This window comes from Lygodium microphyllum, chromosome 21 (genome assembly GCF_053477565.2).
Source record: "Lygodium microphyllum isolate KBCC chromosome 21, Lygodium_microphyllum_v1.1.10, whole genome shotgun sequence".
NCBI classification, from domain to species: Eukaryota; Viridiplantae; Streptophyta; class Polypodiopsida; order Schizaeales; family Lygodiaceae; genus Lygodium; species Lygodium microphyllum.
This window is the reverse complement of record NC_141155.1, coordinates 86,503,187-86,575,275: the sequence shown is the minus strand read 5'-3', so window position 1 is coordinate 86,575,275 and position 72,089 is coordinate 86,503,187. Positions and strand designations below refer to the sequence as shown.

General features: G+C 39.4%; 1 protein-coding gene across 2 annotated transcripts; it reads right to left on the bottom strand.

The window, feature by feature from the left end:
* Nucleotides 1–38,006: 38,006 nt before the first annotated feature.
* LOC148018243 (thioredoxin-like protein CITRX, chloroplastic) lies at nt 38,007–67,137 on the bottom strand. Of its 2 annotated transcripts, none has more exons than XM_087662259.1 (4): nt 66,822–67,137; nt 66,513–66,635; nt 38,481–38,573; nt 38,007–38,388 (listed from the first exon to the last, which is right to left on the bottom strand). In XM_087662259.1, exons 1-4 carry the CDS (start codon nt 67,068–67,070, stop codon nt 38,272–38,274), a joined length of 582 nt encoding a protein of 193 aa, XP_087518385.1. In that variant the 5' UTR covers nt 67,071–67,137; the 3' UTR covers nt 38,007–38,271. The 2 variants fall into 2 exon arrangements, with proteins under 2 accessions (XP_087518385.1, XP_087518386.1); XM_087662260.1 differs by having other exon boundaries at nt 38,481–38,561.
* Between the last annotated feature and the right edge of the window lie 4,952 nt (nt 67,138–72,089).

Genomic DNA, 72,089 nt, shown 5'->3' with positions numbered 1-72,089 from the left:
TTCATTTTTCTCAGGTGCATGCTCATTCTGATGATACCTCTATACGTCTTGCAGCTCACTTTTGCTGGTACCTTGCTTTTATGCATTAGCAGTCTAATCTGATGATAAACACTCGCAAGTAGATTCCCCGTTTGATCATCAATCCGAATGTGGATGTGACTACTACTCAGATGGATATTCTGTATTACTTCACACAAGATTTCCCTACCAGATTTCTTATTTTGATGGAAAGGATGTGTTGTATACAGTTCCTCCAGAATGTGCCTTTGCATTTTGTAGATGAGAGTAAAACTCTGGAGTGTCTCAAGTCTAGCATGCACTTTAAGAAGAAGTGTTTGCATCCTGCTTAGCAATGGAGTTATTTTTGGATGTATCAGTTCTTTTTCTTTAATGGAAATCTTTTTCTGTGCTCTCCATTTTTTGGGGGCATGTGCCATTCAGATTACCTAGTGTTGTGTTTCTGTGAGTTGTATATGTAGTATATATATATTGTTTATCTTTGTTGGATGGAGTTGAAGTTGAAGGTGGATTGATGAAGAAGATGTTGGACTACAAGCTAGCAAAAGATGATGTTGATTCAAAGAAAACTCTTATATCCTTTATGACTTTGTGATTACTAATAATTTCTTTTTAAAAAATAGAGATAATATCCAAAAGGGTGTTTTCCTTTCGTTGTAGTATTTTCTAGAGATACAAGTGATAAGTTGGGATCATGGTTTGGAGTGATTGTTGAAGATACTAAAGAAGATTAAATTGATCTCTTTACTAAACTTATATTCTTCTTTTCCTTAGGTCACGAGGACGCTTCCTTTCTAAGTGTGGGGATATGTTGAGAGTGAAAAAAGACTGAATTTTTGATTGATTTTTGTTGTTTTTGAGGTCTGAATGGTTGATTTTTTATGGATTTAAAGTGATGTATGCTTGTTAATGGAAGTGTTTGAGAGTGTTTTGGATGATATTGATTATGTTTTGGAAGCTCATGATGATTCTATGTAGAAATATGAGGCTCTGTGATGTTTTGATAGGTTCTGTTGAGGTTCTAATTGGTTCTGATACCTTCTGTTTAGCTTCTATTTTGTTCTGATTTTCTTCTGTATGAAGCATAGATTGATGATTGATGAAGGTTGAGATCTCTTGAAAGTTTATTGAATAGTTTTTGATAGTTTGGAATGGTTTCAGTATGAGTCAGGAGGATCTGTTGTTCTCTGATGGCCTTCTGTAAACCCTTTGAAACCTTCTGTAGAGCCTCTGTCTCTGTTTTGTCTCTGCTCTGTTCCTGTTCCTATTTTGTTCTGTAGATCTTTTGTAAGTGTTTTGTAGAATGTATGTGTGACTTTGGGAAAGTTTTCTAGCTTTTGGAAAGGATGAATCTAGGTTTAAAAGAGCTAAAACAAATGTAAGAAGCAGCTGCTAGAAGATTAAAGAGAAGACTAGAGTGACAGAGACAGGAGCAAGATATGAAGGTTTACCGTAGTGGCTCTGGTGCCTCTCCGACACAAACATACCTTTAGGGAGGTGTATCCACGACCTAAGAAGGATTATTGAGAGTCATTATTGAGTAGTGTAGTGAGGAGATGATGTATTATTGAAAAACACACACAGAGAGAGAGAGAGAGAGAGAGAGAGAGAGAGCTAGAGATAGTCAATTCTATGAAAACAGTGTATCTTTATATGAGAGATTGGGAGAGAAAACTATGAAGACATTGAAGATGAATACTATGTGCTTGATTTCCATTCAAAAATGGTGTATTCTTTTATGTTCCTTGTTCTATTGATGGATTCTTTGAAGATGTTGAATATTATAGTTGATTCTATCAAATTCGTGGGAGATATCTCTATGATGCTGCGTGAAGAATTGTTATTTTCTTTGTTTTGGTAACCAAAAGAATGAAATAAAAGCTTGTTGATATTACAAGATAGATTTTCTTGCAGTAGAATCCCCTTTTCCTTGGTGTTCCTCTTTGGGCTCCACTTGGATGGCCTTTTGCAACACCTTACCCTACGAGAGGAACAACCCTACATTTATGGCGTACCCTCGCAAGGTAGGAGTGGATTTTAACGCTACCCTCCATGGACGCTATGACTTCCCCATTATCTATAATCCTAACTGTGCCTCTTTTGAACAAGCTCTCACCTTCACCTTTGAAAGCCTAGACATTTCCATGACCCACTTCCTCGCCGACTTTTCCTCTTGCTCTGATCTAGCCTTCATAACCACTTGTAACTATTTTAGGTTTTTTTAACTCTTACTTAAGCAGGACCCTACCCCACAAGAACATGGCCTCCCATCCCTCTTTTTTGATCCTAATGCCATCGATAGTTGTGCCATGACATGCTTGATGATGAGAGCTAGCCTTCTACCTTCTTTTTGCCTAGCTCTTCTTGAAGATATGAACAATAGCCAGTTCACCCAATGTAACCACCCCTTCCTTTCCACCACTTCACTCAATGTTCACATGAATCTCAAGGGATACATGTAGAGCTGGTAGTTTTTTAGCAAATCTATCCAACCCCCTTCTCCACCTCACTCAGATAATGAAAGTTAGGAACTGGCTGTCATCCTGGCTTAGTAAAAAAAAAAAATTAAAAGAGAGAAAAAGAAAAAGAAAATAAAATAAAAATAAAAGAAAGAAAGAAAGGCAAGAAAATACATCACAAAAAGAAAAAGACATGGAAAGAAAGACTTATATAAAGACACAACCACGACCACACAGGACACGATCATTGCACCTAGGGGTCCTCAAGTTAGGTGTGTCCAGTGGCTTCGATCGATCGGCTCCACATACATTGCACCTCCCTACCACACAAACAAGATCCTCAAGTGTGGGACATCACCTAGGCCTGCCTATGGTTAAACCCATCTCCCCGTTCCACCAACACGAGCACAATGCACCACATAGTAAGATAGACACTCCCCTTAGGTAGACAGCACCACACCTTCTCCTTTTAGGAACTACAAAATGCGGCAAACCACCAACTTTGGAGGCCCCATCATCCACTTGACATCTGATTGGCTTCTCCATCAACCATCATTGCCAAAGCTTCCAAAGCATCTGAGTCCACATGTGACCCTACCATCACCTAACCAATAACTTGCCAACCGCCTACCCTTTCCCAACAAACAACTAGAAGTGCCATGGGACTAGCATCCATCTCGGAGGGGGGTAATGTTAACCTCAATTCGAGATGGTAGAAAAATGAAGAAAAAAGTGGAAAAATGATGGAAAAAAAGCAAAGGTGTAGAGGTGGCCCCTAAAGCTAAGCTAAGGCAAAAAGCGTAATTTTAAATGAAAGGCGCCTCAAAAAACTCTAAACGCTCTTGTAAAAGAGCGCCAGGCTCCGTCCTGCCATTTGTAAAAGAATAGACAGGTATAGGCTTAGGGCATGAAGCAAGAAGAGGGAATTAAAAAAAGGGACCTTGCCACAATGGCTGGTCATGTAAAAAGGGATGGGTGCCCATGGGATTTTAGGACTTGTATATGAAGTTCAAAAAGTAAATGGAATCTATTCTTTGGTGTGTGGCTAACAAGATTCCTCTCTTCTTCTCTTCACCTTGCTTGTGTGTGTGCTCTTGAGAGAGGGAGCATGAGAGTGTGAGGGAGTAAGTGTGTGGGAGTGAGGAATCAAGAGGGTGAAGCTCTTCACCATATTCTCTTCTCTCTTCTCTTCTCTTCTCTTTTCTTACGTGCGCAACTATGGTGGATGGAGCTTGGAGATGGAGGAGACTTGAGGATGCTTGAGCTAGCATTTAGGATCGTGGAGCTACCAATGTATGCGAGAGAGGAGGCAACTCATTTTGGCATCAAGGTAAGCTCACTACACCCCGAGAGGATCGACGGTGCATTGGCTAGGTGAGAGATAGCCATGAGAGCTCGCTTGAAACGCTTGAAACAATAAGCAGTTCGTGGGTCTTGGCGCTTGATCGTGAGCTCCCACTACAGGGCTTTTGTAGAATAAGCTCCGCTCTCATATAACATGAAAAACTCACTTTGTGTTTGTGTAGAGGCAATGAAATTTCACAGGGCTATAGATACGGCAAGCAATAATGAGGTTGTAAAATTTCATTAGGACAAAAGAAGCAAGGAAAGAAAAATAATAAATTTGAGTTCCGCCCAAGAAAGAGGGGGAAATTGAAAAGGGGAGATATGAAAAGTCAAACATTAAAAAATGAGAAAATGAAAATTTGAGTCACTAACTTTCAAGAAGTGACAACCTTGTATTCCCCACATTTTTCCTTATTTTATTGTTGAGGGAAGATTTGGACCAAGATATGGCTAAAAGATTCATGCTACATGAATCTAGAATCCCAGCTCTCGTATTGGTTAGGCCTATTTTTGTCTATTCACTCCTTAAGCGGAAAAAAAGAGAGTCCATATTTCTCCTAATGATATTTATTATGTTTATCACATGCAATGGTTCAACTTTGGAGTTTTTTGTTGTGAAGTTGGACAAATACCAAATTGTAAAGGGATGTAAATTGAAAAGAGTAGGGCCTTACGCTTATGAATTATACAATGGCCTATGCTAAAGATGAAACACTTTTTTCTCCATTTAGTGTGCAATTGGAAAATGAAATTTGGTGGCTAGTAGTAGCTAAGGTGCCTAAGGAGTCACATAACATTCTGTCATGGATTTTTCAGCAAACCCCTTATCTTGACATGTTTGCTAGGCAAACAAACGATGAGAAGATTTTTGTGGAAGGCATCGGAGAATTTAATGTCAACTAGCACTTAGATGGTGATCTCAAAACACTCAAGTGTATATTGAATTGTGACACTTAGGCAATGGTATCACTACTATGTCCATAGTACATGAAAACAAACAATTGTTCAAATTTCTTGGAACATGTCACATGGAATGATGGAGCACCAGCATGAAATTTAAAGGTTCCATCCAATAGGTCATGTTTGGATAAGAATTGAAAATCCATATTTTCTGTTGACATCAACAACATTCATTTCTGCACTTTACATTGCTGCATGTGTATATTTGACAAGCTCTTAAAGTTGCACATGAATTATGTGTACACAATGAAACCTCCGCCTAGGTGCCAAGTAGCTATGAAGAAAATTGAGGAGTACTAAACTCCATACATGTACATGGAGGCAAGGTTAAGATATGAAAGGACCAAAAGACATCAGGACTAACTCATGACATAGCCTGAAAGATATCTATGAGCGGGGCATAGGCTAAAAGATGCCTAAGTAACATGATCGGCAAGCCATCAAACGCTAAAGTGAGAGCTTTGGAAAGATCTATGTCAATGTAGTACAAACTTTGAAAGAAATCCCAACATTAGGAATACTCATTTGGCATTTCTTTGATATAAACTTGTGTCCATCATGTTGAACCTCTCAACAAATCCTTTAACATGATCAAAATTCCATCAAGTAGTTGATGATTTTACAAAATCTATTGTCAATGCATGGGGGGAAATGAACATCACCCATTACATGGTATTGGATTGACTTCCATCGTTGTACTTTATTTTGTGAGTATAATTTGGTATTATAAATCTAATGTTAATAGCCCATATTTTTGTAGCATATATTGTATGCCCACAAATAATACTATTTGGACAAGTATGGGTTCTTGGAAATGTGGAGTACACAAGGAATGGATAAGTTACATTATCGTGCTCATGGTGCCTATTCTAAGTATACTTACCATGGAGGAGGTCATCAAAAGACTAGCTACATTGTTGAAATGTTCAACTCGTTCTATAAATGCACATTTGGTCATTCAATCACATTAGAAAATGCAAGGATCACTACTCTAGAAAAATCTATTAGAAATGAAATACGATCTCACAATAGTGAAACATGGCAAACTAGTAATGCAAAGAATACACATGTTGTATGGCATAGTGAAGACAATGCAGTGGCTCCAGATGGGCTTGTCCCTGAATCCCATATATTACCATCCTTGGTGCCCCCCCTTGACCTCTCAACTAACTTCTCCTTTAATAGAGAAGACAAATTTCATTATTATACTTCACTCTTATTCACCTGTAGGCCTCTATACTTCCTTTCTCTATAGGAATGGCTCATGCAAAAAAGCAAATTGTGTGATGCCATCCACTTCCTTAGAAAAACCAAAAGCTACCACCATGGCACAGACAAGAATTTCCAAACTTCTCATGCAATGAAGGCTTATCCTCAGCCTCCTCTTGGCAGAGTCACGCATCAACCACACAGAAGATCATGCTCAAAAAGCACAAGGGGAAAAGACCACGGGAGGATGATGTCGATAACACCTCCACCGAGGATGAAAAAAATAAGTTGTCCTGCGAGAGTGGGGATGAGGAGCATGAAGATGAGAAACAATAAGATAAATAGGAGGCTTTGTGAGCAAGGAGACACACACTGATCAAGAGCAAGGAGATGAATACCCGTACCATGATCATGGCAAAGGTCTTATGGAGGGAACCCTCAATGGTGAAGGCCCCTCCCCTATGTAGGAATTTTCATGACTCCCTGCACCATAGCAGCAACCCTCTCAACAACAACTAGCCCTAATGGCTCCATTAAGGCCACCACCTCCCCAAGGATGCCAAAGAATACCTCTAGTAGTATGAGTGCTAGGGAAAATGGAGGAGGAGGAGGAACTATAACTTGAAGGCACTTAGAGAGATAAGGGAATATCAGAAGAGCATAGACTTTATAATTTACAAATCACCATTTGCCTAAACTATAAAGAAAAATTTATGGAGCTATAGAGATGACAAGTGGATGCAAGGTGTACTGCTAGAGGCCCTGGAAGAGGTAGCAGAGGCTTACTTGGTAAGCTTGTTTGAGTATGTGTACCTATGTGTGATACATGCAAAGTGTGTGACTCTCATGCACAAAGTTATGCAATTAGCTAAGAGGATTAGAGGGGAACGGGACTAAAGTTCTTGAAGTTATAATTTTTTATGATAAACCCAGCTTGTATTCCATGTTGAGAGCCATTTTTTTTACTTCAATGAAATGCAATTATTTTTTATTGTACATATTCTTTTGTATCTGTTAGTGAGTCTTTAATAATTTGTATTTTTACTTACACCGATCTAATGTACTTCACACTTGTCATACTACTCCCATGATAATCACTTTACAAAGTCGCATATGAATAAATATTTTATCTTTCATGATATGAGCACTAATTTCCACTCAAAAAGCATGAATTGCACTATTTGGGGGGTCTAGGGTGTGATGGGGAAAAAACCCCACCACGAAATTGAATTTACATATACCTCTACCATTTGGCCATTTCACACACTATTTGTGCAGCACCTTGGACCCCCCACCAACATCACTATTTGTGCTCTTTGAGTGCTATGTAATGAGTTGGGCAACAAATTTCTACCATATTGTATAGCTCAGCCTAAATTCGATGACTATGATATGGCAAAAAATGTTACATAATTTTAGACATATACATGATTGAATTGGAACAATAACATGATATCATGTTTTTGACACATCATATGAAAAGAAAAAATTATTAATATATAACTTGGTCTTATTATGAGTGGCTTATGAGCTAGACACTAGTATATACCATAGGAAGTACAAGGCAATAAGTTTTAATACATTAGGCACTCCAAAGAGGCAACTTTGTGATCACTTTAGCTGCTTGTTTGCGACGTCTCTTAGTTGCAAGAAATCGTCCCTTCACAAGCTACTTCTCCACAAGGATGATTTTTTTTGCATTTGCAGTGATGCTAGAGACACATAGCACCTTCAAAAGCACTTTTAGTATGGTAAGCTAGGCACGAGCGATAGGGGTGAAGTCAGCATGCACCACAACAATATGATGAGAGAGTGATGCACCCTATGTATTGAGCTAGGGTAGCATCTCTTCCAAAATCCCCTCAGCCCACCCTATCTACTAGTAGTAACAAACTCATTAATATCTAGCACAGCTTGGAACCATAAAGAAAATTCATTAGATAAATATACTAAACTGAGTAAAGACACACACACGTTATTAAATTTACCTCCTAGGCTTCATTAATGTTGACCTTGACCTCCTAAAACCTAAAACCCCTTTGTCTTTAGGACATAGGGGAAATATGGACTCAGAAAGGGCCCTTTAACTTAAGAATTAATGGCTCTCCTAATCACAAGAGATTTGAGGTGGACCAGTGGGAGATGTGCATATTTTATCCACTCCCTTTTTCCCCTTGGGCCCACCAAAAGTAGGCTTGTCCCCTATCTCCACTCCCCCCCCCCCCCAACTTGTACATATGATAACCTTGTCTCCCATCCTAGGTGAGCCCCATAGGGTGTCCAAAAGTGGGAGGAAACAATTTAAATTTTCTCTTCTCACCCAAAAGGCCCCTTTTCTCTCAAAAAACTCATTTCATGTTGTGTATAGTCTAGAAAAAGCTTGTCTGGTGTGTTTCTTTGAGAACAATTGCTTCTCTTGGCATTCTTTCTCTCCATTCCACTAATCCATCCATCAAACCTTTCCACCACCTGCTTCCTTCCACAACCATACCCATAACCACAAGGGAACCATTATTAGTTGGTACTCAAGAGCCACCATTTCTCTCTTTCTCGAGTCTGTCTATGTTCATATTACAAAGGATAAGCGTGGACAATAGATAGGAGCATCCTTCAAGAAAGACTCATGGGTGTACATGCAAACAAGAGCAACAAAGCTCTCTCCGAGTAAGATGTAGTGATTTATTAAAGAATCATTAGAAAGATAGATTGCTCATGTTTAAGGAGGTTCAAGAGGAAGATCTAGTTGCAATAGTATAACATATCTACACTTCAAAGGATTTGAAACTTGGCCACCCTAACTCGTATCATATCTTCCCATATAATTGTAAGTATCCATGGTAATACCATTTTTCTTGGTTTAGTTGCTTTGTAGTCATGAATTTCATCTACTTACATATATACTCTCTATTTTGGTGATGTTTTTTCATCAAATTTAATAGAGGAACAACCTTTGAGGACCCTAACCAGAACCAATGAAGCTTTGCACGTTGATGTAAACAAAATCTTGATGGTTGGGAAGTCTTCTCAGAGCCTTCTCTACTCACAAGTTTTCTTTAATGAGTATAAATATTTGGTGCCTACATCTCTGAATCCATATGATGTTCTTGAACTTCTTCTTTGCCCACCATTTGACTCAATTAAGTGGCCAATCCTTAATCAATGGTCCATACAGCTACTGGCAACAAAAATGTTGAATGCTATTCATAGCTCTATGAAGTTCTCTAAATCTTCCAAATCTGTGGGACTCTCATGGTTTGTGCCAATTCATGTTTTCATAGCTACTAATCCACATCATTTTTATTCTATGTACATTTGCAAAGGTATATGTGAAACATTCCCTGCATCTATTTTCAAGGAAGGTTGGAATCAAGTGGACAGTGTGCATAGAGATGATGTATACTCATGTCAAACACCTAGCAGTAGCATTACATTTTGGTATTTAATTTCACATTCTTCCTTGTTTATGCACTTCCATTGTCAAAACGATGGATGAAAAAAGTGGGGAACTGGATCCCTCTAGAGTCCAACAAAGGTGGTGGACCAACCTTTGACATTGAAATTTGTATGCCAAATGGGTTGGTGGAGAAAGCCTCGGTGAATGAATATTGGAGCTTATTCAATATCTATGAACATTTAACTTTGATGGCGAGTGTGGATATTGATTGTTTTAGCTTTCGAGTTGCACGTAGGAAGTTATGTTTGTTTGAATTTATCTATGATCTTCAATGTTTTGATGTGTGCAGCATAACAGTTTTAATTTTTTTGCTGGTGGGAAAGAGAATAGAAAAATCTTTCATGTTATCTACATCTTTGAATGGAATTGAGATCCATGTACAATTTGATGATGGGAATGAAAATGAAGAATGATTTATTATGCTTATTCATTACATTGGTTTTTCATTGATTGTAAATTTTTCTTTTTCTCTAGGTTTTAGTTTTTTAATGCTCAGTTTTACTATTTTATTTTTTCTAATTTTAAATAGTCTTATCTCCGACCCTATATATGAGTTTTTTGGGCTCTTATTCTCACTTTTCGTAACTTACTTTTTGCCCCCCTCTCACCCAAGCACTCTTACCTTGAATCCATTCCTATCCATTATGCAAGCATGGATGCCCAATTAAGTAACTTCATGGCCTTCTTGGAAAAGATGGAATTTAGAGGTCATGAAGATCTCTTTCAAAGTGTCAATCCTCCCATCTCTTACTGCAACATAGTGCTTTGGCATGGGTCCCAATCTCAAAGGACCTGCCAAATACATAAACACCCACTTTCACGAGTTTGTGGTATCATTGGAGGGATTCCGAGAGTATTGGATTCCCATTAATCTTTTAAAGTATATCAATGTAAATGCCTTTAAAAAGTGCATCGTTATACCTAACCCCTAACTTTTATAGAAAGATTACTAGCAAAGAGGCCAAGGCACTTGGGATTATGCCATTTGGTCAGCAATTCCTCTCCTAGACTTCCACATTCACCTTCTACTAATTGAACAAGATGGTCCCCTTGCTATGCCAAATCAACATGGGTAAAATTTGGTGGTTTTTTGAAAGATGCTAAGGACCCTAAGCCTGAGCCACTCACCAGAGTATAAGAAGCATTTTCCACAGTCGAAGAGCTTGCAATTGTAGTTTCCCCCTCAAGAACTCATATGCAAAGGGCACTAACAATGGTGGTGATGGAGAGGGAGCCTCTAGGGCATCTGCCCCTGTAAGAGTATCCCAAGTCCACACTACAATATCCACGAGGAGATGGATGAGAGTGAGTATGTGAACACAAAGGTGTCCCACATGGCCGAGGTTTTTGTCGACCTCACAAAGTTTTTCCTCCAAGATGTGGAGAAGATGTTTGGTTTGCAAGAGGATGAGGCACTCTCCATGATTGTGGTAGCATGTGACTTCTCTCTAGACACCATGCCATACTTGCTAACTCCTATATTGTCCCCCAAAATTGAAGAGATTGAGGATGAAATTGATACCCTTATGCCTATAATTGATACCACTGAGCAATCCACTATCAGCATTGAAGAGCTTGTGGCCACCCATGCTCAAGTGGATGCCATGAGATGCTTGACACCTACACCCGAGGTATCAGCCCCCCAACAATCGATGAAGCAAAATCTAGCTTGGACCCAATCTATGAGTGTCACATTTTCTGATCTGTTGCAAATACTAGTCATTAATGAGCTCATTAACAACCTCTAACACATGCCTCTATGCAAGTCTCAACAAGTTCTAACAGTTGCAAGAGCTCCAACTCTAATGCATACCCTTCAAATGTCGATTATGGCTTCCTTTTCTTACAAATCCACTTCATTCGTCTCCTCTTCAAGCTCTGACTTCCATGACTCCAATGCCAAGCTCACAGGCTCATGCTTTCATTGCTTCATGGCTCTGATACCATGTCAAAGTTTTAGAGGGAGAGAGAAAGACACTGACATTGAGAGAAACCCACACATAAAGAGTAGTGTACTCTCATGTTCTTCACCTTCATTATTTAGAACCTATAGACTAAAGTCTAGTCACACACTACATAATAGTCTAGGTCACTAATTGACTATGTCACTAATTATGGTTGAGTCTCTAACTCATTTATTACAACACACGTGGAAGATGATTATAGCTAAGACTATTTATCACTTGTACTTGCATCTCACTTATTATTATCAATTCATCCTCTTACTTTTTGTGTATCCAAGACTCTCTCTCTCTCTCTCTCTCTCTCTCTCTCTCTCTCTCTCTCTCTCTCTCCACCATGGGGTTCCATCCACCATAACATGTTGTGGTCACACACTTGAGCTCCATACCCAACAGGATCTTGCTCTTTCTACTTTTGACCCTATTTTACATCATGTTAATACTTGAATAGTTAATTTATTTTTATTTTTGATAAAAACATCCTTCTTGTCTTTCTTTCAACTAAATAACAAACAAGATAAATACAATTTTCTTTCTCACTCTCACGCATACACATACAGAGTTCATTTTTTAAAAGTCAAAATCCCCTCCCCCCTAATTGATAAATTATACTATTGGCCCTCCTCTCTTCACTTATTCAATTGATCAAATTGATGTTTATATAAATGAAATATGAAAATTTTGCATTGATGCTACCCTCAAGCCATCACATTAACTAAGTGTGAACTCAAGTTCTGTTTGTAAACTATTACCTTTAATTTTGCAATTGTAATCCATCCCATAATATTTATTCTCATAAATAATAAACAAACTGTTGAGATTCAAGCTCATAATCACCATCATCGACTCTATCTTTAAAGATGTTCACATCTAAACACACACTTTTATACACAATAATGTGTGTTCAGACATGAGAATGAATAATAACTAGTAGTTCCCCCCTTCAAGTCATGAGTGACTAAACTCATGACATGAAACATATGGAAAAAGGAAATTGGAGGGTCTTACCTCAAAGAGGAAGTGTTTAATCCCATATAACATATTCTAGAAAAGGAGATAGAAAAGTTAGAGAGATGCAAAATTAGGATGGTCATGACATGGTCTACCAAGAAGCTCAAGGACCCAAAGTAGAACATGGTTTAGAGGTAAATGCACATGAATCAGAGGCTGATCAAAAGTTAGTATGGCTCAAAGGCTTCACGCACAGGACTAGAGGATATATATGCTAGTGTAGCTTTTAATCTCAGCTTAGAGGTCATGCATAAAGTGGTTACAAAGCCCCATTGAAATATATTTTGGGGATAAGGAAAAGCATGTCACACATTGTGACGATTGGATTTCCCACATATGGCCTTGCTCTCTCTTCTTGCTTCATTTTGTGCACTTTCCACCTCTCAAGCAATATTAGAGTGGGCATTCATGGAGCTCTATCCATTCTTTTTCAACTCATAAAAGAGAGATTCAGCCAAAATCCTATAGCAACCATCTCTTCATCCGATCAAGGTGTGTAGCAACTTCCCTTCCTTTCCAACTTGTTTCCTATGATTTGGACCACCTCCTCTCAGTGGCAAGTGACCTCTAAGGATCAAGAGCTATAGGAGAAGAACCAAGAGCAACCCTTCCCTCTCCATTTTTAAGTGTAACTTTAGGGGCTATTTGCTATATCTCCTACCTTAGCCATTGGCTCTTGTTGCTAATTTATTGAGCCAAGTCTTAGTTGTGAGCTTGGCAATCTATTGTATGTATATGTAACAAGTGACGTATTTGGGCTTCCTAGATTCTATGAGCTTACTTTAACATTTCACATTTTCTTAAGTGGACGTACTTTGTCATTTTCTTGCAGACCTTGGTTCATTAGAGAAAATTGAAGTATCTTGTTTAACTGTCGGGACCTAAAATGGGCCCGACACTGGCTATAGGCACTAGCCGGGCCTCTCTAACGCTCACAAGACAACCCTACACGGCCTCACTAGTAGGAGCGTCTTAAGGGACACACTGCCCTAATCACTACTATAGATATTTCCCTTCCTTACTCCTCAAAGGGAGATCCCAAACATCTTGGTGTAGTGCACCAACGTGATACAAACATTAAGGAGTCACCCCTCTGGCTGAATGTCGTGGCCCCATTGTAACTCTCCTACACCTCAAAGATTGGCCCCAAGATGCGCTGCTCTAACATAAAGCACATAACAACACACTCCACTCATATATTTCAAACGTTCCAGGATATAAATGTCCTCACTTGATAATTTTCTGAAGATTCAAGTGTCTAGCCTACAACTTGGGTTTCCTCAAAACTCAGCGTAGGTCATGTGTTTGGCAATCAATTGCTATGCATCTAGGAGTTACCATGTGATATGTACAATGCAAATGTGGATGACACACCTCGTGCTCAAGAATTTTATGATTAGAAAATAGTAACATGAGGTGCAAAAATAATATTTTAATGATTTCCAAGCTACTCGTCGTAATTGCATTGTTGCTAGAGACTAGCACCGCTCGTGCTACTAGTCTCTCTTAAATTTAAACGATGATTGGCCTGTATGCTATGCATAATCAAATAAATTAGAATTTAGAACATTTTCAGCAACCACTCACTTTTACAATCCCTCTTTACTCCTACATTAAGGTTTTGCATTCGTTGGATAGGTGTAACGTCCATTTTTGTGTAGTTTTTCATGTAAAAATCGATAAAAACCATACTATAACATAGAAATAAGGCTTGAATAAGGCTTAACCCTCATGCTCCAGCCTTGTTATATGGTCACGAACATAAAATATATATTTTTCTAGGAGCAAAAACTATTTTTTTCCTTACTTTCTCTATTTTTATCATTTACTTGTTCATAAAAATGTGGTATTTCTTTATTTATGTGTCTTGACCAATCATATTGACCGAACACTAGTTTTTATCAATTTTTCATCCCATGTGAACTTCATTCCCCAACCCAAAACGAAAGAAACCCTCATTTTTCCTTTTAAAAGACACATTTTGAGCTTTAAATTATTAATTACCACTATGTATGACAATGGGTTCTGCGTTTTATCATGTGCAACCCTCAAACATACTTGAAACATACTTTATACAAATTTTCTTTCCATGTGCACATCATTAAATCCATCAAACATCAAAACAAAGAATTTTTCTTTGTAAAAATTGAGAATACCACTTATTTGCATGTTGTGTGGTTTTTATAAATAGATTTGGGGCAGCCCATGGACCCATCATCAATTCCCCAACAGTGCTAGACATTGCCTCTCATCCTCCTTTTGATCTTGGAGCAATTTGGTCCACCCCAGACAAGCATCCTTCATCCCTCTTCCTTCTTGATTTTCTATGTGTGATCAGCCCCTTAGAGGAGAGAGGAGAAGAGAGAAAGATTGATTTCTATTCTCTACAACTGAGTAGACGAATGAAGACGGGCAATCGGAGGTGAAAAAATGTGGGGATCCATGGTTGAGATTAGTTGGGGGTTGCTTATAGGCCCAACATGGCCTAATGGAAGAAATTGTCGTGGATTTTGTGGGGCAGGTGGGGGGGTCTACAATGTCATGCCATTTTGAAACCCCCCCCCCCCCCCCACACACAAATCGAATTTTTTAAGGGGCCCAATGCCCCCCCAAAGGTCATACCAATGTTTTTAAACTTTGGCATATTTTGGCCTTCGTAATGCCCTCCTTTTGAATCTCCAATGTCTAGCCTTCGTTTTGAGTGCCAAAAATTTTTGCTAGTTCATCTTGCAGTCTCGAACTTTTGATAATCTGGCATTTGGAAGATTTATGAAAAATCCACAACTCTTCAAAATCACTTTTAAATCCTGTCTTCCGTGACTTGCAAAAATCGCCAAATCCATCTTTGTTGCTTCCAATGAGGTTTAATTTCCACCTTGAATTTGCACTTCTCCGCCTCTTTCCCACACTTTAATGGGCTTTAAATTTTTCTCTCATTGGCAACCACAGAATAGGGTGACTCAGCCCATCGAATCCCACGAATACCATATTGGGGAATATGGGAATTTCCCATAAGTTTGGGACACGTGGTCAAATCTTTGGATTTGTCATAACTTGAACATTATAACTCCAAATCGAGCGCTCTATAGCTCAATAGATTCCATTTTTCAAGCGCTTTCCAATGATAGGTCACATCATATGGTTTTGAGAAACTTATGGGCATATTATTCGGGTGCCACCTTTTTAGTATTCAAAAAATGGGAATTGGGAGATTCCCAAACTCACTAATATTGTGTTCGTGACGAATAGATCTGCAAAAACATAACCATAAAGAGCATCAAGCTAAAATGAAAAATACACAACAAACACTCCACAGCTCTCACCCTACCACCTAAGAGAATCAAGGCATGAAAATCCACAAGAGATAGGCCCAGTAGAATCTGTCAGAAATCCAAAGCAAGTCTCTAACCAACTGCTCTAACACAGACTGGCTAAAAACCCTATCAAAGAGATTATCCTAGTGATGGCCTGAACTACCTACCTAACTTAGGACAACTAGACCAGGACCTCCTACTAAGCGATGACTCCTATAGCCTGGTCATCATAGTTTCTTATTATAACACATTTTCCATTCAGGGTTGCATACAGGGAAGTGTAAAAAGGAGGAAACTAAGCGTAGAGTGACCCAAGGAGAACGAGGCATCGGTCTCAGGTCCTAACTCGGTACCCAAGAACCTACCAAGCTCTCACGAGGCAACACTTAATCCTTTTCATTCGCTCACTTTTATTTTCACTCCAACCTTCCTTTCTTGTTTTTCTGCTAGCTACTACCCCTAGGAAGACAAGATATCTGACTCGTCCCTAGAAACCTACCAAGCCTCTGCAAGGCGAGAATCAACTGCTTATATGAACTTTCTTATTTTTTTCCTTTTTTTTCTTATTGAGGGGTTAGAACCCCTTTTTACACACCTCTGTAATTTTTCTTTTTAGATAGATCCAGAACTTGCTCTTTTTTTATATTTGGGCAGGCTTTCCTAACAACCTCATACGAGCAAGGACTCCTAGGACAACTGTCTAGCAAGCACGAAGGACAGGGTCACAAGGACTACCCTCTATCGCAGGTCTTTATTGCGTGACAATGTTCTAATAGGAGGTAGACAACTACTCAAATCTCCCCTAGATATACCTAACTAAACCCTATGATGGGACCAGAAAATGGGCTGGCACTAGCTATAGTACTAGCCATACCTCATACATGCAATAGACACCTCCACCACCACCCGACCTCGCGGTCTAGGAGCATTTGTAATAACTAAATGCACACTAGATACTTCTAATATTGTGTTTGAAGCTCCAATGGTACCTTCCCCACAACCCCTCAGAGGGGATATCCCACACATATTGCCAATAAGTACCACGTATCACACACAAAGGAGGCACTCCACTGGCTGATTGCCATGGCCCCATTGCAGCTATCCTATATCTTGGGGATTGGCCCCTAGATGCATTACTTTTACATATAAACACATTCACACAAAACTCCTCTCTTTGTTAACAAGATCCAGGAGATACCATGTTTCTTACCAATAATTTTTCCCAAGTAACAAACAACTAACTATAGCAAGGGGAATCTCACCCTCTCAAGCATGGGTCGAGTATAATTCAAACAATTGCTATGCATTTCCAAGAGTTGATACCACATGTATGATTAATGTAATAGTGGATGTCTCATCGTGCACAAACAGTTATGTTTCGAAATTAGCCTATGTGCTAGTATGCAAACAATCTTTCCATGAATTCCAACTAATACGCATATATGCTTCGTTGCAAGAATCTAGCACCAAGGTGAACCTTATGCTACTAGATCCCTAATTTCCAAATAAACCATTTCCTATGGAGAGCTTCTCCTCCCCGGTCCCTCACCCTCACACACTCACTCCCTCACACTCTCACACTCCCTCTCTCAAACACAAGCTCAAGCAAGCAAGAACAAGAAGAAGAAGAAGAAGAAGAGAGCCACTTTTGGCCACACACAAGAATGAGCTTCTCATTCACTTTTCAACTTTATATACAAAACCCTAAATCCCTTTTGGGCGGTCATTCCCTTATCCCCTTTTTTACATGGCCGGCCGTGGCCTAGGCCCTTTTTTCCATTGTCCTTCTATCTTCCTAGCTTCCTTTCCACCCCCCATCTACATTTACAAATTGCACAGGTGGGAGCCCGACGCTCCTTAAATTAAATCATGATGTGCTTGCGCTCTTTTACAAAAGTATTGACTTGTGCTTTTCCTTGTGCGCCTTTCTCCCTTATTTAGGACTTTTCTCCTTGTGTGTCTTTGTCTTCCATTTCACTTTGCCTTGGCCTTTGTCTTCTGCTTTAGCTTTTCCGAATTTTCCACCTTTGTTCGTTTGAGGGTTAACACCTCTCATGATGTGGCACATAACAATTCTGCCTACTAGCACCTGGCGTCATGACAAACGGAATCCCCAACTCATTGTCCAAGTTATCACTGTTGGATGACTCATAACCTACAATAAGTGGTACTACTACATCCTCAAACACTTTTTATTTTCCCTTATCTACTCTCCCCCCCCATTGACATGTCCATGTCAGTGGACATAGAAGTGTGATTGCACAACCGTCCCGACCAGGGACTCACCGTAGATGATATATCACATGTCTGACCACTCATGGAAGTACTAATTGTAGGGGTATTTTCAACATTACTCATACTTGTTGATTCATCAATAGGTACTGCAATTGAATTCCCATACCAAGAAGCTAACTTGTCAAAGATAACATCTCTACTTATCAATGTCTCTTGTGTAGACTGCACATAGCACTTATAGGCCTTCCGATCATGTGCATACCCCAAAAACACGCTCTTTACTACCTTAGGATACAATTTCTTCATGTTTTCATCTAGTATATGCACATGTGCAATGCTGCCAAATACCTTCAAATACAAAATATCAAGCTTATGACCATGCAACCTCTCATAAGGTGTAACATCATGAATCCCTACTGTAGGGATTCGATTCAGCACATAGATATCAGTCATTACTGCTTCAGTGCCCAATAACCATTTGGCAAACTCTTCTCATTTAGCATAGCTTTAGCTGATTCCATCAGGACCCTATTTTTCCTCTCTGCAACACTATTTTGCTGCTATGTGTATAACTATAAGTTAAGTGTCGTCTGATCACATATTTAGCAAGATACCTATCAAAGTAATTAGAGACATATTCTCCACCTCTATCTGATCGTAGACATGAAATTTGACAATCCACCAACTCATTTTCAATGTGCTTTTTGAAGTCTTTGAATGCATCAAACACATCATCTTTATGCTTCAAAATGTAAAGCCAAGTGTACCTACCAAAATCATCAATGAAAGATACATAGTAGCATGCACCTCCAAATGAAGCATTATGCGACGGACCCAGAGTGCACCAACTGTAAGGGTTGCGAGCTATTCTTTACATGCCTCATGAATGGAATCGTGCCTGCTTTCCAAACTGACATGCGAGGCATACATGACCAAAGTCATTGTACTTAAATTTGGGCAATCCATGTACCACTTCCTTCTGTTGCATAGATTTCATTTTTTGTACATTGACATGGCCAATCCTCTTGTGCCAAATCTCAACATCTTGAATAGCACTCTCATCATGTGCAAACATGGCTGCTTTAAGTTTTGGAATGGTCATATCCAATGTAAACATCGTGCCATCCCTTCTACCTTTGATAATTAATTTGCAGCCATTTTCATATTCTTCAATGAAGCATTCATCTTTATTGAACCTTGTCTACAAATTCTATTATGCCATCTGACCCACATACAAAAGATTCTTGGTTATTGATGGTACATGCAATACACCATGCATGCTTTTCTTTATGCCATCAGGCATCATCAATGGAACAACTCATGTGTGTTTAATGTCATGTTGGGTGTCATCCCTAATACAGACATAACCATGTGAGCCTGCAACCATTTCATCAAACCACTCTCCATGAGGTGTCATGTGGTTTGAAGCTCCAGAGTCAATGTACCATCTCTCATCTTTGTTCTGTCTAGGTGTATTCTTGGACACATGCTGCATGATAGACAATCTATCAACCTGCTCATCATGAGCACCGCTAGGAGATGTATAGTGCCCATGTTGTTTGCTCTTTGCCTTCATATCTCCTTGCCTCTTGTAACAATCCTTTGCAATGTACCCATACCTACTACAATAATGACAGTCCTTATCTCTGTTCTTGTCTATGTTCGATTGATCATTCAACTACCATGATCTAGATCCACCACCTCTGCGTCTTGGGGTGATCTCCCTCTACCTCTAAACATGCCTGATCCATGATGGCCCTGTGTATTTGTGCCATACCAATTACTCTGATGTTGTTGTCCATAAGTACTTCGAGTATCACCACGACCTCAAAATGAGTCATGGCCTCTGCCGCCTCTACCACGTTGGCTAGAGTACAAAACAATATCTCTACTCTGAAACGCACTAGTACCTATATTCAATCCAAGCTTTACCTCCTCATGCAACAAAAAAGCAACCAACTCATCCCAATCAAGGGGTTAATCTCTAACAGATACAGATGTATCAAATGCTTTGTATTCCTTGCCAAGTCCATTTAAAGTTATAGCAATCATATCATCCTCAGATACCTGTGATCCAATGGTGGCAAGCTGGTCAGCTATGGTCTTAACCTCTATCGTATATGCCTGGACTGAACTGTTATTTCTACTGAATCTTACGTGCATGTATCACATTTCCATGGTTCTTCATGAGTATATCCCATGCATCTTTCAGTGACTCACATCCAGTGATCCGTATTGCCATAGCATCGGTATACATAATGAAAACCAGTGTAGCACCTTGCATGCTCTCTCAATCCATATCTTATTAGCCATTTTCTGATCATTGGTTGGGTTCCTCTCACGCAATTCAGATCCAGCCTCATCACATGTACATAGGTCCCAATAACCTCTGCCAACTAAAAATTTCTTCATCCTTAATTTTCACAATGAAAAATTCTTATAATCCAACTTCTCTCCAATGATATGGGTAATATTGTTGGTGACATGTGCATTAGCCATGCTGTAGTAGACTATATCTGACTTCCTGTAAGCCAACAAGTGTCCGTGACTCACTACAGTTCTTGACTATTTATGGCAATTTTTTGTAATAAATTTACTGTCAAAACCAGGGTATTTCAGCCCTTTAACTGCTCAAAAACATCCATAAACATGTGGCCCCACCTGTAGCGGTGCACAAATCAGATGTCGTAAGCGCGCATAGTGAGTGTCATAAGGTCCCCAAGAACAAAAGAACTCTACTTTTTGCACACAAATCAATGTAGAAGACAAGCATGATATGAACAAGAGACCAATTGGGTGCAATCTCCCCCCATGCCTTGTGTGAGCGCTCCACAAAGCATGTATTTTATGTATTAATCATCTTCAAGCTCAAATAATAGCCCAAATTACAAAATAACACGCTTTTGGCTTTTGAGTTTGCTTTTGTGCCAAATAGAAATAAAGCTAATGGACGGGCGCCCAAGGACTCAGGCATACCCAATACAATGTCCAAATACAAATATCTAAATCGTGTGTCGATGCGCATATAAAAATAATAAATAAATATCAAATGCCTTGATAAATAGGTGCGACAAAATATAGGCGCCATGCCTAAGGTATGCGCCCATCAAAATATAGATGATAATTCGAATATACGCTATCCTCCAATGCTTTCCACCGCCACTACTGCTATCTCTACACATCAACTGAAGCATTCACAATCGTTAGTAAAATAATACAATTAAATCGACAAAAGTGAATACCTAGCAGTCTTCAGCTACATAAATAAATCAATTTGTTAGAAATCAATCCTAACCTTAATTTATCACGAGTGCGCACTCTAAACTCATAAACGTTTATTACTTTAATATGTATTTTGCGGAATCACCCGCTATGGAATCACCCATGTACACACTAAATTAACAAAACGCCCGAAAAGGATAGGCGTCCCCATCGACTTCTCGCACAAAGAATCCACTTGGTGTATGAGCCTCGATAATAAAAGTTTACGGAATCCACCGTAAAACCTCACGGAATCCACCTTGCAATCATATCTTCAACTTTATCAAAAATTGTAGCGTGCATGTTAGCAATATCATCAATAGTCTGAATTTTATTTGATAAAGATGCAACAGATGTAGGCAATCTATAACCATAAATAACTTCAAATTGTACTTTCTTTATAGCTGTATGCGATGTATTATTATATGCAAACTGAAGTAAATGTAGATGTGTATCCCATATATGTGGTTTTGAAATAGTATAAGCACGTAAAAGATCTAAAATAGTACTTTTAGTAGCTTCCGTTTGACCATTTGTTTCAGGATGAAATGCAGTTGAAAAATCAATCTTTGATCCTAAGTTAGCAAACAAAGTAATCCAAAAATTATTACAGAGTCTAGAATCACGATCAGAAATAATAACTTTTGGTAAACCATGATTAGTAAAAACAGTTTTCAAAAACAACTGAGCTGCTTGAGATGTAGTTAAAGTTTTCTTGCATGGAATGAAATATGCTTGTTTGCTAAACCTATCTACAATAATCCAAATCATATCATGGTTAGCTTTAGTATTAGGTAAACCAGTAATAAAATCTATAGAAAACTGTTCCCATAGTTGTGATAGAATAGATAATGGCATTAATAAACCATACTGTTTACCATGATATTTCTTAACTCTTTAACAAACCAAACATTCCGAAACAAAGTTAGATACATTAGTGTCCATATATAGCCAATAAAAATCTTCAGTCAATGTACGCAAAGTAGATATAATACCTCTATGACCTTGATATGGAGGACAATGAATCTCATTCAAAACAAAATATCTAAATGGAATTGTCATACATAATCTCTTTTCATAAAACATGAATCCATCATTGTAAGACAATGAATCAATAGGAATCCAATTATTTGTAACTAATTTATTCCAATCAGCTTGAAAAGTAATATCCTGATTATAAGTATCTTTCATAGAGATAAGGGAATCAAATGATATCACAGAAATATTATGAATCTTTTTAGGGTCAACCGTAATACCTTCTGATGACACAATATGACCTAGATATTCAATTTCTATTTGAAAGAATTTACTCTTTTCTGGATTAGCATACAATTGATTATCTTTCAACAACTTGAAAACTAAATACAGATGTTCATAATGCTCTTTCTTATTTTTACTAAATACTAAGATATCATCAAAGAATACTATAACACAATGTTGATATTTCAAAAATATGTGATTCATTATTCGACTAAATGTAGCAGGTGTATTAGTTAATCCAAAAGGCATCACTAGAAATTCATAATGTCCAAATTGTGTTCTAAATACAGTTTTGAATATATCAGATTTATCCAATCTCACTTGTGATGATAACCAGATTTAAGATCTATCTTACTAAATATGGCAAAACCTTGAAGCTTATCCATAAGATCATCTACCCTAGAAATCGGATATCTATCTTAACAGTAATTTTATTTAGGGCACGATAATCAATGCACATACGATAAGTATTATTCTTCTTCTTTACCAATAAATAAGGTACGCCAAATGGAGAAATACTAGGTCTAATTAATCCTCTGTTTAGTAATTCTTCTACTTGATTTTGAATTTTTTTCCGTTCAATTTTTTATGCATATATGGTGCTTTACATGGTGGTTGTGTACCAAGAATTAAATCTATTTTGTGATCTTCAAGACGTGAAGGTGGTAGTCCATGTGGTAAATCATCAGCAAAACAATCTTTAAATTGTGCAAGAAATTATTTATGCCTAGGATGCATATGTTTTTTTAGCTTAAAGTTCATTCATCCAAATTAAATAAGATTTACTACTTTTACGTAATGCACGTTTAGCTTGAGTATAAATAAGCAAAGAAAAATTATTAGATACGTACATACCATGCAATGTAATTTGTTTTTCTTGAAAATAAATTTTAATTAAATGCATGGAATAATCTATGTCAGGATTATACTGATGACGCCAAGGCATACCTAGGATAATATCACTAGACTGTAAATGTACAACTAGGAAATTCCTTCGTTCAGTGTATTCACCAATTTTAATTTCTAAGTTACGCACTTCTTGTGTTCCATTATATCTTGTGCCTAAGAATGCTGCTTTAATGCGATAATGTGTAGAAACAGTTTGTAAATTTAATTTTTCACTAACTTTGCAGAAATAAAATCATGTGTGCTACCATCATCATGCAAAATAATCTTTTCTTTACAATGCACCAAACATATCATTGTCAACAAAGAATATGGAGTTGACATACCTAGTAAAGTATCTGAAGTAGTGGCAATGTCGTCATCATCTTCCGTAAAATCAAGCATTTTCTCACGTTCTTCATCTTCCATTGCGCCAAGATAATTGATATGGACAGGTGGCTTCTTCGATTGGCAATTGGCTGCTAGATGTCCAAGTTGATGGCATTTGTAACAAACTATAGGTTTGGCTTTAGATACATTGTTGGCAATGGCAGGAAGTCTAAGAATATTGGGATATAGCTGTGAGGATGGCTTAGGATTTAAATTGGTATTTGATGGCAAAGCAGGTGGTCGTGTCCAAGACTTACACAATGACGATGGAAGAAAATGACTTTATTGAATCTTCTAAAATTTGAATTAAATTGCTTGGAATCATAGTTACCATTTGTTTGAAATTGTTGTGGTCGTTTATCTCTTCCTCAAATCTTGTCTTCAGTGTCATGAGCCAAAGAAATTGCATCTTCAAGGGTTGTTGGCTTGAACACATTGACTTCAGCATAGTAATGTCCAAGTAAGCCAGACATAAATTTGTGTTTGTAAGTCACTTCAGGTACATCTTCGAGCATGCGTAGTTGCAGTAGGGCATTCCAAAAACATTCGGTGTATTAGGAAATAGATTCACGATCTCTTTGCTGTAGAAGATCCCATTGCTTTATGGCTTTTTCATGGAATTGAGGAGGAAGGAAATTCTGCAAAAACTTCTTTTGGAAACTCTCCCAGGTAGTAGGACAATCAATGCTCTTGCGAACCACAGTCCACCAAAGAGATGCTCGATCGACTAAATGATTAGTGACACATTTAATTTTGTCTTTTTCAGCGTATATCTTTTCATGAAAGTAATCATCAAACTGACTAATAAATGCAATTACGGTCTTTCCATCTCGAGATCCATTGAAAGTACAAAATTTGAAGTTTCTTTTACTTATCTTTGTCTCTTTGCGGATGGATTGAGCTTTAAGTGTCGCATCGATGGTACGTCAAATAAGATCTTCGGGTTGTGGTCCATCTTTGTCGGTGGTAGTTCGTTGTAAGTTGGCCAATTGAACTTGCAAAGCTTGTCGGGCTCTTCGTTCTTCATCAAGCTGCATCATAATCAAATCCAATTTTTGTTCCATCGTAGGTTCGGGAAGATCGCCTTCAGCCATTAAATCGTCCATATTTTGTTCCATCATCCTGTAAAAATACAAAAGACCTCACACTCTCGAAATCCAATTAGCGGAATGAGCGTAGCTCAAAGTCGAGAATACAAGGCTTATAGATTTTTGTTTGGCTTTTACAGTCTTTGTCTTTTGCGGTTGCGGTGTTCGTAGTCTTCGTAGAAACTGCGTATGATCTTCTGCGTGTGCTGAAATTGGTTCAGTAAGTCTGCATATGTGAACAAAGTCTTTCAGGGAACAATTTTTTGTAATTCTGTGCTTCTGCGCAGGAACAGCCTCTATGGGAATAGTTGGAGTTAGTCTATAGTGACTTGATTAGCCTTTGTGACTTGCAGGACTTGCAGAGTAAGTAAGTTTGAACTTGGGAGATTAGAGAGCCTTAGTAGACTTGTAAGGCTAAGAAGATTTAAGCTTCTCAAGCCGTCGTGGAAATTTAGGACATATTCATGTCCTCGACGGATTCGTCGCCGCCCAGCACATGCCGCTGCCGTTGATTTTCAATTTTAATAAGGTAAGCTTTTTAAAGCTTCGTTCTAAGCTTTGACTTTAAGCTTAAACTTTGTTTAAGATATGGAAGCTTATCTGTTGACTGTGGAAAAAACGACTTAGAGAGGGAGATGTAGGAGTGGTCCTCCGCCTCCTCAGGTCGGTCCTTCGCGATCAGAGGCTGCAAACAAAGGTTATTAACCGCCAGGAATCCACCCGTATTGACCGTTCGCGATGAAACTCACTGTAGAGCTTGATCGTTCCAGGAGCTCTGTCTTCGCGCAAGATGGGTAGCGATTGGAAGCTCTCAATCTCAACTTCGCTCTGATACCACTGGTGCATATATCGGATGCCGTAAGCGCGCATAGCGAGTGTCATAAAGTCCCCAAGAACAAAAGAACTACTTTTTGCACACAAATCAATGTAGAAGACAAGCACGACATGAACAAGAGACCAATTGGAGGTAATCTCCCCCCATACCTTGTGTGAGCGCTCCACAAAGCATGTATTTTATATATTAATCATCTTCAAGCTCAAATAATAGCCCAAATTACAAAATAGCACGCTTTTGGCTTTTGAGTTTGCTTTTGTACCAAATAGAAATAAAGCTAATGGATGGGCGTCCAAGGAGTCAGGCATACCCAATACAATATCCAAATATAAATATCTAAATCGTGCGCCCATACGCATACAAAAATAATAAATAAATAACAAACACCTTAATAAATAAGCGCGACAAAATATAGGCACCATACCTAAGGTATGCGCCCATCAAAATATAGATGATAACTCGAATACATGCTATCCTCCAATACTTTCCACCGCCACTACTGCTATCTCTACACATCAACTGAAGCATTCACAATCGTTAGTAAAATAATACAATTAAACCGACAAAAGTGAATACCTAGCAGTCTTCAACTATATAAAAAAATCAATTGGTTAGAAATCAATCCTAACCTTAATTTATCACGAGTACGCACTCTAAACTCATAAACGTTTATTAATTTAATATGTGTTTTGCGGAATCACCCGCTATGGAATCAGCCATATACACAATAAATTAACAAAACGCCCGAAAAGGATAGGCGTCCCCATCAACTTCTCGCACAAAGAATCCACTTTGTGTATGAACCCCAGTAATAAAAGTTTACGGAATCCACCGTAAAACCTTACAGAATCCACCGTGGCATGGAATCCACCGTGTAATATGCCTCCTGGCATCATGTAGGTACATTTGTCAATACATATGCTATGTAGTTGCTTCAGGTATGTAACATGCAGCCTTACTGCTAGGGTACATACATGTAATCTGAAAATTGTAAACTGTCAGTTACTACCAGCTTATTCAAAGCCAAACTGAGTCATATACATGTCATACATGTCCCAAACCTTCATAGATATCTGCTAGTACATGTAGCAGTCCAAACATCCTCAAATAATGTCATACATTCACTTTGAAATAATAGGTTCAATACATGAGCATTAGGGTAACCATAGACGTCCTGTATTCATGAATCCAAGATTGCATTTACAGTTAGCAACCAGCCAAGACAATGTCACTGTAGTACTTCCAGTCTTAACCTTCAGCTTTAATGAGCACTCAATGTTCATCTCAATCCCTAGAGCCTTCAACAGACATATCCCATGTCATACATATGACAGATGCCAACCAAATGTTATATAATGCCTCAACAAAATACAATGCCAACCAGCCAAGACAATGTCACTGCAGTAATTCCAGTCTTAACCTTCAGCTTTAATGAGCACTCAATGTTCATCTCAATCCCTAGAGCCTTCAGCAGACATATCCCATGTCATACATATGACAGATGCCAACCAAATGTTATGTAATGCCTCAACAAAATGCAATGCCCGCAGTCCACAGTCAATGACAGTTTCTAGCCATTAAGATTTTCTAGATCTGAATATTTTCGGTATAAAAATTCAGCTTCAATGCATGACATCAAGTCCATATGACTTCCCAGCATATACATATGCTCCAATGGTACTCCTGGACAAGTTTGAGAGCTCCAGACTCATATCAGATATGCATACATATTGTGAAATGCTAGTATACAACATGTCATTGTTCATGTCAAATCTGCAACCAGAACTTTCAGCTCCCATGTGAGCTCCTAACTAGACAATTATGCTTCCAGAGAGTTCACCCAAACTCTGTATTAGTCAGCAAGTGAACTCCTTGATTATTTCCAACAAATGAGATCAGCCCACATACAGACACAATTCACGCAAATCAAATTTGGGGTGTAGCAACTTGAAGATGATGATAATGATGATAATGAGAATTTATATATGCTCAATGATTCTTCCCAAAGGCTCTAGACAAGCCTCAAACACTGACATGTACAATGGAGACCCTAATGAACAATGCATACCTTTGAAGAGTAATGGCAGATTGCTTGTCTTCAAGGAAAACTTATTCTTCAACTCTTGCAAGTCTTCTTGACTTCCTCCTGCTCCAGAGAGCCCATCCTAGCATGGCTTTGATACCATGTAAAAAGAGAAGGAGAGAGAGACAGGGAATGGAGCAGAACTAAAAAGCATCAGCTCTCATTCATTTTCTTCATTATATCACACTAGGTCTATGAGACCGAAAGATAAGAGTAAGTGTTACTCTAGATCTAACTGACCAATCATCTGACTATAGTTAGATTAACCCTACACCAACTTATTCAATGACACACACATGAACAGTTGTGTCTAGCTGGAGTCCAGTCTCACACACTGATACGGAAGATACGGGAGCTTGATTTCTAACAATGGAACCTAATGTATCTGATGATCTTAGCTTGGCAACTTCTTCTTTGGATGCTTCACAGCTGATTGGTGCTTTGTTGAGATATACTCAGTGATGGTTGATAGATTCAAGAACTTCCTTTCATGTGACCCCTCATAGAGAGTGGTTTCACTCCTATCACATTATGGGACTGGATTTGTTTGTTTGGATAATGACCTGGAATTGGAGATCATTGGCATTGGTGATGTCCAATTGTGTTTTGATTTAGATAGCATATTCACTCTTCATTATGCACGTCATGTATCGGCTCTCACAAAGAGCCTTATCTCTACTGACACCTTGGATGATGCAGGTTATGTTGTCTCTTTTGGTGATTCCTTGGAAGATTTTCTATGGGAATCTTGTTATTGCACGTGGTGCTAAGGCTAGTACCCTCTATCCTTTGCTTGTATCTGGGTTAGTTAACCATATTTTGGTTGTGGCTGCAGTTCCACATATATTTCTTTAGCATCGTTGCCTTGGGAACATGTCTTTGAAAGAAATGAAAATGCTTAGCAATTTGCAGTATCTTCGACTCCTAGGCTATAAGTGTTTTGAGTTTTGTGGTCATTGTTTATATAGCAAGCAGACACATAGTACGCATTAGAAGTCTGGCATGAAGCGCATGGATGAGCCTTTGGCTCTTGTTCATTCAGATGTATGTGGTCCAATGCCCTATTATAGTTACTAAGTGGTGAAGTATTTTGTCACATTCATTGATGATTACTCACATAAGGTTTGGGCTTTTCCTATTAAGCCAAAATCATATGTCTTGTCTACCTTTTAGCATTGGCTTGCTCTTGTTGAGAATCAATCTAGGCATAGGCTAAAATACCTAAAGGTCTGATAATGGGGGTGAGTATATCTCAAAAGCTTTTAAGTAGTTTTGCGACGATGAGCGGGGTATTAAGCATCAATTGGCTGCCCCCTACACCCCTCCCCAAAATGGTATTTCCGAATGCATGAACAGGATGATTCATGATATATTCTACAATATGATTAGCCAGACATGCTTACTCTAGCACTTTTGGGCTAAGGCACTTACTAATTTCGTACACTTGATTAATAAGTTCCCTTGCATTGTTATTGATCGCCAGCTTATAGAGGAGGTATGGACTGGGAAACCTCCATCATATGCTCATTTGCGTGTCTTTCGTTATGAGGCATTCTACCATGTTCCCAATGACAAAAAGTACAATAAGTTGGATCCTAAGTCCATGAAATGCATCTTTCTTAGTTATGGGGATGCAAGTGAGATGGCCTATCGTTTATGGGATCTGCAGGCTTGCAAGGTTATCCACAACCATGATATTGTTTTCCATGAGAAAAATATGCATAAGCAACCTAAACATGTGGTTGAGGTTCACATGGTGATCTTTTAGGGGGAGCCTCTTGCTCCCGTATATCCAGTTAGATAGCCTATAGAAATTGATGTTCCAATGGCTCAAGCCCCACCTATTGTGCAATATCAGCTTGCTCTAGAGCTAGACATCATCCTGAGTGCTTTATGTACCTCCATGGATTATGTTATGGTGACAGATCCAGGTGAGCCTCTCTCTTATAATGAGACCATACACAGAGATGATAGGCATCATGGAACAGGGATATGCAGTCAGAGTTTGACTCCTTATAAATTAACCATACATGGGATTTGGTTCCTTTGCCTAGTGGCAAGAAGGCATTAACATGCAAGTGGGTATACAAGCCGAAAAGTATCTCTAGACGCCCCAATCTCACTTATAAGGCAAGATTGGTAGCTAAGGGTTTCAGGCAAAAATATGGCATTGACCTCAATGAAGTCTTTTCTCTTGTAGTCAAAATGAAGATCCTACACTTGGTACTAGCATTGGTTGCTCAGTTAGATCTAGACTTTTATCAAATGGATGTAAAGATGGCTTTTTTATATGGGGACTTGCATGATGAGATCTATATGTAGCAGCCTAAGGGCTTTGAAGAAAAAGGCAGGGAACACCTAGTATGCAAGTTGAGAAATAGCCTTTATGGCCTTTAAGCAGGCACCTAGGAAAGGAATGGTACCACAAGTTTGATACTTTTATGCATTCACAAGGATATAGCCATAGTGTTATTGATCTGTTTTTATACACAAAGAAGGCTCGTGATGGCAACCTTATGATTTTGATACTCTTTGTGGACAATATACTTATTGCTAAAAGGAGCACTCATGATAAGCCGGCAGATGCCTTAAAAACTCAACTCAAGAAGAGCTTTGAGATGGACATGGGACTGGTCTTGCACATTCTTGGGATGCACCTCACATCCGATTACTCTAAGGGTCTCCTTTATCTATCAAAATAAGTATATCCAAAAAGTCCTTTGAGTGGTTTCATATGCAAGATAGTAAGCCTATTGGTTATCCTCTACCTTCTCATATGAAGGTTAGTCAAGCCAATTGTCTATAGTTTAATTAGTAGAAGGCTAAGATGGCCAAGATCCCTTCTGCATCCGCCATGGGCAATTTGATGCATGCCATGAAAGCCATTGGTCCACCTTGCATAGCATTTGTAGTGAGAGTTGTGGCATGCTATATGGCTACACCTAGCATGCAACATTGGGATGCCGTCAAGGGTTTCATGAGGTACCTGAAGGGCACAGCAACTATGTGTATATGTTATGGTGACCAAGATACAGGATTCATGGGGTACACTAACTCTGATTATGAAAGACATACAGACAATAGGAAGTCCACCTTTGGATATGTCTTTACCTTTGCTAGAGGTGCTATTTCTTGGATGTCCAAGGTGCAAAAATACACGGCCCTCTCTACTACACCGATGCCGAGTAAGTTGTAGCCACTAAGGCTTGCAAGGAGGCTCTCTGGCTAGGCTGTTTGGTAGCAGACCTTGGTATTACTAATGTAGTCCCTACACTACATTTGGATTCTATGAGTGCTATCTAGTTAGCCAAGAATTCGGTCTTCCATGCAAATGTGAAACACGTTGAGGTGTGTTACCACTTTATCAAAGAAATCATTAAGGACAAGTCTGTTGACCTTATCCTAATTTCAACTGACCAAAAGCCTGCACATCTGCTCACAAAAAGTCTCTCGGTGAAGCGTTTTGCCTTCCTTAGGAAGTTGATGGGCATTGGATGAGATGATGTCTTTTCTCATCATGTTGTACTTATGTACATTTGTACTTTGTCACACTTTTCTTGTTCTCTCCTCACTAGAGGCACATTCACCTTTAAGTGGGAGGTTGTTGGAGGTAAAGGCGACTGTGCTTAAAAAGATACATTACGTATTAAACTTCATTAGCTCATTAAAATAACCCCAAAACTCAAAGATTACCAAAGTTTGTATGTCCCATAAGCAAACACCCAAACTTTGAAAATATCCACATCTAAAAATAAGAGACTTGGCCGCTCTATTCATCCCTTATTTGTAGGTATTTAGTCATTATGCCTATTTGACTAGCTATTGAGCCCCAACCAATTGCTGCCATGTCATCTACAATCCCTAGTACCTTGCCCACTACTATCATCTACCACTCCTTTGCTATTTACAACCACTTTTTCAACCTCAAGACAGCTATGCTTGCAATTTACACATGCCATCTACTATCCAACCTCCTTGAGAGTATCTTCCAAATGTCATTTTCTATAGTGCAAGCCCATTTGAGATTAGATTCACCTTGCTCTGCCATTATCCAACTTCATATGCTTTCATTGATCAACTACCATCACTTTTGGGTGGTTACGCTATTGTATTCGCCACTTCCAACCCAGAGACTAGTGCATTTTGGTTTCCAACCTTTTGGCCTTCCCCTTTCAATATTCTCTCACATTTGATTAGTAGTTACAGCACTTGGGATCCATCTCTAATGAATGTAAGTCTCCAACTACTCCCTTAGCCCACTCCCATTAACTATTAGTGGATGCCTTTGCATCTATGCATCTTCTATACTCTTTCATTCATTTAAAACATTCATTCATTCACTACATAGTTCTCTTTTTTCTTTGTTTATGTTCTTTTTGTGTTTTGTATTTTCATTGTTATGTTCGAGTTATCAACATTTCAATCACGGTTGTACACTTTATGTTTTCTTTTCCAAACCCTAGAATCTCTTCACATGGTATCAAAGGCAATGCTCTTCTAAAAAGTTATCTAAGGCTATCATGGATTGCTTTGTTTATTATTGATTACACTTAGTAGATGTCATGTGTTGATTCACAATATTTAAACCACTCCATCTCAAGATTCTCTTATATTCTTTGAGGTTACTCCTCCTTCAATGAAAACTCTATTGAGGCATCATGGTCTTGATGTGTATGACAATGTTCCATCTACTAACCTTTCTTCTAGGGATCATTCAGAAAGGCCCATCTCTTCTTTATCTCATACTCCTGCTAGAAACTCTAATGAGGCATTATGGTCTTGATTTGGAGGACAATGTTCCATCTACTAACCTTTCTTCTAGGGATCGTTCACAAAGGTCCATCTCTTCATCTCATACTCCTACTAGAATTTGTCGATTCTACAAGTAGTGCCCAATGTTTTAGTTTGTTTGTTTGTAGTGTCAACACAACTATATTCATAAGTTGCATCACCACTTCTAGAAATAGTTCTAAAGTTAAATTAACTCTAATTGAGCTAGAGATAGGTCCAACATACTTAAGATCTATTTTACTTTCATTCATCATTCTAGCACTTGCATCTATTGAGTGTGAAACTACTACCCTCTCTCTCTCTCTCTCTCTCTCTCTCTCTCTCTCTCTCTCTCTCTCTCTCTCTCTCTCTCTCTCTCTCTCTCTCTCTCTCTCTCTCTCTCTCTCTCTCTCTCTCTCTCTCTCTCTCTCTCTCTCTCTCTCTCTCTCTCTCTCTCTCTACCATGCCATGCTCTCAATTATGCATAGAAATCAACGACAAAATACTTCAATGGTGAAGTATAGTATGTACTTTGCTGAGTACCAAAAAACCCCCACAGGATTAAAATGCAAGTATCCAACTGTCACAAATCTTATCAAATGTGCCCAATGTCACACAAATTAGCAAAAGGCTAATGCTGGACAACCATCAAATAAGGTTGTCCAAGACACTAAAAAGTCCAAGGAAAAGGAAAAATATCACTCTTGCAAGAAGCTTGGTCATTATACTAATGAATGCAAGAAGCACTTGACCAAAGAGAATAAAAAGGACTCTGATTTGGCTATCCAAGGGATATTGGCCATCAAATCTACTAATTGTGATGCTTCGACCAACTTTGTGGATGAGAACTATGGATTTCTTACATGCAGTTTTGATTCTTCAATGGTTGATTCAACATTCAATGTTGCTAAAAAGCAGCACACTTATTATATTGATAATGGGACATCAAAGCATATCACTTCGAAGTGTCTCTTTACCTATTTGCATTCATCCCCTCCTTAGAAAGTGTGTTACATGTGCAAACAATAGCAATTATGATTTATGTGGCATTGGTTCAATCACCATTATTGTTGCAGATGGTTTCAATTTCATGCTTCTAAATGTTTTATTTGTGCCTACCATTACAAAAATTTGTTTTCTATATCTGCTTTTAATAAGCATGGCTTTTAGGTCATTTTTTAGGATGACAACTACATTCTCGGAGATAGAGAGATAGATTATCCACTCAAGCTATTCGGCACCCTATAAAAGGGTCTCTTTTTATTAGATTTGTATGATAGACTCTCATGATGCTCTAACAGTTAGTAGTCTTTCACCCACAATGCAAAATGTAAAGCTATGGCATACCCACTATGGACATATCAATTTTGGTAGTTTGATGATACTTCATAGCTGTTAGATGGTAGATGCATTGCCTCTAGTGGAGACCCCACCTCATGCATGCGAGGAACGTATTCTGGGATAAATGCATAGGTTTGCTTTCAAAAAGGATAGTATAGTGCTTGTTATTTGAAAAATGCAGCTTATTGACTCCGATGTATGTGCTCCCATGAGGACACATACACTTCAAAGTCATCTTTATTTTGTTACCTTCATTGATGACTACTCTTAGTATACCTAGATTTACATGTTGAAAGCAAAAAGTGATTTGTTTATGCATTTTAACCATCTTGTTGCAAAACTTAAGGCTGAAATTGGCTTGAAAGTGTAGGATCTTCACCCAAAAAGAGAGGGGAAAGTACATAACTCGTGCTTTTGAGACATTTGCTTAAAAATAGCATTATATATCATGCCATTATAAGAATGACACCTCAACAAAATGGTATTGCCAAAAGAAAAATTTGAACAATTATGGAGATGACTTGTATGTTGAAAAGCAAGAGGTTATCACATAAGTTTCGACTAGAAGGCCTTCAATGTGCAAATCATGTAATCAAATTGTGTACCCACAAAAGCACTAAAGATAATCACACCATTTGACGCTTGGCATGGTAAGAAATCCAAAGTTGATTGCTTTTGAATGTTTGGATGCATAGCCTATGCACATGTTTTGAAATAGCTTCATGAAAAGCTCAATGGCAAGACTATAAAATGCATATTTACTAGCTACAATCAAAGAACAGGGGCTATCAATTGTATGATCCATGCACAAAGAAAGTTTTTATCAATCAACATGTCATGTTTGCTAAAAATGTTGTGTTTTTTCATTATCCGTATCAAATGCCAACCACCCATGACATCGATGATATCTTTGAGAATATTTTACCACTTTCTTCGAAGCCCATGCCTATTGTAAATGGCCAAACAAACATAATACAAGCAGTTGTTACTCCACCACATGCTCTCAAACAGCAAGGTTATGATGAAGGTTTGCCTCATGCAGTAGTGCAAATACAATGTAGTATGAAAGGGCTATTATAAATGCAACCAAAACACTCCCTAAATGGTTGTTACGCATGATCCAAGAGAATACAATCGATACTCTCTTATCTTGACATACAAAAATGACTACTAGGCATGCAACACATGATGTAAGAGATTTTATGGAAGTACATGGTTGTATTGAGTGTATGTTTGTGAACTCACTACTAGATAATTATGAGCATGCTTCCTTGGACGAAGCTCAACAAGATGTACATTGGATGCATGCCACACAAGAAGAGTTTAACTCTATTACAACTAAATCTACATTGATCTTGCAAATTTACTATCTACTAAGAAGGCTATTTGTATGAAATGGGTTTTTAAACTCAAGCATAAGGCTAATAACACTATTGACAGGTACAAGGCAAGGTTAGTAGCAAAAGGCTATGCACAAAAGAAAATAGATTATGAGGAAACTTTTGCTCCTACATCTTGTATGAGTACGATGAGATGTGTGATTGCTATGGATGTAAATTATGGCTGGAAAGTAGATCAACAAGACGTTAAGAAATATTTTTGAATGGAGACTTACATGAGGATGTTTGTATCATGACTTCTAAGGTTGTCATCAAGGAAAAATATCACATGGTTTGCAATTTGCATAAGGCTCTTTATTGTCTCAAACAAGCTCCTCATTCTTGGTACTCTAAAATTGATTATTTCTAACCAACAAAGCATTCAAAAATAGTCTAATTGCTCCCACTCTATACACTAAGAATAAAGGAGGAGACTTGCTAATTACCATTCTTTATGTGGATGACAAGCCGCTCACTAAACCTAAAGAGAATGAAATTGCAAATTTCAAGGCTAAATGAAAACATGCATTCACTATGTCATATATGGGCCACCTGCACTACTATTTGGAAATTAAATTCACCCAAAATCAACATGGCATTATCGTATCATAGCCATAGTATGTGGATAAGCTTTTACATAGGTTTAACATGCAAGATTGCAAAGGTCCATCATACGTCCATTTTTTATGACAATTAGAGGACTATTGTAGTAGCATAAAATCATGTGTTTCATTCTCGCACAAAACACATTTAGGTATATTACTATTGTATCAAAGAGATTATTTGAGAGAGATCAATTTAATGTATAACTCTACACAAGAAAATATTGCAAGCATATTCACCAAAGCACTCCCTAGTGAGAAGTTTGAGGCTTTTCGAAAGTCCTTGAACTTGCTACCCTTTGATAATTAATATTCCTATACTTCTACTCCATTGGCACTGAAACTATTGCCCCTCTATCTATGTATCTATCTATCTATCTATCTATATCCATGTCCATATCCAATAACTCCTTCATAAGGTTCATCTCTATTGGACCACTCCGCTGATCAATCCTAGAGGCAAGTTCACACAATCCATTTTTGTGCAAGTCTAATTATGTATATACTTCTACTTTAGTTATGCATGGGCAACTATCTAAAACTCTCTCTTAGACCTACCATAGATTATTATATCTTAGCTTGGATAGTCTTTGATGTATATTTAGGCTATCTTAGGCCATTATGAAACACTCAAAGATATACCACATTGCATCATAGTGCTTTATTATCGCAAATGACACCCATCCACTATGCATCTCCATATCCACTAAGCACATCACTCTACCTCATGGTTGTATTGTGTGAGAAAACCCCTCTCTTGCACACTATACTACCCTCCTCGATTGCTCAAATACACAAGCTCCTTTCTTGTGCTAATGAGTCAACTCCATTGAGGAGCTCATGAGTCCCCTTCTTGTGTTATGAATCACTTACACATTTGGACCTTGTCACCCTCCCAATTGATCCTAAGCATGGACCATGTTTGAATACCAATATTCAATCTCCTTTCAAAGACAGAGGATTATAAAGTCCAAACCTCACAAAGACCCTTCATGCGTTAGTTATCTTTAAAAAATGAAATTGTACAATTTGCCAAAAACCCAACCATGTAGATGACAATTCACTTAAAAGACCAATTATATTAGATCAACACCTAAAATCACACCATCCACAACTAAGTGTATTTTACCCATACCAAATATAACATTCCCAAACCAATCTCAACTCCCTTCAATAGTAATAATGCCATTCCAAGACACACGAGTTCTTTCACAGAGAGAGAGCCTAAACTTCTCCGCCCACAAAGTGTTGGAGTAGTCTTTTGACCATCCCTCCCTCCCCCCAACCCCGCAAGTGCAAAAATACTCAAACCGAAAAAACAAAAACAAAAACAATTCTTAATAAACCATTCAACAACCAATGAGTACCCTTCATCCAATGCCTTAGCCTCTCTACTTTGACCTTTTGGCCTCCCAAGATAAGATAACCATTGTGTTTATAATCTTAATAGATTCTTGGACAACCAACATGCACTCTCGAGTTGACACCTTAACTACTTTGGATGGGACATCTCAAGAAACTTATGAGCTAAGCTGTACTTGTAGTCTCACTTTTATTCTAATTTTGGGCCAAAGAGAAGATCTAAAGCTGAAAAAGAAGTCACATACTAAATCTTCATTAGCTCATTAAAACAACCCCAAACTCAAAGACAATCAAAGTTTCCATCCCATAAGCCAACACCAAAACTTTGGAAGGATTTACATCTATAAATTAGAGACTACCTAGCCAATCAATTTATCCCTTAGTTGCAAATCTGAAGTCATCAATCTTCAATTGGCTGACCAACCCCAAGCAATTGCCACCACGTCAATTACAACCCTTGGAGACTTGTCCACTATTGCCGTCTACTACTAGACTATTTACAACATTCATCCATTCACTTTTTTTAGTCTCCATTTGTGTTTTTTTAAACATTTTATACATTGTGTTTGGCATATTTTGTGTTCGTGTTTGAGTTCATGTTTCATTCATAGTAGTACACTGCTCCGTGAGAACCATGGTAATACCGTCAAGATCGTGTCACTAACCACTGCAACGTTGAGAGAGAGGTTTTGAGGTGGTGCTCAACATGCACCACGTCCCATGCAGCACCCCCTCAAAACCTTTCAATAGCATATGTAAAAGAAAAAGATGAAAGATGGGAGTCCTTTCAATAAGGTATATAAAAGAAAAAGATGAAAGATAGAGTGTCTACATTTGTGCACTACACACATTTAGCTGCCTGCCCCATGGAATGATTATGTTAACACAAGAACTTCCACTATGTCCCAACACATAAATATCACTCGGCCCAGTTACATCTCATAAAAGTAAAAAGTCTGTGTTGATCTAATCAGAGATGTGTCAAAAGATTTTCAACAAACTTATAGTAGCTCCTGTGCAGGAAACAATATCACAATTTGAGCTTCATCACAGCTCGTTTTCAATTATGCTGCGAATGATATCTGCAGGTAGCAAACCTTCTGTACGAATTGCATTCTTTCCAGCATCTTTACTTACAAATATAAGGGTTGGTAATCCTTGAATCTGAACCTCAGCATGACCATGACGCCATTTACTCAATCGGCAAAAAGAGAAGTGAAAACAATACATTTAGAGAACCTTGTAGAAAGACAAACCTGCATTTGACTCGCAAGCTCAAATTCTTCATCTGTGTCCACCTTAAGAAATGTCACTGTATCACCATACTCTGCAGCTAGCTGCACACGACCCTGTTCATTAGTTTCAAAATTCAAATACCTCGGATTTCCAGCAGATACTGAGCAAGCATTGCAAAAGATCAAACAAATGATTTTGCTAACCTATCTCACATGCATGACTAGTTCCACCACCCAAAGCATTGATTATTCCACACAAAGTACTGAATATAAAACACAGTTGGAAGCATAGTTTTTTCATGAATCAAATGTCAAAACACGTATGAAAGTATGATTTGGGTATGATTCAGACCCTAGACTTGAATCATACGTGATCCTAATTTTTAAACATATTTTAACATTGTTAGTGTCAGACAAAGACATTGGGCCATAAAATTTTGCTGCCTTTTCATAACAGCAAAGCCCCAATTTCCAAATCCAAAATTTCAGCCTTTGAGCTTCAACTTTATGTGTGGAGACACACACACACTCACAGCTCAGCTTTAACAGTGCAGGCTGATTACACTGCACACAGCAGTCTTTGAAGACTGAAAGAGAGAGAGAGAGAGAGAGAGAGAGAGAGAGAGAGAGAGAAGATCTTTTCTTCGATGTTCAAACTTTAGAGTTCAGAGTTCAGCTTTCAGCTGTTAGGCTGTGAACAGTGACAGTGCAGGCTGAATACACTGCACTGCTCAAAGGCTGTGAGAGAGAGAGAGAGAGAGAGAGAGAGAGAGAGATCTTCCCCGCTGGTAAAAAAGTTGGGGGTAGCAGTGTTTCCAGGCAGGCAGGTGTGTTTCCCCCAGTTTGTGGACTTCATGCAGGGATTTTCAGTCGTTTTCAGTCAGGAACCACGATTTCCAGGCTGTGTGCACTTAGGACCACTAAACAGGCAAAAGTGACCTGAAATTGGAGCTTTTTTTATTTTATTTTCGCAAAATTTTTATGGAAAAAAATCAAGTCCAAAATGTGTTTTCCAGACATCTACAAACGTCTGAAATTTCTTTCAGACACGTCTGAGAACAACTATGGTTGGAAGCATACCATTCAGGAGAACTGTGAGCAGATACAGAAAGCCAGAGCTTTCCAAATAAAGAAACGAGAAAAAGTCCCGATATTTTATAGCTTTTAGGGCATCAATTTGGCAAACGTGACAGTAAACATTGCCGGCATCTACGCACAAAAAAAAATTAAGCAGCATCCATGTGCTTCCATCTCCATTATTCACTGATTCTTTTTTCCAAGATATTTCTTATCGTTGTTCTTTTTATCCATTAGATCCCACTGAATATCGAAATTCTAGATCCCTCTTAGAAGCCTGGGGCTTGAGCCAGAAACACTTGGATACTTCAAAAGATACGTCACTGAAGCATCAAAAACTTTCCTGCTACCAATAGTATTACATGCATTCACTGCATCACAGCTAACGATGCTCAGTGAATCACAGCTAACGATGCTGCATGATGTGAACCAATTCCCTGCAATTAATGATGCTGAACAGTTGAAAACAAAGGGAAGTAAAATACATACATGCATTCACTGCATCACAGCTAACGATGCTCAGTGAATCACAGCTAACGATGCTGCATGATGTAAACCAATTCCCTGCAATTAATGATGCTGAACAGTTGAAAACAAAGGGAAGTAAAATACATACATTGGGATATTTGCTCATGATACTCTGAAGTTAGGCCTACCTGAGGGTCCCAGATGAGCCCAGTCAGCTGTAGCAGTCCAGGGAGCCCGTAGCACAAACTGACAAGACTCTGAAGTTAGGCCTACCTAAGGGTCTCAGATGAGCCCAGTTGACTTTCAGAGGGTGCAGGGAGCCCTGGCCCCTTCGGGCCAACTGAAAAAGACCCTTTAATCCAACCACACAACACAGCACTGTCTGAAAATAGTACTATACGATACAGATGCCAATATTCCTGACATTGTTTGTGTTCTTGACAGTTGCCTTTCTCATCCCCTCCTCCCCTCTCTTCCTCCTTCCCCTCTCCCCCCACAAGGCCAAGTCTGCCTCCACTGCTGTGCACACATCTCCTCCTGTCTGCCTCAGCCTCTCATGCAGCACTGCCTTCTACTTTGCTGCCTCCTCTTCCTGCCTACCACTCCCCACCTCAACCTCCAGCACACCACCACCTCCTTCCTCATTGCTTACTTCTCTACTGCCCCCAGACAGCAGCTGCAATTCCTGTTTGGCCCGTGCTACCACCCCACCACTCCCTCCATGCTCCCAAACCCCCCACCCCCCAAAAAAAAAAAAACTATTTCTCCCTTTTCTTCCTTCATTGCCTTCATTCCCTCCCCTTGCTGCACAGCATTCACCTTTGTTCCTCCCTCCCTTGTGGCAGTTTACGACTCATTCTTTGGTAGATTCCTTTGGCAACTAGTCCTGCTTAATGTGAGCGCAAATGGAACCTCATGATGCAACACTAGCACGACTGACAATTCCTCCCAAATCTTTGACCTTAGACATCGTTCAAGATCAGCTTCAAGTTTGGCTCTAGCCACTCTTCTCATCTACCCCTCACACACATCAGAGGTAGTTTATTTGGACCTTAAGATCTTCATGGTTACAGCTTTCACCCCCCAACAATCCTAGGAAATTGATCAAGAACTCCCTAGTAGCATTAAGAAATGGTCATTTACATCGTCCTTGGTACAGCGACTTCAATATGGAGTAGTTCAACCGATGCCACAACAATCCTACATTCTCAATCACTCTTTTCTTCCTAGGGTTAGCTATGAAGCATTGACTTCTAGTGGCTTTTTGAGCACCTCTTCGGCACCGTACTTCCCACATCTTTTGTAGACGCATATGACTAGAGTGGGTATATGTATGAAGGTTCGAGTGAAACTAGTGCAGGATTCCTTCTTGCATTGAGATTGTGGCAATCTTTGTTGAGGGCACATCAAAGTCAAGACATACCTAGAGAATCTTGGCTTACATGGGTCACCCCTATCTCCCTAAGTCATTTGCACTTTTCACTTCATCATCTCATTTTTCTAGTACCGGCAAATCAACTTTGAAGCAAGTTGAAAAGATACAACCAAAGGTTTGTAAATCCATCATTTGCCACATGTATTAATCCAGTGGAGATCCATGTTCTTCAATAGCTACTTGGATTGGACTCTAATTTCCCTTAGCAGTGATAATTCTTTCCATCTTCATTGGTTCAAGATTCCTTGCTTCATCAGCCATGATCAACAGAAGAACCCATGGAGCAATCTTCTAACTAAATATTAGCCTACATAAACACATGCACTCACAATAATCCTGCACCATAATCTATTCACGGTTTTGGGTCTTCAAGTGTAGAACAACACTTCAAGCTTGCTTGGGGTTCAATCCCTCTACCAAACCAACAATCTCTCATGTCTTCTGTACAGGATAGACAATTAGCACTCTCCATTGAGAAGTGAATGCATGTGAGGTTTTTCTTTGCAGTTGCAAAAGTTCATGGAGACACATGAGCCATCACTTCTACTTCAACATCCAAACTCCCATCTTTTGCAATATCCCATTTACTTCCCAAAGACCACTCTCGTTCTATCCACCATAAGGACCATTCATCAAGTGTATTTTCAGCAACACCATCTCCATTTGACAAGAGTTCATAGCCATTCAACAATCAAATCAATGCTTGCAAAGTCATTAGTTCAATCAACAAGCATTTAATTCTCCCACGTTTAAACACAAGGCCCTACTAGAAGCTGGGTGGGGAGCTCTACACCTCCCCTTCTAGGGAGGTCACCTATCCAAGTATTGTTTGTTTTAATGTATGATTAACTAGAAGATTCCCACAAATTGGACTAGCCATCTAGCCCCCAAAACCTTGAGCTAAGGAATGACATCTAGTCTATCCAACTATGGAAATCTTCCTCTATTGGCCTCGGATTCAAACCAGTCCAAGACTCCAAACACATTGCCTCTACACCAATAGTGAGCTGCTTTTTTCTGGCAAGTGTGGATTGCATTTCCGATACCCCCTCGAGTCACACCTTGGTTGAGTTCCTAGTGGTGCCCAAGTTCACCAACCTAAGCTCTAGCCCCCAAAACCTTGAGGTGATGGATAACATCCGGTTTATCCAATTTTGAAAATCTTCCTCTATTGGCCTAGGATTCAAACCCAATCTCAACACATGACCTCTACACCAATAGTGAGCTGATTTTCTCTAGTAAGTGTGGATTGCATTTCCAATGAGCCCTGCAGCAAGAGGTGGCACCTACTATAGATTGGTCCTCCCCTTGGGTCCTCCCACTAGGTTGGCTTTTCCGGACTACCCAACAATAATACCTCCTTGTGGGACTATCGTAATGGTCGATACTAGAAGTAACTTGTTTAGAGGCCCATAAACATTGTAGTGATTTTAGGTATTTTTTATATGCAATGATTATGGTGATTTTAGCATTTATTGTTGGCTGACCTAATCACATTTATGGCATATTTTTGGCCTATATATTAAAGCTCCATCCTCAATAGTCATTCATCAATTGCAAATTCTCATGCAAGACTTATTGGAGAGAGGGAGCCAATGCCAATGCTAATGCCAGCGCCCATGTGGCATGCAACCATTGACTCATTCTTGTATGCAACTATCTCATGTTTAGTATATGGATTCTATTTTTCAAGCATATCTCCGAGTTCACCCTTTGAATTGTTCTTCTGCTTTCTTTTGTTCTCTTTTCTCTCGTGCTGTACAATCTATTATTGTTTACAACAATCTTCTACGCTTCTATCACTGTTCCCACTCCTCTTCCAAATGATGGGGACCAAGACAACCATGAGGAAGTTGTGCTTACATGGGATTCTGATGATGCCCATGCATATTCTACTCTTCTTCATTGTATCTTTAAAGAGATTCTACCGGGGGTCAACTCCCATGGGACAACTTCAATAATATGGCTGAAGCTTCAGATATTGCATGAGGCTCCCTCGACCATGCGTTCAATTACCCTATATGGACACCTTTACCAAATGGCTTGCATACCAAGTGTTCAGATCCTTCAACTACAAAACCCATGGGAAAATATACTTCTTGAAGTTCCCCATGTAAAAATGTAGTTTTAATGTCAAGTTGGTGCACAATCCAACCATAATGGGCAACCAAGACAACCATACACTTGATAGTGGTCATACGGGATGTAAGAGTAAATGTCTCCTCATAATTAATGCCTTTCTTTTGCACATAGCCTTTTGCCACAAGCCTGGCCTTGTACTTATCAATGGATCCATCCACTTTTCTTTTCAACTTACAGACCCATTTAGCACCAATGCCTTTCTTTCCAACAGACAATGTAACTAAATCCCATATTTGATTCTTTATGATAGAATCATATTCAGCTTGCATTACTGCCATCCAATGCACACTCAATAGTGCATCCTCAAAAGAATCAGGCTCATCATCATCAAGTGTATTTTTTGCCATAACAAACTCCATAGCATTACCAAGATCATACAGACGTGTTTATCTTGGAGTACGACCAGCAAGAGGAGCATCCAAATGATTGTCTTGTAGAGTTTGCAAGTACCATCTAGGCATATGTCTAGTCTCTTGATTATGTACATGCTCTTGATGAACTTCAAGTTCAACATATTGTTGAATATTCAGATCAACCATAGGCTGAATTTCTGCATTATTTAATGGAGCAACTAGCTGAACATTTTGTTCATTTAATGAAGCTCCAACTGTATCATCAAAAGTAACAACATATTGTTGAATATTCAAATCAACCATAGGCTGAATTTCTGCATTATTTAATGGAGCAACTAGCTGAACATTTTGTTCATTTAATGAAGCTCCAACTGTATCATCAAAAGTAATAGGCAGCAGTCCTTCAAACACATCGTTTGCAGCCTTATGTGTCATAACCAGCAAGAGATAATTCTGATTTTTCATCAAAAACCACCCCTTTACTGACAAAAACTTTCTTGGAAACAATATCACACAATCTATACCCTTTGCTTTCACTATTGTACCCCACAAATGTGCACTTGACAACCTTATTGTTCAACTTTTTTCTCAATACTTTTCGAATATGAGCATATGCAAGACACCCAAAAGTACGAAAGTGACCAACTGAAGGTTTACGACTATTCCAAGTCTCAAAAGGCGTTATATTTTTTTATACCTTAGTAGGGCACCTATTCAAAACATGACAAGCATACATAATATTCCATCCAAAATCTATGTGGCAATTTTTTAGCTTTCAACATGCATCTGGCCATCTCCATGAGTGACCGATTCATCATTTCTACAACCCCATTCTGTTGTTGAGTATATGCAGTAGTATATTGATGTGCAATGCCTCTTTATTTCAAAAAATTATTCAACAAGGAATACATATTTTCTCCCTCAGTCCAAACGGAGAGTCTTAATCTCACAATAAAATTGATTTTCCAAAAGTGCAATAAAAGCAAAAAATGCATCATACACTTCTCACTTTTTCACCAATGAATAAACCCAACAAAAACGTGTAAAGTCATCAATGAAGGTGACGAAGTAATAACATCCACCCAATGATTGTGTGTGCATGGATCCACATACATCTGAATGCACAATCTGCAACTTGGCCATTGCTTTAAAAGAAACATCACAAGAAAAAGAAAACCGATGCATTTTTTCCAAAATGCGTCCCTTACAAATATACTTAGGAGGTCTCTCCAAGAGAGGTAAGCCTTCCAACATCTGAGTACGCTGTATAGGCATCAAACTGCCATAGTTCACATGCCCCATGCAAGCATGCCATAACTTTGCCAATGACATAACAAGAGTAATAGTAGATACCAAATAAACTAATTGATCAACCAAATGAGCATCTAACTCATAAAGTCCATGACATAATATGCCAATGAGTACCAAAGTCAAGAATTTCTTATCCCTGACCATGCATTTATCATCATTAAAAATGACTTGCATTCCATATTTTGCTAAAGAAAAAATAGATAACAAATTCTTCTTTATCCCTAGCACATATAAAGCATCTTGCAAACGGAGAGTAGAGCCATCAATGGCATTCAAGACAATCTCTCCAACACCTCTAACAGGATTAGATGAATTGTTGGCACATTGCATTGATTTGCCAACAAGAGCTGCAACAACAAAGGTAAACAAATTCCTACGAGATATAATGTGTTTAGAAGTACCACTGTCAAAGAACCAAGCGCTAGCATCCTCTGTAGAGCTGAATACTCTATTTGCCCAAGAAGAATCATAACTGCAAGCATAAAAATAGTAGTCATAGTCGATGACAAACGATGCAAACTTTGTAGCAGTAGCAGTAGAAGGTGCATCTGAAACTCACATCCCAAAATCATTTTTCTCCTTAGCAATGCGTTTTTTGCATTCTATGATATAATGATCTAGCTTTTTATAATAATAGCACTTGCCGTTCTTGGCTTGTGTGTCCCCATGCTTCTTCTTGTTCTGTGAAGTTCCTAAAACTTCCAGAACTCTATGGAGCATTCTTGAACCAATTGCCCTTGCCCTTTTGTCTTGCCATAAAAGTCTGTTCAGAGGCTACAACATCCACCGCACTATTCTTCCTTGTTTGCTCTTCTTCCAGCAATAAGCTAATCAACTGAAGAAAAGTGAGTGGTTGCATAGAAATTCGCATTGTAAGATTCAATGCCGTATGAAAGGCCAAATAAGAAAGTCCCAGAGAGTTCAAAGTCATAGAGATCATCTCGTGAAATAGCAGTAGACTGAATATGTAAGATTATAGACCACTAAACTGCCAATGCAATAAGTGACAATGCTTAGGCATCTTGAGAGTCCCAAGCTTTCTATCCAACTATTCTTTGGGATGGTGGCTGAATGTAAGCTTGCCTTTGACCACAACCTTCTTGTGGAGGAGTTGCAGGAGCCATATCACCAAGACGGACTTCTTTCCCATTGACATACTCCCAAAGATTTTTTGCAACAAGCACATTCTTCATCATGAAGGACCACACAGAATAAGTGAAAACATCACTCTGTCCTCTTTTGATACATAAGTGAAAACATCACTCTGTCCTTGATTTGCCATGATAAATGTCACTCTTTCAAATGCACAAGAGCAATAAAAAAAGCTGACCCAAACCTGAAAATCTACAAAGTTTCAAAAATTACAGTAAATGCTAAGCTGTAATCAAGTGAATCGTGTCACACTTGACCACTATTGCCTCAATGTGCTCAAATTTTTCAGATTTCAACAAGCAACACACTGTCCAATGCAATAAGAGTGCTTAGCAGTACTAAAAACACAAAAGCCTCAAAATTTGACCGTCCAATGGGCAAGATTTCAATCAATTTCAGACTACAACTTCAGTACATATGCCAATGTCCGCCAAAAATACAAAAACCCAAATTTGCTTACCCAAATGCCTGTAAATTTGTGTAATTTGTGCATTCAAGCACTTGTTGAGGTAAAAATTTACATTTCCTTGGAAAAGTCCTTTACTTTGGCTTGATATTTTGAATAAAATAATAAAATATACCTATGACAGCTGAGGATGAGTTGGAAGAAGGCTGTCGTGGCAGTTGGAGCTATCAAAACAGCTAGCATAGCTATCGCAAGACTAACGGAGCTGTCCACAAGCAAGTGGAGCTGCTACTAGTAAAGGGTGGCCACTACAAATGGATGAAGCTGCTAGAGACAGACGAACTGCAAGACTGACAAGCGGCAATCTGCAAGGCGGCGACCTATGGTGACTGCAAGCAATACTGCTCGCTGGCATCGCCAAGGACAAGGCAACGCAGCTACCTGTGGAGCTAGCAGCTGGCGGGCGGCGCAGTCTAGCTGTAGGCAGCACAATTGGAGGAGCTAGCGAAGAGGGCATGGAGCTGGCCGACAGTGCGCTGGAGGAGCTAAGGCAGCTGCCAAGTGGTCAAGGCTCCGATACCACTTGTTGAAAGAGATAGACAACAGCTGCTCAGCTTGGAAGAGAGTGCAAACAATAGAGAGAGAGAGAGAGAGTGTGTGTGTGTGTGTGTGTGGTCATTGCTCGACACTTGATTGATTGGAAAGTGTGTAACACAAAGTACAAAGTACGAAGTACATCCTTAGACTTCAAGGTTGTGTAGGTGGCTTAAAATGCGTTCACACGGATTTGTATAACGTACAGTAAGCAACCAAACTATGTAACATAAATACACAAATAAAGAATAATATGACTAGGAGGAAAAGCCTCTCTTACGAAGATTAAAAAGTGCGCCAGTGTCCTATGTGCGGATCACCAACACTCCTGTGTGAGCGTAGGCGTGAGTAAAATCCAACAACCTCCAAATAGGCCACCCTATTGTGTAAATCCAAGACAACAAGAGAAGATTATGAAGCAAGTGAATAAGCTCTTGGAGAAGGATCTGATAAGACCGAGTTCCTCACCTTTTCACTCTTCTATCCTCTTAGTGCAAAAGAAATATGGATCTTGGTACATATGTGTGGACTATAGGACCCTCAATAAAATTACAATTCATAATAGGTTTCCCATTCCAAGAATTGATGATATCTTGGATAGATTGAAAGGATCCAAAGTATTCAGTTGGATTGACTTAAAGAGCAACTACCATCAGATAAGGATTCCTCCTCGAGATATTCTTAAAACAACATTTAGGACAACTTTTGGTTTGTATGAGTTTCTTGTGCTATCATTTTGTCTCACCGACGCTTGTGCAACCTTTCAAACAATGATGGAAAGAATCTTTAAAGTACATCGAAAGTTTATAAATACTTTCTTTAATGATATCTTGGTTCATTCAAAAGATGAACAAAAGCATAAATAACATTTGAAAAATAGTGTTTCAAAAACTTCACAAACACAAACTTTATGTGAATTGCAAAAAGAGTGATTTTTCCTTAGAAGAGATTCACTACAAGCCATATTGTACCCAAAGATGGGATTCGAATGGATCCAGAAAAAGTCAAGGCATTGTAGAATGGTGAGGATTGACTAGTGTTCATAAAGTTCGAAATTTCTTGGGATTATGCTCTTATTATAGAAGATTCATTAAATGGTTTGCAATGGTTGTTGGACCATTCCATGATTTATCCAATAAAGCAATGGCATTACAATCGATCAAACTAAAGAAAAAAGCCTTTGAAGCTCTAAAGCTCTATATCAGCAAAGGATCTATTTTGATCATACCTAATTTATCAAAATCTTTCTTTGTGGGATGTGATGCTTCAAGAGATTTTATTAGTGCAATCTTAAACTAGGAAGGGCAGGCAATTGCTTGTGCAAGCAAAAGGTTGCAAAATGCAAAAAAAAAAAAAATGCTACAACCTATGAAAGTAGTTAATGGTGATTATTCAAGCTTTAAAAGATTAGAGACACTATCTTTTAGATGGAAATTTTTCATCAAGACGGACAGTGATAGTCTGAGACATTTTTTCAACCAACCAAGGATTCTAAGAAGCATATTCGATAGGCTAATTATTTAGCTCAATTTAACTTTGAAAATTTGCATACTCCTAGGAAACAAAACAAGGTAGCTAATGTCCGGTCAAGAAGACCTTAGATTCATGTAGTGGCAATGATTCATCATACAAATTTCACTAGTATAACAGACATGTATGATTCTAATAAAGAATTTAAAATCATCTTGGAGAGTTTACAACTTGGTAAAAGAGTAAACTCTTATGTTATCAAAAATGGATTTCTTTCGATGGAAAATAAGTTATGCATTACTAAAGATTTCAGGTCTAAAGTAATGGAAAAATGTCATATTGCTCTTTACATGACTCATCATGGTATTTTGGCCACAACCAAGCTATTGGAAATGTATTTCTTTTGGCCAAGTCTTTGACGAGACATTGAACAATTTGTCAAAGAATATCTTGTGTACCAAAAGATTAAGTTTATCAACCTTAGAAAAATATTGCCATGGATTTTATTTTTGGCTTACCAAAATCAACAAACGACAATGATGGCATATAAACTATTATTGATAGGTTTAACAAGCAGGCTTATTTCATTCCAATCAAAAAGACTATCAAGTCTCAATATATGGCTAGAATAATTATTCAACAAATCTTTAAGTATCATGGATTACCACAATCCATCATGGGTGATAGAGATCCACAAATCACTAAACTCTTTTCATGAGCTCTTTTTGAAAATTTGGGTAGAAAGCTTGCTATCTTTTTCTTTTTATCATCCTCAAACAGATTGTCAAAGTGGATAAGATAGTCAATCTCACAATATTAGATATACTGAAGTACTATTGCCATGAAGCCAACCAACAATTAGGAAAAGTATTTATCTTTGGTAGAATATGCCTATAACATCACAGTTCATACTTCTACAAGTAAAGCATCATTTGAGATCATATATGGAAAACCACTCTTACTACCTATTCTCAAAACAAAGAAGAAGATATTTTATGCCGATAAGTTCATCCATGATATAGATGCAACTTTTATCTAAGTAGAAGGAGTAGGGAGCTATCCAAAGATCTCAAGAAAAATAAAAGAAAGCAACACATAAGGATTGAAGGCACTTGATTTTGCAAGGAGATTGGATGTGGCTGAATTTGACAAAGTTCGTCCAAGAGACTCTAACAAGCCTTCATTCCAAGTCATTAATCTTGGAGCAAGAAATTATAGGTTGTTTCAAGTCATTGAAAAGATTAATGATGTTTGTTATAAATTACAACTTTCAAAGCATTGGAGAATTCACAATGCTTTTTATATCCATCTTCTAAAGCCTTACAAAGAGCCTCTATCATTGAAACCTATAACTGAGAATCCACCTAAAGTAGATAAATAGGAGGAGATTCTTCAACCAGAGAAAATAGTCTTTCATATGATCAAGAAACGAGAAAAAGCAATATGTGGCATCTAGAATGGAACATGTATCATTTTAAAGAGACAAGTCTCCTCTCTCTCTCTCTCTCTCTCTCTCTCTCTCTCTCTCTCTCTCTCTCTCTCTCTCTCTCTCTCTCTCTCTCAATTTTCACAGTGATAATTAATCGAGTTAGTTAAGTTCAAAGTATTGTCTTTCTTACATTTTTCCTCGTGCTTACTAGATCATACACCGTAGTTGTTCTTAGTTTGTCACCGACAATTTAAGTAAATTGTGCGGTTTTCGACATTATGCCAATTGCAATTTTAGAAAAGCCAAAAGTATGTAATATATCAAATCACTATCCAAGCATGTGAACAAGTCAAAGCATCCACCACTTAAATCCAAGATCAAAAAGCATTCAAAATGCCCAAGAAAATATATCTAAAATGAGTTTTACTACTATGGCTATCATACATGTTTTCAATTGCTTTGACATACACCCATACATCATGTCTACTTATCACACATTAGTTGTCTACCAAGAAACAATGAAAACGGAGCTCGAATAGTGTCCTTATGACCCAAAAAACATTAAAATGTGCGTCTAAAATTAATCATTTTCCACACTTTTTTTTGCAATTTTTTGTGCCAAGAATGAAATCCTAGATAAGACCAATCCACAATAATTTTCATGAAATTTTTCTGACCAATTTTTTTCTTCAAATTGACACCTGAAAATGATATAATAACCGGTCTTTTAGCCTTGAAACAACTAGTTCAACAAGATTGCAATGTGAACATAGAGCAATGAACCAGTTTGGGAAATAACCAGTTGAAGCTTGCCTTCAATGTGAATAGAGTTTCTAAAATATTCAATTCATAAGCAGCTTAGCGTGAATAGACGATAAGAACTAGTTCATCTTTAAAAGTGTGAGATTGGATATTTTGAATTAAGGCTTGTCTAAGGCCTAAAGAAGTCGTAAAATGAATTACTTCATGCTAGGAAGGCTGATGGCTGAAAATCTGCAAAAACAAGATGGGCTGAATGATGGCGGAGCAGCCAGCTAGAACTGCAAACACAAGCTATATGGGGCATTTATTGCAATCGCCAGCAGCAAAAGCAACCGCAGCGCAACAGTGGACAGGTTGATTATGATGTGGCAGCAATCATGTGGACTGGACAGCCACTGTTGGAAGGTTGATGGCTGAAAATCTGCAAAAACAAGATGGACTGAATGGTGGGCAGCCTATCTATTTATAGATGCAGAAGGAACCTCGTAAATTCAGGTTTTGCTTATGGGACACAACAACTCTCTAGGTTCATGCACTATTTAATGAAATGTTTGGTAATTTCCATGTTTTGGGACTTTTTTAAAGAGCTAGTCAATTTGTAATACATTTTTAGCTCAACATATGCCTCTAGGCTTGATTGTGAAGACTTCAAGCTTTCAATTGTGTTCCAAGTAGATAAACTTTTCTCAACTAATAGGTGATCGATCTCGTCACCAAAGTGCTCTAGCTAAACGTAACTTGTGAAGGAGTATGAGGCAAATAAGAGCTAGGCCATTGTGAATGATCCCTAAAAGAAAAATAAGTAGATCGAGTGTTGTTCTCCAAATCAAGACCATACCTCAAGGCCTCCATCAAAGGAGTAGTTGGAGAAAGCATCACAAGATCCGAAGATAGAGTCATTTAAGCTATTGTGAATCAAATACATATCGTTCATGTATCTTGCACAAAATCAAGCTCTCCATGATAGCCAGAGGATACTCTTTAAAAGAGCACCAACCCTAAAACCATGTAAAGATAAGCTAGGGTTTGCACAAAGAACACGAAATGTACGGACACAACTAAAACACAATAAAGTCAAACAGTTTTGCAATAAATGCAAAATGCAAGACACAAAAGCACAAACGCACTCAAAAAGAAAAATATTTTTGATGTGAATGAATCACTATGGATCTAAGGCAACACCAATCTACAAAGGTTGGACAACCACAGGGAGAGATGTTGAAGGTAGAAACCTACAAACAAAAATGGACTCACAAACATACTCAGAGAATAAAAATATTTTTGACGTGAATGAATCACTACAGATCTAAGGCAACACCAATCTACAAAGGTTGGACAACCACAGGGAAAGATGTTGAAGGTAGAAACCTACAAACAAGAATGGGCTGAATGGTGGCAGCCTGTAAATTTACAAATGAGTGGATCCTCCCAAATTAGGGTTTTGGCTTATGGAACACGGAACTCTCTAGGACTACATATCCTTTAATAGAACTTTGGGTAATTCATATGCTTTAGGACTTGACTGTTTTAAAGAGCTAATCAATTTATAATACATTTTTTAGTTCAACAACCACTTTCTACATCTCTAAGAGGATGGACTTATTGTCCAACCACACTATATGTATACGCACCTCCCCTACAATATACGCGCCGTTATTGGACACATGTATATCCTCCCATCGACTAAGGATGGAGACGCGCCGATGGATAGATATTTCGGTAGAGGACACGATACGTCGACTCTATGATTGAGAGCTCAAGACTACGAAACACTACATATGCAAATATACAATGTACAATGACCTAAGAGGAAGGTATCATTCCATGAGGGCTTTGGAACTCTCCTCCATGTCATGAACTATAAGGACCAAAGATGTCTGGAGCTTTTCCTCTTGGACCGCATCACACATCACTACTATGAGACGCAAGACCAGCTTGCGCACAAGGACCCAAGCAAAGAGCAATGATGGATTTCTTCTATAAACCAAATTCTACAAGCACTACTAGTTGAGCATACTGGAGTCATCCCACCAAACTACACCTACCCCACACCACGGAGTCACACTAAACAAGGCCATTGCACTTTGCCGAGCACGATGACCTTTGTTGAGCTAACATAAGCATTACATAATGAATTAGCCACTTAACAACCTCAAAAATGCTTAATTAATGAAAACCCTAAATTGGTGCGCCGTTTGAGAGAGTTTTAAAATAGTGCCTAGTATGAGATCCCGAAACTTTCTATAACTAGGCATGCTACCCTCCATTCAGTCCAATCTCGTTTTCGCAGGTTTCAAGCCCTTTAACTTCGCTGCCCACACCTCGTTCGCGAAGGACATCTCATCTGAAGCTGCCCATTGCTGTCTATATCAATCTGACGCTTGTTTCCAGCCTCCACTTTGATGTTCTCTCACATTCCAGCCATTGCCTTACTGATCCAGCCACACAGTTGTTGCGTTTGTTGCCTAGCAACCCCTCTCCATAGTTGGTGGCTGCTTCTTAACCACTTCTTGCTCTGCTTGCAATCATCCAAACATTGCCACCCTGCTATTTTTGCTATCGTCTGATTGGGAGAATGTCATGAGGATATGTATTTTTGAAACCTCACTTAACATGTGGATTAATTTTAATCACATGATTAAGTAAGTGTTGCACATGTGAGGTGCAACTGGGATTCAAGTAAATTTACGAGCCCGGGACCCGAAGAAATCACAGGATGTCAAAGGCAAAAGTTACTATAAGTTATGCCGCACAGGTACTTGGTGGTATCTAGTGCCAGTTGTTAGCCTAGGTCATCCATTTGGCCATAAGTGTCACTCAGTGACACTAGAGAAGTGGCGTTTAATGGTACCTAACACCAATCCAATGGTCAAAGATGGTGCAAAGACACTCGAAAATGGAAGTTGCCTAGCCAATTTAATTATTGGCCAATCAAATTATTTTTCAAGGTATCGAAATAATTATTTGATTAATTTGTAATATTTAAAAAAGTAATATTTAATTATAAAAAATGCTGAAAAAACCATTCGGAAAGGCTTCCACTTGTCAAAAATGCCTATGCAAGACTGAAAAACATCTTTAGAGCCTAGAGAGAAGCATTTCTATAAATTCAGCTTGCAAGGGAGAGAAAGGGGAGCTTCTGAGGCTGCCAAGGGCAGCAGAAGACCAATCAACAGCAGAAGACACCATCTACAGGCTGTTGAGACACAGTAGCAACTATAAATGACTAATTTTCCTCAGTTCTTTGCATCTACAAGCTGTTGTGGCAAGGCAGCAACTGCATTTGATTGATTTTCAATCATTCTTCACAACAAAACTTTTAATTTTCTCTCTCTACAGCTTTCCCTCTCATCTCCCAATCATTTCACAGTCTTGCTCCGAAGATCTCAGCATTTGACCCTTGGAGGCTGAGAAATTGCAAATTTCTTTGATGTAAACCCTAATTTACAACAGAAATTAGGGTTTAGCTACAGCCTTACGAAGCGTGCCAAATATTGGAAGCTCCAAAACTTGGATTCAACAAGGCTGAAGGTGAATTTCAGCTGAATTCAAGTGGAGGACTAGCCAACCATTGAATTTGGGGCATTTCCATCGTCTATGAAGTGGGTGAAGGCCAATTGAGTGCCCGAATCAAAGGGCAAAATAGATTGAAGACTTACTGGTCACTTTGGACAACAAGGGGAGTTGAAATACTGAGAGGGATTGGGAGAATCCCATTGTAAATCAACTTTTTCTTCAATAAAGCTAAAGAAATACCAAAAGGGGCGCTAATTTTGGGACCAATCGGGTGTGCATTGTCCAAGATCAATAGGTAAACTTTTATTTTCAGATTTGCATTTATTGTTTGCTACTGTAATTAAGTTGTAATCAAGGATTTACCACCCTATCCGAGGAGGAAGGCTGGTTTCAAAGGACCACATTAGCATTTGTGTTTTCAACTTTTTGCTATCACCCAATTTTTCTCTCTCCTCAATTACCTACGTTTTTAGTATCTCTCTCTCCTAACTACTCATCTGTATCAGATCCAACTTCCAAAGCTGTGTTTACTGGTATTCAACCCTCGGAGGCTGCCTTGCTATGTTTCAGGCTCCATTTGGCGTATGACACACTCTCCAACTCATTACCTCTACCTTGGTCCTTGAGACACGAGTTCAAGATTCAGTATTCATTCATTGCATAGTGTGTTTGCTACACGAGCACACTATTTTCAGTAGACATTCACTTCACTATTCTCTATATAAATTCTCTCATTTATCCTAACCCTAACTATGTTCTATCAGTTTGTGCTTTGTGGTATGATTGGTTTTGTGTTTTCTATGTTTAGAGCATTTCTTCACATGGTATCAAAGCCAAGTTCTTTTTGAGATACCTAGGACTTTGATCAAAAAGCTCATCCACAAAAGCAAGAACAACAAAAGGGTCAAATGACTTCGAACACTTCCACACCGCTTCAATCTCCATAGCCAAACATGTCTAGAAAGAATCAAGAGTGGGCCTCCAACCTTGCCACTGATAGATCTAGCATGGCTGGAGAGACTTCAAATTACCATGGAGTCCACCAGCCATACGAGATTTCAGCTACAGAGTACGATCTCATCCTTGTGCACAAGGCTCAACAACAGATTGAAGGTAAGATTGAGTTTTCTCCTTTAGATTCAATGCATAGAACTAATGACCATGTAGGAAAGACGGAATCTCCACCACAAACTAGCCATCCACAAGCGGAAACTAGCATGGACTATACACCACTTCCATCGTGCATCTTTACTCTAGTGTCAAATATGATCAGATGTTTCAAATTCTGTTCAAGCTGATTTCTCTTTTTCTCAAGGGTCAGCAGATCCTCTTGACAAAGGGATTATCCATAATGATTTTTGGTTTATGAGCAATGAAGAAGACAGATTTTTCTTTTTAAACTTGAAAGAAGGTAAGAAATTGAAGCAAAAAGTTGCGAGTATCACTTCACTTCCTTTTCCTTCAAATGATTTTGTTTCTCATGGTCAAACTAGAGTAGGTGCATCCACATCCACATCACAATCATCTTTTCAATTTCTTGCATTTAATGGACAAAAGAACCCACATACTTTTCCACTTCCACACCAATCACAAATCCTTTTGGACTCCCACCCATCCCACCCTCATATTCCGCTGCACCTTTCTTTAAACCACACTACCTTGCGGAGTTCCGCACACTTGGCCAAAGCCTCTTAGGACACCTCCTTACACCCATCCGGGCGGCATACCCATGATAGAGGCTCGGTCTCCCCTACACACACTTTCAAGCTATCCCTTTGGGAGTGCATCCCAAACATACCCGAATGTGCCCCAATTGGTACCGCAATTTGCCTCCATGGCATTACTAGTTATTCTTCTATTCCCCAACCGGCATTTGGACAGGGCTCACATGTCCCAATGCCTCCACCGTCACCATCGGCACCATATAGAAACATTCATGTTCCAGTGCCTCCGCATCAATCAACACTCCTTGGACACTCAGTCTGTTTCTGCCTACCCACCTAATCCATCGCTCGCTTATCCACTACCACCAAATCCACCTTATCCACCTCCATATCCTATACCAACATCCCATTCATCCTCATCAACCAAGCATACTTTTTCAAACAAGACTCATTTTAACAGGATGAATTTTATCCCTTTGTCCAATTTGATGAGGCATATTTCGGATTCCTAAGGTTTGTGGAAACTTGTTCTCGAATAAGAACCCCGGCCTCACCCCCGATGGTTTCCATATGAGGTTTGACACTCTTGGAAAAGCCGCAATGCCATAGCCATAGTCCAATTGATGCAAGGTCTCCTTCCTAAATTCCATTCTTAGCTCCAACATTTTGACCTTGCCATTGAGCATTTGGCCCATCTCATTGATCGCTATGCCACGCAAGATCACATTCATAGCATTAACTTTGACCATGAGCTGCAAAACTTCACAATCACTAATAAGGACAACTTAAAAGTCAAGTTGACTGAGTATCAACATCTCCTCGCTGAGTTGTAATCCATAGGGGGCCCTAAGTCCCTTGAAAATCACGTTACATTGTTCCTTAATAAGATGCCGAGAAAATATTTCCATTTTATGCACCAAGTTATCTCACAACCCCCAGATGCCCACGTTCTATGAATTTGAGAGTCAACTACTACATTACACTTGGTTGTTTGATCAATTTCATGGAACATCCTCCACAAAGGGGACCTTTGTTGCATCTTCTCAAAAGGAGCACCAAGGGAAGGGCAAGCAAACTCAAACTTCCAATCAAAATCCAAATCAAACCCAAGCTAGTGAGTCACAACGAACTTCCCACAGTCAAAACTCAACCCCAAGCGACAGAATGTACCAAACAAAAATCAATATTGTCAACATTGTCAAAAGACTAATCACTTTGACGATGAGTATCATTTAAAGTTTAAGGGCAATCCACCCGAGACTCACATCTCGAGCACATCCAATGAGAGCACATCCAATGAGGACACCCATTGCTCACATGACATCTAGTTCTTCTACTCTCTCCACTCGAGAAGTTGTCAGAATGTCTACCCATCCTATTGTTGTGGACTTCAATTACCCTCGAGCATGTGTTATCTCTCTTGAGGATAAACTTGATGAGTTCCCTTCTCGCTTAGAGTTGCCCTCTCCTTCGAGTACCGAGCTAGACGCACTTGAGCCCACTTTCTCTAGAGACCCTTTGGCCTATGGAGTCTTCTTCTATTTCATATCTTTGTGATACTGATTGTGATCCCTTTCCACTTCCCATCTACACATCACTTGATCCTTGTAGGGAGTCACAAGGATGTGAAATTTTGATGTTTTGCTTATGCTTAATTGACATTTGATTAAAGGATTAATCAAATGTGCAATTAAAATATGCACATGTGAGGTGCAAGCTACTTTTTCACAGTTGAAGGCCGAAGGACCCTGTGAAAAAGATGGGTGTCAAAGGCAAAAGTTATAACAAGTTACACTTGTTAGATTCTAGGTGAATTTTGGTGTCAGTTTGCCCCTAGGACCATTAATTGGCCATTAAGTGTCAGTGGTGACACTAGGGAGTAGGCATTAATTAATGGATTAATGCTTGTCCAAGGGTCAATTAATGTGTGGGACCACTTTGAGTTGCAAATGGCCTAGCCAATGAATTTTTGGATGGGCAAGGTCAATTTTCTAGGCATGGATTAAGAGCTGAATTAATTTTCAGAATTAATTAATTCTGAAAATTAATTGAATGGATTAAGAAAGCTGCCACTTCGCAAAACTTTCCCATGCAAGTGGGGGAAAGGCTAAATAGGGCTGAAGGGAGAGGGAAATCTCGTTTTTTCATTTTGGAGCTGTTGGAAAGAGGTGTTGGACTATTGTTGCCAACTTTTGGGGCCATTTCCTAGCCATTGGAGACCATTTTGGTGATGGAGATTGCATATTCTTGACCTTGGGAAGCTGGCAATTGCTGCTAATGCACTTTCTCTTGAAGATCACAGTCTCTGATCCTCCTATTGTTGTTGGTGCATCCGTTTGGGGCTAGTACAGCAGGGCAGCAGCTGATTTTGATCAGTTCTTCGCGACAAATCTCAGAATTTTCTCTCTCTACAGCATTCTCTCATCTCCTTCAGCCTATGCTCAACCATTCTCAGCAATTCTTAGCCATTCGGAGGAGATCTCAGCCATTTTTGGTGGGCTGATCTGTAATTTCTGCAGTAAACCCTAATTTACAGCAGAAATTAGGGTTTAGCAGCCACCTTGGGATTCGCGCTAGAGATTGAAGGCTCAAGGGACTGAAATCAGCAGCTGATAATTGAAGATTATCAAGGGATTTCAAGAGCCAGCCCATCCCGAATTGATTTGGGGCTTGGCCAGCCAAGGGTCAAATTGGAGAAGAAGTCCTGGGTGAATCAAGGGGCAAATGACCCAAAAGGCTTGCTGGTCATTTATGACAGCAAGAGCAATTGGTTGGTAGGAGGAGATTGAAGAATCTCAAGTTGTACTCCTTCCAAATGAATAAAGCTCAAGAAATACCACAAGAAGCACCAGTTTTGGGGCCAACAAGGAGTCTACTGTCCAAGAATGTTATTGTAAAGAGTGTATTTCATTTTATGTGCATTTATTTATTGCTGTAATTAACTCTTAAATCAGGTTATCACCACCCATTCCAAGAAGGAAGGCTGGTTTCATAGGGCATGCTCTAGTTTTCTTCACTTTTCGGTTACACATTTCTCCTTTTACTTTCTTACATTCTTAGTGTGTCTACCTTTTGGTAGTGGGAGTCTTTTCACATTAGTGCATACTACCCACTTGTACTTATGATCTTATGTAGTTGTTTTTGCTTCCTTTTGCAAGTTGACATTTGTTTCTATAAGATCTACCCCCTAGCTCGAAGCGAAGACTCGGGTTGTTCCGCACTCCTCATGGTTGCATCTTTTGGTGGCGCTTCTTTCCCAAGATTTGTCATTGCCTCTTTGGAGGCCACCTTGGAGACTATTCATTTCACAAGTTTTCCAATGGACAAGTTTTCCAATGGACGTGTATCTCACTCATCTTCTTCGGGTACTACTCCTTCCCCCATCAAGTGGCACCATTGCATAGCATTTTGCATAAGCATGATCACACTTACATTGCCTCTTGCATAACCCCAGTGCATTGGCATTTTGTTCTGTAATCATGCATCTATGCGCATTTATCCCTTTTCAATCTTTTTGAGTAGTCGCCTTTGGATCCACCATATTCGCAGCCTTGCACATGGCAATCTCCAAGGTAATCTCCCTTGCATGCTTAGCCTTGCTAGTTTGCTTTCCACACATCTTTTTTGTCTTTCCACATACCCCCCCATATTTGGTACACTCTCAACTAACCTATTCCTCCTATTTATTTTGTGAAAGCCTTTGGGTCTAGCTACCAGTCTCTTGTCCGTTACTTAATCAACCACCACCTTTTTTAAAACTTTTTTTTTTAAGTAATCATTATCAACCCCAAAAAAAAAGTATTGTTCCATCCCCTTTTGCAAGACTTGGTAGGTCACTGAGCAGCAAACGTGCACCCTTTGTCTCCGATGCCCTAGCCTCTCTAGGGTAACTACTTGGACTCCCTTGGTAAGATAACCATCCCCTCTATTATCTTGGTAGGCCACTCGGCAACCACCGTACACCCTTTGTTCGATGCCCTAGCTGCTTTGGGGTGGAACACCTTGGGATAAAAACCAATACAAACTAAAACACTCAAATTTGGATTGCCCCTCCTTTCTCACTCAGTTTTTGGGCCTAAGACAAGGTGTTGAGCTAAAATAAGCATTACATGCTGAATTATCCACTTAAGCAACCCCAAAAATGCTTAATTAATGAAAACCCTTACTACAAGAAAAGAAGAATGAAACTTGCCATGAACAAGAAAGAATGCTAATAGAAACAGAAAAGCGAAAGGAGACTGATCAGTCCCTACATGCAGCCCACAGTGTCCAATGAGTGCACCAAATCAAGCTGATGACGATGGTAGCACCAAGCACGAAGGAGACGGAGTATCTGAGTATGCACTTGCCAAGAAGGACAAAAGACTAGAGAGGATGAATACCAAGCATGGGAGAGGTAGTCTATATATAGCCAAGGATCCCCAAATTTGGCTGACTACACCCTATAGGTGCCAAAGAACTTGTCAACCAACATTTATGTTGGTCGAGGCTCAATAAATGCCAAAAAAGTACCGAATGGCCACCAAAAAATCCCAACTAGCAAGAACAATATCTAGCAAGTGGAGATAGATTGGGAAATGTAAAAATTGATTTAGAAATGTACACAGGATGCCAACAACTAAAGAAAATCCATAAAAAGACATGCTTTAATAGAGGTGTCTCCTCCATCAAAACACCTGACAAACATGTTAGAGCTCCTAATGTCCTCGTCTGACACTGAGGCTCACAGGCAAGAGATGACAAGGCACGACAAACATGATTGCTAACACCCCCTCTTAGATCCTGGATGTGGCAGAAGGCCAAGGAAAAAAAGAATCCTAGGGTGGCAAGAGGAATGTCAATGTCGATGAAGTCCGACGATGAAGATTGCCGATGAAGAAGCTCCTCACTCACCATCCTAGTAAACCCCCTTTGAAACACTAGGGGCCAGGAAATCCATAGCTAGATCACCGAGAACGTCCCCCTCTAAAAGGGATGGGGGTTACTATTAGCAATCATGTTTGTGATGCCTTGTCATCTCCTGCCTGTGAACCTCAATCTGAGTCAGACAAGGACTTTAGGAGCTCTGACCTATCTATCACTTGTTTTGATGGAGAAGGTAGCTCATTTTAGAGCACTCAGTTTATTGCATTTTAGTGCATTTTCTCCTCCAGTACAGATTTTATGTGCATTTTCCAGAGCAATTTTGCATTCTTCAAACCGGCCTCACCTGCTGAACATTGTCCACCCTTTCTGGGATTTTTTTAAGCATTTCTAGCATTTTTACCAACATTAAATACTGATCAACCATATTTTTGGCTCTAAATTTCAGGTCAACCAGATTTTGGGATTTTAGGCTATTTATAGTCATTTCCCACTTGGCAGTCACTTAGACTATCATCTTCCCTTCTTCCTTGGTAGGTGCACACTCTGACTCCGTCATCTTCCTCCGTCTTCGGTGCTATCATCATAATCAATCTAATCCGGTGCCCTCACTAACACTACGGGCTATGTGCAAGGACTAATCAATCCTTCTATATTCAACACTTGTTCCTTGTTCAATGCAAGTTTCTTTTCTTCTTTTGCAAATTGTCTCTCTCTCTTCCTCTGTGTTCAAGTTCCTTCTTCCGTTGCACACTCTCACAAGTTCAAGGGAACCACCAAAAAAGAGGGTAGAGGATGAGAAGGAACCTATGGAATAAATGGTGCACAAGCAAGAACATGTGTAGCAATAGACAACTACCTTGGAGAACCCCGCATAAGAGAAGGGGAATGAAGCCTATAAAGCCCGCTCTCCTTCCAACGTGTCTCTCTCTCTTCCTCTGTGCTCAAGTTCCTTCTTCCGTTGCACACTCTCACAAGTTCGAGGGAACCATCAAAAAAGAGGGTGGAGGATGGGAAGGAACCTATGGAATAAATGGTGCACAAGCAAGAACGCGTGTAGCAATAGACAACTACCTTGGAGAACCCCGCATAAGAGAAGGGGAATGAAGCCTATAAAGCCCGCTCTCCTACCAACGTGTCGATAAGATAGCTCCCGTAGAATAATCCTCAATCACAACTGTATGCTTGGTAAAGATCGGAAGCTCGATGGTTTGTCTGTAAACAACGGCAATATGCCAACACCACTAATAACCACCAATAAGTTGTCACCAACAATGACTAAACCCTCGAATGGACAGAGATCCTATGACAAATCACCTGGAGGAGTAATATAACTCGAAGCACCACTATCCATTAACCAAGTTTGCTCAAAAGACACCGCAACCCACGAAAGAAGGCTCCTCCTCCAAAACATGGATATGAAGAAACACAAACTCGTGGGTAATAATGGGGGTACAAGTGGTAGACAGCTCCAATGTAGATCCACCCTCCGCTCCCGGACAAAGGTGAGGATACTTCTTCCAACGTTTCTCCTCAAGATATGTCCCCTTCCCATAGTGTGGGCACTTCAACTTCTCGAAATCAAAGTCAAAGCCTAAAAAACTGTCCTACTTCTTTGCCTTTGACTTCTTCTTCTTCTTCCCTCCTCCCAAACCTAGAACAAAGGCTTTAGTGAAGTCAAATCCACTAGCATTGACCTCTTTGAGCCACTCGTCATGCTCCAAGACAAGCGGTAATAACTCCTCCCACAGAAGTGTCTCCTCGGTCCTCAATGTGATAAGGCTAGTGTAGAAGACATCGAATCGAGGAGATGGCAACTGAGTCAAAAGGATCGTAGCCATGTCTTCAAAAGATATCATCCGACTAAGAGAGGCAAGCTCATCCCTCATGTCCTCCATCTTAGTAATGTACTCCTTCATGGAAGAGAAGTCACCAATACTGAGCATCCACAACATCTTCTCAAGGTAAATCTTATGGGCAAACATCTTCTGTTGATAGAAAGATGCAAGCTTACTCCACATTTCCGTTGCGGTCTTCAACCTACAAACATGAACAAGGATAAAATCCTACAAACTCATAAAGAGGAAGGGTCGAGCCCTAGAATTGAGCAGATCCCATAAGGTTGTGCCATCCATAAATATCCCATTAGCAAGATCCTCCTTAGGATGGGGAATAGGATCAAAAACAAGCTCCCAAAGATCAAAGGAGTCCAAAACGCGCTCCACCTTACAAGACCATAGGAAATAGTTGGAGCCATCTAACTAGTTCTCTTTGGGTAGCTAAGGAAGTACGGGTACCTAAATAGAGGGTACCAAAGGATTCATCTTTACTTCGAACAAAGCCTTCTATGAAAGATGGATAGAAGGGGAATGGGTATGAATAGAAGAGTCCTTCCTCCGACGAGAATCACGATGATAATCACGCCTCCGCTAAGAAGAGAGTCGAGAACGAAGATCTCCATCTAAGTCATCAAAGCTTGAAAAAAGAAAAGACATCTTTCAATATCTGCAATCACCCACAAAAGAAAACTTGAGTTTGGCTATAGACAACCCCAGAACAAAAGGAATCAGCTATAAGATACCAAGATCTCACTATAGAAGGTTCGCTCGAGAGAAGTAGATTATCCACTGCACACAAAATGATGTAGAAGCACAAAACGCTAACCCAGGATGATGTCATCTGCTGCAGAAGGGTTGCGCTTGATTGTAGAAGATTGTCGCCTTGATCGGGGAGTTGTCACCACCACCCAAAAGGCTGCTTTTTAATCAAAATGCTGATGGAAAATAGTCCCTTGATGCTTATAAGCAATCACCCAGTCCCCTAATGATGTCGCCCATCTTTAGATGTTGACACTTGATCACCAGATGCTATTGCAATTACACCAGTAGCATACATTTTCAACAAACACAAATGTGGATGGCCTCCTCTGCAAGAATCGCATACTCTATGTCTCTCTCAAACATGTGAGTGTGCACAACGAAAAGGAATAAAAACACAGAGACAAAGGAGCAGAGAGAAACTACAAGAAAAGAAAAATAAAATCTGCACTGAACAAGGAAGAATGTTGATACAAACAAGAAATTGGAAGGAGACTAATCAATCCTTGCACGCAGCCCACACCATTAGTGAGTGCACCAAATCAAGCTGATAATGACAGCACCAAGCACAAAGACGGAGTGTTCGAGTGTGCAGCTACCAAGGAGGACAAAAAACTAAAGAGGATGAATACTAAGTGTGGAAGGGGTAGGCTATATATAGCCAAGGATCCCCAAATTTGGCCGACTACACCCTATAGATGCCAAAAGCTTGGGTGACCAACATTTAATACTGGTTTTAGCACAATAAATACCAGATGACCACCAGAAAATCCCAACTAGCAAGGACAATGTCCGTGACAAGTGGAGGCAGACTAGGAAATGCAAAAACTAACCTAGAAACATACACAAGATGCCAACAGCCGAAAAAAATGCACAGAAAGTCATGCTTCAATAGAGTTGTCTCCTCCATCAAAACACCTAACAAACATGTTAAAGATCCTAATGTCCCCGTCTCACTCAAACTGAGGCTCACAAGCAAAAGATAACAAGGCATGACAAACATGACTACTAATAGCTTTCAACCTTCAACTTGTTGTTTTCTCACCTTCCAACCATCGCCTTGCTAATCCAACCACACAATTGTTGTGTTTGCTCCTTGGCGACCCCTCTCTACAATTGGCAACTCCTTTTGGACCACTTCCTGCTGTTGGCAACCATCCAGACACCGTCACCTTGCTGTTTTTGCTATTGTTTGGCTAGGAGGACCACATTCGCATTTGCATTTTCAACTTTCTACTATCGCATAGTTTTTCTCTCTCCTCAAGTACCTACGTTTTAAGTCTCTCTCTCTCCTAACTACCCATCTACATCAAATCCAACTTCCAAAGCTACATTTGCTAGTGTTAAAGTCTCAACCCTCAAAGGCTACCTTGCTACATTTCGGAATCCGTTCGAGGTACAACACACTCTCCAACTCATTACCTTTGCTACCTTTACCTTGGTCCTTGAGACAAGAGTTTAAGGTTCAATTTTCATTCATTGCATAGTGTGTTTGCTACATGAGCACTCTATTTTATGTAAGCATTCACTTCAGTATTCTTTTTATTCATCATCTTTCAATTACCCTAACCCTAACTATGTTCTATCAATTTGTGCTTTGTCGTACGACTAGTTTTGTGTTTTCTATGTTTAGAGCATTTCTTCACAACCTTAACCACCTAGTTGAAGAGTGAGGAGCCCATACCACAGGCGGATCAAAGCCATCTTGTGAGGCACAAGAGACTCGCTCCTCAACACATCAATGGAGAGGCCTTGGGCCACATCATAGTCAGGATCATGTATTCGACTTCAAGATCCAAAGAGGGGCAACTGATCTAGATATTTTGCACACATCATTTCTAGACTAAGAGATCTTTAAATATTAGCCTTATGCTCCGATGTTGTTTTCTTTCACTTTCATGATGAGATGACACTAGACATAAATATACTTTGGTTTTATCTCATAGGCCACATAGGCCTTTTGCAAACGTTAATCTCTCACTCGATCTCCCTCCTCCTCCCCCTAAAAAGAAAAGAGTGAAGGCCCAAATCTATATCACAAAAGAGCTCTCTTACCTTCACAAAGTGATTGTCAAGCTTCCCTTTTGAAAGGCGACATGTCCAAATGTCATGTCAGCTATATCTCCATCTCCAATGTCTCCTAAGCTTCTCAAGCCAGCTGATCTAGGACAATTGGCAGCATTCTCCTTACCATTTGGACGTTATCTTGCCTTTATTTTGTTGAGGTCAAAGTTATCTAAATTCTGATTATGAATTGAAATGTCTTCTGTGAAAGACTTGGGCTTAAGGTCAAGGATGTGGATGCAAAGCCCTCGAGCTTACTCCCCTTGAACACTTGCACTCCACTACCTGTCCACATCCCTTGCAGCAATTAACATCTCTAGTCCTAACCTTTTTACCATAAATGTCCTTCTTACGCATCTTAAGCATCCGTCAAAGGTAGTAGACGCCTGACATTTTGGAGAGTATGTAAGACATCGTTGTTTAAACCTACTGATGAGATTGATAGTTATTTGCAAAAGTAGCTATGTAAGCCTGACCATGGAAAGAGTAAGACCACTCCCTGAAACAATTATCAAGTAAAGTGGCTGAATTGGTGAGAACCGCTAGATAAACCATATCCTGAAACAATTCGTTTTTATGTTCAGCTGAAGCTGTATAGTAACACTCCCAGATTCTTTCCAAACTTTGTGCGTATTAACAACACTTTTTCACCGAGAAGAGAAGAGGGGGCGCGGGGGTGGGAGACGAGAGAGGGTTTTTTGTCAACCTTTCAGGCGCCGCACCATACAAAATAAATCAAAAACCAAATACCTGTTCAAGCTCCTCCGAAAGCAGCTTGCAGGGGCCACACCACTGAGCATAAAAATCTACAACTACAGGACAGTTTCTGGTGCCGTCCAATATGTTGTCTAACTCCTTTGCTGTGACCTTTCTCTGCATGCAATGGAGAATGAAGTTTTGGATAACTCAACCTAAAAAACAGCAAGGATTGAGGAGATAAGGGAAGAAGAAATTCTATGCTGGCATATAAGATTGCTGAATCTGCAAGGGATTTCAAAGGATTCCCGCTACAACACCCCCTGAATCATGAAGAGCGACTCTCGAACGCCAAAAGCTCACCACGAGAGTGCTTTGTGCCCGGGGGACGAAGGGGATACTGCCATGACGACGCTGGTGAGGCTGAAGAGACGGTGCCTTTACTGGCTGATGCAAGCGCTTCCACGGCGGGGCAAGCGAGGGCAAGGCGGCGTTCCTGGTGTGCGGCGGTGCTCGTCGTAGAAAAGAGGCTCCAATAGAGGCGCAGGGAATGGCGTCCCTCGCATTACCGACACCAGCTTGTGACGATGACGATAATGCTGCTGCCGCCATTCCAATTTCCAACGCCCGCGGCTCCTCCTCCCCCTCCCCGCCCCCCAAGCGACAAAGATTATTTGAGCCTGGAGAACCGGCAATTAAGGCCCGGGGGCCGATACACGTTAGTCCGGACGGACTAGGTGCCGTTTTCGAAAAGCCGTTCGGCTGCTTTCACACGAGCCGGACAAAATTTAACTATTTTTATTTTCAATTTATTTCAAGTGGAAGGTGATTGGCTTGATGGTAGTGGTGTATGCACGTGTCAAACAACCCATTGGTGCCAACCCTGGCAACGATGCTTCAAAGTTCAGATGGTTTTGCATTTTGGGAAGCTTGCCCTTGCCAGTCAAAATTTTGCTCCCGCGGCCAAGTTTTTCATTACCTGTGAATTCAACACCTCAGCCCATGCTCCTATACACCAAAGTCGTCCGGATGGGTGTGAATCGTGCCTAATTATTTTATATATATGGGCAATTTTGGATTTAGAAAATTGCTTGCTAAGCAGCCTGACACATGGATTTAGATGATTGCTTCGCTCCAAAGTCTAAGAGGGGTTACACACCCTAAGAAAGCCCCCAAAAATTAGGGGTGTAATGACATCTGGAAAATCTTTATCAGCATCGCATTTCACAAGCTTCCTGCAAATCTAGGCAAGCAACATCCCCCACATAGCATCCATCATCTATGCTTAAGGTGCCTTACAAAGAGGCTAGACATGTGGGCATCTAAATAGCAGCTAGGAGTCAACTCCTTTACACACAACAAGCAATCAGTATGTTTATTATGAAGGACAATGTATGACATCAAATCGTTGAAGAACAACTAGCAAGGCCGCTACTAACTTTTGCATTTCAACATTGGTTCAAATCCCAAAATCTATGGATGGGCGCTAATTTTTACACTTTGGCCAACCTCTCTCCCTCGGACAAGATTGTGGGGTGAACTACATTTCTGCAGCCCTCTCTGCTTCACCGCACATTTAGCGGACATCTCGTTTTGCAAATGTCTACTATATGTGTAACGGATCTAAGGCAAATATGTGCTTAAGGCATAAAAAGATACAACATCAAATTAGATTTGAACTAAGATTAGTCTATCCACTAAGCCATAAATGACTTTTTGTTCGTGTTCAGGCATTTTGATGTATAAACAAACACTAGCCAATTTTTAAGATTTTTGACTTGGGTGGTCAATAGATTGGTGGTGTATAACTAACCAAAATTTCCAAGGACTAGATTCAAGATATACATAGCCCAACTCAATGTTAGTGTGGATCACCCATTGATTTGGAACTCCATTCTAAGCCAGTGAATAAGCCACCCTTTCGGCTCTCAAAATGTGAGCGCAAAGAAGTTCCGAAGGAAGTCAAGGAGTTGCTTGAGATGGGGTTTATTGACTACATAGACCTCAATAAAATCACAATCAAGAACCAATACCCCATTCCTAAGATTGATGACTTGCTTGATGAACTAAAAGGGGCAAAGTGCATTACCAGGATAGATCTAAGATCCGGCTATCATCAAATTTACATGAGAGAGGGTGATTAGATAAAGACAACATTTACAACTAATCATGGGCTTTACCATTTCCTTGTGATGCCACATAGCGTAATGAAAGCCCCATCCACTTACCAAAGCATTATGAATAAAATCTTACATTGTGTTCTTTTCAAGTTTGTGTTCATGATCTTTCATGATATTCTTATTTACAACAATCCATTGGAAGAGCACTTGTCACATGTCAAAAGGGTGTTTGATTGACATATTAAGAGAGCATAGAATGTTTGCTAAGGAGAGTAAGTGTGTGTTCATGTAGACATCGATGGAGTACTTGGGTCACATTGTGAGTGAAAATGGAATACAAGCTGACCCCGTAAAGGATTGGCCTACATCCTCAAATATCACTTCCTTGTATAGTTTTCTTGGTCTCTTATCATTCTATCAAAGATTTATCAAGCATTGTGCAACCATCATAGCACCCTTGATCAAAGAAATGGGCATTTTTTGGGATGTCATTGTTGATTGCAGTTTCAATCAATTATTGGGTTGGAAAGCTTCAAGAAGCCTACTTGTTGAATGAAGAATTCAATCACATATTTCAAAAGTTACAACACAATAATGGAAGAAAACTCCCAGTATCAGCTTAAGAATTGCCTCATATGGTCCCATGGCAAGATTGTCATCCCCCCCACGCTTCTCCTTTCAGACAAAGATCATGGAAGAGATGTATTCTTGCCCCACTGCTTGTCACCTAGGAGTTTTCAAGTCATATAATGAAATAGCCATGATTTTTTACTAGAAGGGCCCATGGAGGGATGTCAAATACTCTATCTCTTGTTGAATTCCATGATAACAAAAAGAACAAGAGTAACACTCTTAAACCAATAGGTTTATTGTAGCCCTTATCTATCCTTAAGGGAAAATGGATGCATATTACTATGGACTTTATCATAGGCCTACCCACAACTAAGAAAGGATGAATAGCATATATGTGGTGGAAGATAGACTCACCAAAGCAACCCACTTCATTCCCACAAAGATTCAGTATACAACATGTCAAGTAGCCACTCAGTTTATGGAGCATGTATTCAATTTGCATGGATTACCTATGTCATATTTGCATGATAGGGATACCAAGTTTACGAGTAACTTTTGGCAAGCAATTTTTAGCTCTATGGGCACCAAACTAGCTCCATCCATTGTGTACCACCTCAAAAAACTGATGGCCAAACAAAGAGCGTTAGCAAATGGCTTGAGACCTATCCAAGTCACTTTTTTCATGATGTACAGCATACTTGGGATTCGTGACTTCATTTGGCAAAGTTTGCATAAAATAACTCCATACTCACTCTAGCATTGTGGTTTTCCCTTTTGAGGCATTGTATGGGTGTAAGGTCCCCCTCCCTAGGGTCCTCTTAAAAGATAAGATAAACCCTTAGACTAAGGAGGACTTGGAGTGTATGGATGGCCTGCTTAAGCAATGTAAGGTAAATCTTAGAAAAACACGTGCAACTTTATAAACATGAAAAGAGAAGGCACATGGAGTTCCAAGAGAGAGAGTAAGTTATTTTGAAGGTGCCAAAATCCTATTATTCTACTCTCAAGGATGGAATTAGGAATAAAACGGCCCATGCATTCTACAAGCCATACTGGGCCAGCGGCCTCTTGGTGGCCAACCACCATTTTGGAGGAGTTTTCCCACTTAAAAGATGCTCAATTGGTTAAAGACTAGCTAGGCATGGCCCCATTTTGACCACAAACTACTTGTAGATAACATATGTTTTATACCATTTTAGACCTTGCATTAATTATAGCAAAGTGCATCATACCTACGCTAAAAATATTTGTCAAGAGCTTCATTTTGACATGTGGCACACCCCATTCAAAGAATCCCATAAAAAGTTATGGCAAATTTACTATGGTAGACATGTGGTGGATAGCATGATGTTCAGAGACTTTAGAAGCCCGTTTGTTAATAATTGGTGGCCAAGCTTACAACTTACCAATGCCCCATTAATGTACATTCTCATGTATATGACTATATGCCCCAATTCAATCTAGATATGAGCTTTCCCATCCATTTTTTCTCTCATTGTAATGCTGAATAGAGTAGTACTTTGCAGCCCCACTACTTAGTCATAGTAATAAGTCCTCTTTTTGTTTTCAAGGGCAAAACCCTTTAGGATTGGGATGGAATGTAAAGAGTGGGATAGCATAGGAACCATGGGAAATACTCAATCACATTGACAGGGTATAAAAGGTGCAAAGGGACTCAGTTAAGGCATCCAAAATTTGAATCAAACTAAGTCTCCTCACCTTCCTTGTAGCTTCCATGGCTTCTCTTCCTTCTTTCTCTCTCTTTATGTCTTTCTTTCTCATTTTCTTCCTCTTCTCTCTCCCTTTTACAATATTCTCTCTCTTCCCTTCTCTCTCCTCGTCCTCTTCTTTATAGGAACTCCATTTACTTCACCTAATTCAATTTGCATGACAATGCTAAACTCCTTGTGCTTGCATACCTCTCATATTCACCAAGCCATTATCTAAATAAAATTTCATATGTAACTAGTTCCATCATCACACCCAAATTTATGGACTTGCTTGTGTCTATAGTCTAATGGCTATGCTAAAACATTGTCATATTGTTAGAAACCCCACTAACTCACAACTAATATTAGTGGGTTATTTTGGCTACTTGAGCTTTCCATAAGCGTAGACCATTTATCTCAACACACTAAAAACTTAGAACTCAATGGGAAAAGATAAATTGGGTGTGCCTAAACTCTATGAGTATTGTTGGGGATAACAAGGCCTATGCCTACACCACCTTGTATTTACTTCACACACCGTGATCATACACCTATACACTGCATGTGGCAAGCACCCATTACTGTCACTTTATTCTTTATTCTTTCAATGAACTTTGAATTGGTTATGCGTTGTGACTATTGGAGTTCCCACATTCTCTCTCTCTCTCTCTCTCTCTCTCTCTCTCTCTCTCTCTCTCTCTCTCTCTCTCTCTCTCTCTCTCTCTCTCTCTCTCTCTCTCTCTAGCTCTCTTGTTCCATCTGCCATTGCTCTTACTTTCACTTATGTGCTTCCACTCCCCTTCCGCTCAAACTCTACCTTTCAATAGTTTTAGAGTGAGCATTTGAGGAGTTTCTTCATCCTTTGCTTCAGCCCAAATTCAAAGCTTTAGCTCAAGGTCTCATGGCAATCATTGTTTCTCCCTCTCGAGGTATGCATTGAGTCTTTCCTTCTCTTAGCTTGTTCCAACTTGCTCTCGACTTTGTCCAGGAGCTTCCCAGGCCTTAGCTAAGCCTTGTTGAGTGCTTATTAAGCTAAGTAGCCATTCTATCCATTTTGAGTGGATACAAAGCATGCTTCAGAAGTTATGTGGACATCTATGGCAACTTGATAGTACTTTTATATTTTGGCCATAACTTTTGCATATAGTATTGTATTTAGGCATCCCATAGCTAGAAACAAAGAGCGCAACAATAGCTACACACTTTATTATTATCTCAGTGATGCTATT

What these genes read in the sequence shown, in the direction of transcription:
- LOC148018243 (XM_087662259.1), bottom strand. Translation starts at nt 67,070, where the DNA reads ATGGCGGCAGCAGCATTATCGTCATCGTCACAAGCTGGTGTCGGTAAT. An exon ending in TTTCGGAGGAGCTTGAACAG is followed by an intron (nt 38,574 to 66,512) that starts GTATTTGGTTTT and finishes ACTAATGAACAG; the next exon opens with GGTCGTGTGCAGCTAGCTGC. An exon ending in AGCTTGCGAGTCAAATGCAG is followed by an intron (nt 38,389 to 38,480) that starts GTTTGTCTTTCT and finishes GCTGAGGTTCAG; the next exon opens with ATTCAAGGATTACCAACCCT.